Source organism: Somniosus microcephalus, chromosome 1 (genome assembly GCF_052327205.1).
Source record: "Somniosus microcephalus isolate GS21.2 chromosome 1, FLI_Smic_1.0, whole genome shotgun sequence".
NCBI lineage: Eukaryota > Metazoa > Chordata > Chondrichthyes > Squaliformes > Somniosidae > Somniosus > Somniosus microcephalus.
Genome location: NC_140987.1, coordinates 281,967,509 through 282,039,597, shown reverse-complemented (window position 1 = coordinate 282,039,597; position 72,089 = coordinate 281,967,509). Strand labels below are relative to the sequence as shown.

The 72,089-nt window shown below is 45.5% G+C and overlaps 2 protein-coding genes across 2 annotated transcripts; one reads left to right on the top strand and one right to left on the bottom strand.

Moving 5' to 3' along the window:
• The first annotated feature begins 11,860 nt into the window (after positions 1 to 11,860).
• Positions 11,861 to 14,070, top strand: LOC147124814 (fibronectin type III domain-containing protein 11-like). The gene has a single exon (XM_086004036.1). It carries the CDS (start codon positions 11,874 to 11,876, stop codon positions 12,804 to 12,806), a length of 933 nt encoding a protein of 310 aa, XP_085860162.1. The 5' UTR covers positions 11,861 to 11,873; the 3' UTR covers positions 12,807 to 14,070.
• A 2,993-nt stretch (positions 14,071 to 17,063) lies between these two features.
• LOC147124813 (Golgi-resident adenosine 3',5'-bisphosphate 3'-phosphatase-like) lies at positions 17,064 to 47,046 on the bottom strand. Its single transcript, XM_085993485.1, has 5 exons — positions 46,475 to 47,046; positions 39,849 to 40,011; positions 36,404 to 36,499; positions 24,235 to 24,396; positions 17,064 to 19,410 (listed from the first exon to the last, which is right to left on the bottom strand). Exons 1-5 carry the CDS (start codon positions 46,805 to 46,807, stop codon positions 19,133 to 19,135), a joined length of 1,032 nt encoding a protein of 343 aa, XP_085849611.1. The 5' UTR covers positions 46,808 to 47,046; the 3' UTR covers positions 17,064 to 19,132.
• Between the last annotated feature and the right edge of the window lie 25,043 nt (positions 47,047 to 72,089).

The window sequence follows — 72,089 nt, the reverse complement described above, 5'->3', positions numbered from 1 at the left end:
TTGATTCGTACTGTCCTCTGAAGTGGCCAAGTAAGACATTAAGGAGGAAAAATTTGGTTGCTTCGCACCCTGGCGCAAAGCAACTAACACCTGGGCACGGCGCTGCTAACGCCTCCTGCGAAATTCTGCGGGAGGTTAGCGGCGGTGGTAGCTGGTAATGCCCTGCGGCGCTGCACTTCCGGTGATGACATCATCGCTGTGCGCAGTGCCCCGCTCGCGCCCCGGCCACAAACTTGGCTCGCGCCCCCTGACCTACCGCCAGACGCTATCTCAGACGGTCAGGGTGGCATTTTTGTGGCCGGGGTGGCGTAAATTAAAGGGCAGGTGCCGGGCGACCATTTTTTTGGGGCCAACTGCCAGCACCTGCCCCCTCTGGCCTCCTCTTGCGGGGTGCCGGCTGCGATTGTGGTGCCGGGATCTTTTGTGCCGGGATATTTTGCCGGCAACCTGCTCCCCGGTGGTCCAGCAGGGCCCCGGTGCACGCTGCACTAGGTCCCTCCCCTTTAATCAGGGGAGGGAGGCCTGCAGTACCGCGGCGCTACGTGCCGATTCGCGTGGCGCTGCTGCACGTAGTGCCACGATATTCAATGGGAGTGCCCCAAGAGGGAGGGGGAGCACTTCCAGTAGTGCCCCGCCTCCTGCTTAGGGCGCTACCATTCAATTTCAGGCGCGGGGGGGTCTAACTTTTTTGGGGCGCTAAAAGTAGTGCCCCAGCGAAGTTATTGCCCCAAAGGGGGCGCGAGCCAATTTTTCCCCTTAAGTTGTACAAACCCAGTGTATGTAAGAATAGGCTATCGATGCAATGTGGCCTTGCCAGTGTATCCATATACATAACAGCTACTGAAATCTATTTATTTATCCAATTAAGTTAAATTAAATTTTGAAGTGTGATGCACATAGCATAATAACACCTCAGTTTGATTTATCTATACAATCATGAGTGCCTACTGACCAGAAATGGTAAATTTTACACATTCACATCTCTAGCATGGAACTCCATCCCAGGAACACATATTTGAAATTTCGATGCCAAGGTTTTCTATTACGGACTTGGGGCCTGCTGACCTCTGTAGCCAAATTCCTGATAAGCTCCACACTGGGAACACAAATTTATAAAATTATGCCTTCATTGCTCAACCCGAGTTTGTATAGACTAGAAGGAAGTGGTGACCACAGGTTTCTGTGTGAGGAACCCTCTGCAAATATTCACACACTCCCACTATTGACACACACTCAGGCGCTTCTGCAATTATACTCCTGAGGATCCCTATCCTAAATTCCAAAAGACAGCAACAGCTTTCCAACTAACACAGAAAATGTTTATTAATATAAACAGAAATATATACTGGCAAGTAAAGAAAGTATAGCAAAGTGCAGAAATGAGCTATCTCATGGACGTCTGGAATTGCCCCACATTGAAAACTTATATTGTGAAGAGTGATAAACTTCCTCTGAAGTCAGTAACAAATTTCTGGATTTAGATAATGTTTATAATCCACTTTTTCATTGTTCATTACCATAAATCAAACACTTTTGATATACTTTAGGAATGGCTAGATTCCTAACTAAAGGACTGAGATCAAATCAGTCCATTAAACAAACGATGTTTAATACTAATAAACAGAGTTTAACACTAAAACAATGGAAAGCTGGATAACAGGTCTGTACTGGTTGCTAGCTCCACGAGGACTGACTAGAGCCAGGTCCACATGGTCGAATCGACGCTCCGGAACCGGAAAAGTGGCGACTGGGGCCTTAACGTGGCATTGTATCTTGGACTTCTGGCAACTCACGCAGGTATTGGTCCAGTCACGGACGTCGAGATGCATGCCCTTCCAGACGAATTTCTTTGCCACGAGTCGTTGTGACGCTCTCATGCCAGGGTGTGACAACCCGTGGATAGTGCTGAAAATTCTCCTGCGCCATTCGACTGGAACGATTGGACGTGGGACGCCCATCGAGATGTCACACAGGAGTGTGGTCCCTGCGGCCCGGAAACTGACATCAGCCACTTGTAAGCTGGAAGGTGCGGTCCGGTATGCCTGCACTTCAGGGTCTGCCTTCCGTCTTTTGCCAAACCAACATGGTCGACTCCCAGGTGTACTGCGTGGAGCTGGGTGCGGGAGAGACAATCCTCAACCAGGTTGTCTTTGCCCGAGACATGTTGTATGTCGGTTGTAAATTCAGATATGTACGTAAGATGACATTGTTGCCGTGCCGACCATGGTTCCGCTGTCTTGGCCATCGCAAAAGTAAGCCGTGAATGGGCATCCTTCCAGTAGGAAGTGAAAATGGCGGATAGCCAGAAACAATGCCAACAACTCCCTATCAAAAGTACTATACTTGCGTTTGTTCTTGCGCAATTGGCGGCTGAAGGAAGCCAGTGGTTGCCATGTGCCATCGGCCCACTGCTCCTGTACTGCCCCGATGGCATAATCAGATGCGTTGGTGGTAAGGGCAATGGTTGCGCCCGGAAGGGGATGTGCCAACATGGTTGCAGCAGCCAAAGCGTTCTTAGTGTCGAGGAAAGCCTGGTCCATCTGGGGTGTCCAATCGATCGGGTCTTTGCCTGATTTACCTCTGAGGGCCTCGTACAAAGGTTGCATCAACAATGCCGCCTTGGGGACGAATCGATGATAAAAATTGACCATTCCCAGAAATTCCTGGAGGGCCCTGACGGTCTGAGGAAGAGGGAACGAGGTGACTGCTTCCACCTTCGTGGCCAGCGGGACGGCGCCTTCTGAGGTGATTCCGTGTCCCAGGAAATCAATGCTGTGCAACCCAAACTGGCACTTGGCCGGGTTGATAATAAGGCCATGTTGGCTGAGACGAGAAAAAAGGGTACGCAAGTGCGTAATGTGTTCTTTCGTGCTGTTACTGGCAATAAGGATGTCGTCTAGGTAGACGAAGATGAACAGCAGATCGTGCAACACGGAATCCATGAGACGTTGGAAGGCTTGTGCTGCATTCTTCAGCCCAAACGGCATACGAAGGAACTCAAAGAGCCCGAAAGGTGTGATGACGGCAGTTTTGGGGACGTCCTGAGGATGCACGGGCACTTGATGATAGCCTCGGATGAGGTCTACTTTGGAAAAGATGGAATTCCCTGCCAGATGGGCCTAAAAATCCTGAATGTGAGGAATTGGGTACCGATCCGGTGTGGTAGCCTCATTCAGGTGTCTGTAGTCGCCGCATGGTCGCCATCCGCCGCCCGGCTCAGGAACAATGTGTAATGACGAGGACCAAGGACTATTCGAACGTCGAATAATACCCAGGCATTCCATTGTATGGAACTCTGCCTTGGCGGCCGCGAGTTTACCGAGTTCCAGCCTTCGCGCTCTCGCATAAACGGGGGATCCTGTCGTGGTAATGTGGTGCGCCACACCGTGCCTCGCGACTGAAGAAGAAAACGTGGGCCTGGTGAGCTCAGGGAACTCACTGAGAAGATGAGAGAACTAATTTGGAGATGGGACTGCACAGGCAACTGACCAAGACATCGCGGTGCTTCGGTGGCAGGGGACCGAGTGAAAAGTGGAGGCACTGATTAGCCGGCAGTGTCGGACGTTGACGAGAAACCCGTTTGCGCAGAAGAAATCTGCCCCCAGGATGGCCTGTGAGACTTTCGCCGTGGTGAACTCCCAAACAAAACGTTGGCCACCAAAACTCAACTGGACCCTACGCTTTCCGAACATGCGAATGGCCGTACCATTGGCTGCCTCGAGGGGGGCACTTTGACCACCGGATTGAAGATCTAGCTTCGATGCTGGTAGGGTACTGAACTGGGAGCCAGTATCACAGAGAAAATGTCGCCCTGACAGGGAGTCTGTAATGTATAGGAGTTTCCCTGCGGACCCGATGGCCATCGCAACACTGGCGCGTCCCTTAGGCCTTATTGATCTTCTCAGAAACCGCTGGTTTGAGGTAGGTTTTGTTTTTGGTGAGAAACTGCAGGGCGGGTGGCAATATCTGGCCTTCGCGCCGAAACGAGCATTATTATGTCCGTGTATGATTGAGACACGGACAGCAGGAGTTGAACAAAACAAGTCTTTACTGAAAGGAGTCAATCGGGAAACTGAAACTACAGAGGCTTACTAGCGCCTTTTATACAGGGGTGGTCACTGCCGGTACTGCAGCCTGAGACCAGTTATTCTCTTAAAGGTACATACACAACAATTCCTCCCCTTTTAGATAAACAGTACATAACATTCATTTAACAACTAAATGATAATTAATTACAATCACAATTACAGTTGCTAGATACATTGGTTAAGTTTAAGCAATTATAAGTTCAGTCTTTGAGGAGGCTTCCTGATTCTGTCTGGATAACGCCTCTTTGGGGTATCAGGTTCCTCTGGCAAGGTTGAGTCGGGATCAATGTCGTTGTTTGGTTCATCTGCTTCCAATATCACCGATTCTGCGGTAGCTGCAATTGGTACGTCAATTTCATTACCAAGTGTATCAGATCGTGGTGTGGAGTTGACGTTTTCCAGTGACTCTAGAATCTGGTCAGCATGGCGTCTTACAATGCTCTCTCCAACGTCCATGGTATACATGAGAGGTCCTTGCCATGTACAAATCGTTCTTGGCTGCCATTTCTCAGTGCGGTAGTCCCGGGCCAAAACTGCTTGACCTATCTTAAAACTCCTGGTTGGCCTTTCATTCATATTCTGAAACTGCCTGTTCTCCACATCTCTTCGGACGTTTGGCTTAACCAAATCCAAGCGGCATCGTAGTCTTCGATTGAAGAACATCATGGCTGGAGTTTGGTTGGTAACCGCATGTGTCGCATTCCGGTAGGCAAACAAGAAGTTGTCCACCTTGTGTTGTAGGGGTATATCTTCATTACACATTGCCTTGATAGCCTTCTTGAATGTTTGAACAAACCTCTCGGCCAATCCATTAGTGGCTGGGTGACATGGGGCAGATGTGTAATGCTTAACACCATTGTTCTTTAAGAACCTCCGGAACTCTTCAGACACAAACTGTGGTCCATTGTCAGAGCAAATCTGTTCAGGCAGCCCATTCCTGGTGAATATGGTTCGTAAAACTGTGATAGTTTTTTCCGTGGTGGTTGAGGACATTATTATTAGCTCTGGCCACTTTGAATGTGCATCCACCGCAATTAAAAACATCGAGTCCATGAAGGGACCAGCAAAATCAATGTGCACCCTTTGCCATGGAGATGAGGGCCACTCCCATGGATGTAGAGGAGCTTGTGGTGGGGCGTTTTGGACCTTCTGGCATCCTGCACAGCTCTTGGTCATCTCTTCGATTTCTCTATCGATTCCCGGCCACCAAACAAATGCTCTGGCTAAGTTCTTCATTTTTACCCCATCCAGATGACCCTCATGAAGCTCATTGAGCACTCTATCCGTCAACTTAGTTGGAATTACTACTCTGGATCCACACATCAAGGTTCCTCTGCACACTGACAGCTGTTCTCTTCTCGATGAGAATGCTGGCAGCAGTGGTTCGCCATGTGCTGGCCATCCCTTCACCGTTAAATCATAGACCCGTGATAGTGTCGGGTCATTCCGTGTTTCCTTTTCTATGTTTGCATTCGTCACAGGGAGACATTCGACTATGGTCGAGTGGAATAACTCCATTGGATCCACTGCAAGGTCTTCTTCTTCCACCGTCGGCAACGGTAGGCGTGACAATCCATCAGCATTCCCATGCTGTTTAGTTCCTTTGTACTCGATGTCATATTGGTGTGCCCCTAGGAAAAGGGACCACCTCTGCAGACGTTGCGCTGTCATTATCGGTACGCCCTTCTGAGGGTTGAAAATGGAGACAAGAGGTTGATGATCGGTTAGTAGAGTAAATTTTTGACCGTGCAGGTAGTGATTGAACTTCTTCACCCCCCACACTAGGCTGAGGGCCTCTCTGTCAATCTGGGCGCAGTTATGCTCGGCAGAAGTTAACGAGCGTGACGCAAAAGCTATCGGCCTCTCTAAACCATCAAGGAATTTATGTGACAGTACCGCCCCAATGCCGTAGGGAGACGCATCACACGCCAGTCTGATCGGCAGTGCTGGGTTGTAGTGAGCCAATACTTCTCTTGAAGTGATTAAGTCCTTACTCTTCTGAAAGACCCGCTTACAGTCATTGCTCCATTTCCATTATACTCCCATTCGTAGCAGGGCGTTCAGTGGGTGCAGGATTGTCAACAAATTCGGCAAAAACTTATGGTAGTAATTCACCAATCCGAGGAATGACCTCAGTTGCGACACATTTTCAGGCGCTGGGGCCTTAACAACCGCTTCAATTTTGTCAGGGGACTTATGTAACCCCTCTTCATCAATCACGTGGCCACAATACGATATCTGTTTCTTAAAAAACTCGCACTTGGGGCGGTTGGCTCGTAGCCCATGTTCCCGTAGTCTAGTGAGCACCTGTTCTAGGTTGTTAAGGTGTTCACTGTCATCTTCACCTGTCACAAGGATGTCGTCCAAGTAACACTGAGTCCCCAGAATCCCTTGTAGGACTTGTTCCATCGCTCTTTGCCATATCGCCGGAGCCGATGCTACTCCGAATACCAATCGATGATACTGGTAAAGACCTTTGTGAGTGTTTATCGTGAGATACTTCCTAGAGGATTCCTCAACCTCCATCTGCAAATATGCTTGTGCTAGGTCAATTTTTGTAAAACGCTTCCCTCCAGACAGTGAGGTGAAGATGTCTTCTATCCTTGGAAGAGGATATTGTACTGTGTAAAGGACTGGGTTCACCATCACCTTGAAATCCCCACAGATGCAAACCTTCCTTGGCTCCTCAGACTTATTGCTTAACGTTTTCTTCATGACAGGAACGATGGGTGTCGCCCACTCGCTCCAGTCGACCTTAGACAACACGCCTGCCTTCTCCAGATTCTCCAGCTCTGCCTCGACAGCTGGGCGAATTGCATATGGTACCGGTCTTGCTTTGAAAAACTTGGGAATTGCATTCTCTTCTATTTTTATCGAGGCGGTTACGCCTTTAAGAGTGCCCAGCTCTTGTTGAAATACCTCTTTGGCGTTAGCTAAGATTGTTGACAATCGTCCAGGAGTGACGTCTTCATCTTTTTTACCGTCCACCGTCATTGCATGAATGGAGTGCCAATCTAAGCTTATCTTCCTGATCCATTCACGTCCCAATAACGGCGGTCCACCATTTTGCAGTATGTAGATACAATTTCCGTATTTTCTTGCCGTTGTATTCGACAGGCACCCTTGTTTTTCCTCTGGGGTATACTTTTTGCCCCGTATACGTCGTCAAGATGATGGATGTCTCTCTCAAGGGTATGTGCGAGAATAGCCGCTCGTAGTCTCGTCGATTCATGACGGTTAGCGCTGATCCTGTATCCAATTCCATTTTAACTTGGGACCCTGCTATCGTGAGGGTGACCCAAATGGTTCGGTGATCCTCTTTTGCGATTACATTGTGAAGTTTGAGACAGCTTAGTCTCCTGTTCCCGGATTCACTATCGCTCATCTGGTCTTTGGAACTACTGTCCGTCATCTTTTGTACTTTCTTGTACGGTTCCTTAGTAGCCTTTTTGTTGTCGCTGGTCTTCTTCCCAGACCTGCAAACTCGTGCAATGTGTCCCATCTTTCCGCATTGCCTGCATATTTTGTCCTTGGACCAGCAGTCCTTCTGGTCATGGTTAGTTCTGCCGCAGCGATAACATTTTGCAAATCCCCATGTCATTTTGTGGGTGCCGTATTCGTGTGGCTTTTGTTGTATTTCCGCAGCTCCCCTGGCTGCTGCTTCGTATGATACTGCCACGCTGAAAGCCTTATCTAGCGTCAGCTCTTTCTCTGAGAGTAACTTCTTCTGTGTTCCTTCACTCAGGAGTCCACAGACAAATTTGTCCCGTAGTGTATCTGCCAGTCCTGCTCCGAACTGGCAGTGCTTTGATAGCTTGCGCAGTTCCGTAAGGTACTCAGCATTGCTCTCATCTTTATGCTGAGTTCTCCTGTGGAATTTAAATCTTTTGGCTATCAACAGCGGTGCAGGGTTTAGGTGTTCCTGTAGGACAGCAACAATTTCGTTAAAACTCTTCGCCTTCGGTTTGGCTGGAGTAATCAGGTCCCGCAATAGGCCGTACGTTCTAGCGCCCATTAAGTTTAGCAATACCGATGCCTTTTTCTCATCGGCTATTTCGTTTGCCTCACAATATACTTCGACTCTTTCCACATACATGGTCCAGTCCTCTATTGTATTATCAAAGGCAGTGATACAGCCAGTCTTCGGCATCTTGAAAATCTAAAATGGCGCCTCACGCGCTTTGCCTTCTTCCCCGCTGATTAAGATGGCGCCTCCCGCGCTTTTGCCTTCTTCCCCGCTGTTGCTAGCGCTGCTTTCCGCGGTTTCCGTTGCAACCTGCAGCTCCTCGCGGTTTCCTGCGCGTTTAATATTTCTTTTTTTTATTATTTTCCCGTCGTGGAACAACCCTGTGGGACTCTTGCCTCCCTCTTCACGGGTCTATACGCAGCCCGGCTTCGTAGCACCGGCCGCGCCCTGTGTGCTCCACCCTCTCTCTCTCCTCTTCCCGACAACGCTGCTCGGCCCCGTTGCAAGCCACCCGCTCGAGTTCGTGACCGCCGCAGCCCAGGAAGGATCAGTGTACTACCTGCCACCAGCCCGATTAGCTGAAGCACCGTCAACAGGAACCAGGCCCCGCTTTCGACAGCTTCTCCAGCAATCTTCAACGCCGCTAACACAGGGGCGGATGCCCACGGTCGACGCCCGTTTCTACTGCTTCTTTCTTCCTTCTGGCCTCGACCTCTGCTCACTTCGCTGCAGGAATGGATCCCAGGAGGTGGTGCAGACTGTAGGTAAGTTCGTATCTGCTCGTCGCCAGTATTATGTCCGTGTATGATTGAGACACGGACAGCAGGAGTTGAACAAAACAAGTCTTTACTGAAAGTAGTCAATCGGGAAACTGAAACTACAGAGGCTTACTAGCGCCTTTTATACAGGGGTGGTCACTGCCGGTACTGCAGTCTGAGACCAGTTATTCTCTTAAAGGTACATACACAACAAGCATGGTATGCACACCAGCCTGCAGGAGTCGTCGTCGGATTCACTCTTGTGGGGGATGGGATGTGGGGGATGGGTGCCTCGTGGTTGCACAAGATTGTTGTGAGACGGTGAATATTTTATCTGCTTCCGCGGCGAGTTCAGCACAATCTGTGATCGCGGAATTGGCCAAGGCCGTTTGTACTGGCTCTGGTAGTTGACAGAGAAACAGCTCGCGGAACAGAAAACATTGCGATTCTGAGCCCAAAAGCATGAGCATTTGGCTCATGAGCTCTGAGGGTTTTGAGTCCCCGAGGCCGGGCATGGAGATAAGTCTGCGAGCGCGCTCCGGCTTGGACAAACCGAAAATCTGCAGTAAACGTGCTTTTAAAGCTTTGTACTTGCCATCGTTCGGTGGACTCTCGAGGAGGCTGACGACCCGCGAGGCCGTGGCGCTGTCGAGGGCGGAGACCACGTAATAATAACGGGTCGAATCCGCTGCTACTCCCCGGATTGCAAATTGGGCTTCCGCCTGGAAAAACCACGCAGCCGGTTGTTGCTCCCAAAATTGTGGCAGTTTGAGGGTGACGGCGTTCGTGTCCATGATGTAACGTCAACGAAAATTGTTCGAAGAAATCGGGGTCACCAATGTAGGAACTGGGGTTCCTAGCCGAAGAATTGAGATCGACTCAGAAAATCAAAAACAATGAAATTTAATGAACAAACGAATCTGTACAGGAAACTGTAGGATACAATGCAAATAGGTCTGGTCTGCTTGAAAGCCTCTCTGGAAACTGCTAGAAAGTTCCGAGCTCAACTGCTAGCAGGTTCCGAGCTCTACTGCTAGGAGGTTCCGAGCTCTGACGTCATGACGTTCTTCCCACCGTTGAGAGATCACGTGACGGACGGCATGACATCATCACGCGGAGTACAGGAAAGAAGCCCTAGTACAGTTAACAGATACATTAAAGGTGCAGCCCCAGCTGTACTACATTGCTGTAAAAGGAATTATATACAATTGTCCATAATCCTCTGGTGGTTCTGCCACAAAACAATGTTTAATACTAATAAACAGAGTTTAACACTAAAACAATGGAAAGCTGGATAACAGATCTGTACTGGTTGCTAGCTCCACGAGGACTGACTAGAGCCCCTCCCTGGTCGGACGTCATGACATCATCACGTTTTCCCGCCACTGGAGGATCACGTGATCAACATGATGACGTCATCGCATTGGGTCTCAGTCTTAAAGGGACCGCGCTATGTACATGCGATAATATGAACAGAGATACAGATTCATTCTGTAGCTAACAATTAGTTAAAGATAATTATGTACATAAGATCAGAGTCCCCTTGGTGGCTCTGCCACAATATCACCCTATCCATAATGCACATCTAGCTTTTGTTATGCTGCACATTATATATCCTGCCAATCCATATAGATTGAATACAAATGGAAATTTGTTTTAACTTGTTTGTGAGTGTAGTTCAGAGTTTAAAATCTATTTTATTTTTCTCCACTCAAAGGTGCAGAACCACGTGACAGTCCCATAGTGCATTGCTTCCAGTGACCAAGGAAAACAATACTCCTGTGCAAAAATATTGTGATCCTTATCTTCATCATACAGCCATTTTTGAAATCTAGATTTGACCCAATATATTAGAATTAGTTCATCGATAGTTGATTTTCATTAAAAGATTATTAAATAAACTACTTTAAATAATGCAATTATAAATGGTACATATGCTGCTGTGCCTCAACTAAATCAATTATTTGATTCCAATAATAATATACACTGACAACCAAATAATTTTTTTCCCTTCCTCTTCCATAGACACTGTCCCTCGCTGGAGTACAGCTCCATGCGGACCAGCAGTCCTTCGGTACCTTGTTCAAGTAGCCACTTTTCACTTGTGAGCCTAGACAATGAATGCTGGCAGGCTATTTGAACATGAAGGCATCATAACGAATGAAGCAGGCAGACAATGGAAGATGAAATTCTATAGATATATGCAAGGAAAAATAGGGAACATAATACAGTAAATTGTTTTGGACTAGCTAGGGGAGAGGCCGAAAGAGATCTGGGAATGATGGTAGATAACAACACCGACCACGTCCAGTCATTGCAAAGCAACAATTAACAAAGCAAACAGAATACGGAGTTTTGTTCCCAAACCAGTAGAGTATAAGCCTTAGACCATCATGCTGAAGTTTCTTAGTGCTCTGATAAGGCTGTACCTTGAATAGTGTGCAATGCAGAAGCCTTTGAAGCAGTGCAGAGAGGGACCAAGAACCCGAACGTCAGTGGTACAGAATAGAGCTGTGAAGGAAGATTAGAAAAATTTGGACACTTAAGCCTTGATTGGATCAAGTGAGTAGGGAAAGAGATAAAACAAATTAGTAAATGGAATACAGACAGTTAATCTTGATCACTGTTTCAAGTTAAGTCGTAACTGCAGGACAAGAGGACATGGTACAAACTGACAAAAGGCACATTGAGGAATGATGTCAGGAAGCACTGCTTCACACAAAGTGATTAATGCTTGAAATGGCTTTCCGGGTAGGGTAGTGGAGGCAAAAACTCTGGAGTCATTTAAGAAACTGTTAGCCACTGTAACTGAGGATTGTAGGTGGAAGAATGATGTAGATGTACTAATCTTTGTGGGAGGAGAGTGAAACTGGGAGGTATAGGCCAACATACAGACACATATGTTGATGACAAATCACCATTGCTGACTGGGATAATGAAGACAATCAATACTAATTAGAACTGATATTTTATTTAAAAAAACATGATCCTGTTTGTTATGTTTTGGGTACTTACGTTGTTGATATTTTGCCTCACTATTCAGTAATGTAGAAGAAAAGGATGATGGCTTTGCACAGCAATCAATCCACACCGAAGAAAGAGACTGTACGAGTGAATGAATGTGGGATCCTTGGTGATGCCTGGAGGAAATACGTAGACAGAAAAAATGTAGTTCTGCAGTTTCTTGGAAACAATTTAAACACAGACATCTTGAAGCACTATGAAACGAGACTGGAACTTTTGAAAAAATGCTCTTATTACATAGATGTATTACCAAAACACTTGGCATTAGGAGACCAAAACTTATTTCAGCCCAATGTACTCGACCAACTGATTGATCCATGCAAATTTCTGCGGATGAAAAAAATAGGAACTACTCAGGTCAAAATTCAGCTTCTGCTGCTAAGGGAATATCTCAGTGAGCTGAAATATGGGCGCGAAGAGTTGAAGGTCATTGCTAAGATATCAGATGTGATGCTGTTTCTCTTACATTGGAACACTACCTGTTCTAGACTTGAACAGCTCTTCAATACATTGAAAAATTTCATATCAGTTCTTGTGCCTGGCAAACTTTATGTGAAGCATTATTTAATGAGTAATGCAAAGTCGAACAATATACCTCAACTCACAGTGGTTCTGAGAACCAAGATGCCTATATTGTTTGATCGAAAAGAATCAACTGCTTATCACAATTCAGTAGAGTTGAAGTGGTTGGACCTTGGGGACGAAGCTCATCGCGAACTATACGAACTCAAATACAAACTCCTGGAGCCTCACTGTTGCACTGAGAAGAACCAGTTTGGAGTGATTTCTGTAGAATCAGGCAGTATTGAGATTGAAAATCTGCTCCCGGACAGTTCATATGAATTTACAATTAGCCGAGCAGAGAATTACACACTTGTTTACTCAGCATGGTGTGACATCATGATCCTGAAAACAAAAGCATCAAATCACCTGCAGTATGTGAGCAATAAAACATGCAGTTTCACATAGATTTTCACATTATTATAAAAGGCATTTTCAGTCTATACATGTTGAAATATTTTAGCAATTTCAGCTCTGCCTGAACTTCCAATCAAGAATATAATATACAATATTAGATGAAGATACACAAGCTTAGAAATAAAACAAATAGCGAAGGACAATAGCAACTGCAAAAGCAAGAGATTCAGTCCATTACCAGTATATTTAGTTTTGTATTGCGTAAATTTTCCTTGTGTTCATCATCTGCATAAACACACTTAAAACACACTGACATCAAGCATATCTTTTAACTTACCCATTACTGGGGCCTATCACTTTGAAAATACCAACCATTCCTCAAAATTCACATGACATTGATGGCTATCTTCATTTTAGCTATAAATAAACTGTTCTATTGATCAAGAAGCAATTTAAAAAGCTGAGTTATGTTAAAAGCACAGCACGTTTTCATATTAAACTTGCTTTATATATTGTAAGTTTTTAAAAGCGAGTGTGCCTCTAAAACTATACAGTATCATCCTAATTGATTTATATATTTTGCACTTAGTTATTTATTTTCTTCCCTAACTAGATTTCTCTATATTATAGCTTATTCCCAGACCAAGTGTATTATTCCCAGTCTGCTCCTAGGCATTCGGCAATTCTGCCCTCTAAAGGATTCTCAGGAGGTGCACAAGAGGAGCCTGATGTAGCTGACTTGGTTTCTTTCCCTCCCTACTATGGGGATCCATTTAAATCCAGCTCATCACCTCCTCTGTAGGGTGTGTCGAAAAGAGAGTGCGGGACACGTAAGGAATTATGGGTGCAAATCTACATCCCACCACCCTGTGGTACAGTACACCAGAGGACTTCTGCACCTCAGTCTGCATTTAAACTGGTTGAAGGCTCAGTGTTAGTCAAGTTTCATCACTACAAGCCTTTGAGAACTGGAAGAGTAATGTTTATTAGGGCTTAATCTCAAAGTTGGACCTCTTGTCAGCTACAGTGGTGCTTTCACAAGAACAAACAAAGAAGTGCATCACAAGAAGTGACTTGTAATAGCCGAATGATGCTCAATAAACCAAATACATTTCTGTACAATTAATTTTCAAATGCTTTTTTATTGCATAACTTGCTGTGCAACTTTCTGTAGATTAAAGAAGTAACTTCATCCAGACTGTAATACCATCCTACACACTACATTCCTCCCCCCTGCTACAAAGGCAGTCAACTCTTTCTGGGATACAGCTTGAAGAGTACCAACAGCCCTGATACTGGACCTCACCCAAGTGGCCATTCTTCACGAGTGACCTATGCTATGAATGTCACTGTGCCATTTGAATGTGGCTCTCACATGTTTAAATGCCACTTGGGGGGTGGGGTGGGGGGGGGGGGCAGCGATGGGGGGTCATCACCGTCCAGCCCAATTTTGTCTTCACCAAATATGCACCAGGGAGTCACTGAATATTGAGTTGGCTAATTTTTGTTCTCCCTAGCCTGGGGACACTTGGGGCCAATTGTAGCATCCTTATTACAGCCTCAGTGAGGGAGGCAGGGAAGGAGTGAAAGATGGAAAGAGGGAAGGAAGAAGTTTTATTTATATAACGCCTTTTTTCCTCACGATAAGAGCATAGGAATTGCTAGACAAAAAAAGACCAAGGTCCATCTAGTACCTTCTACAATTCTGGTGGTCACACAGTACAATGATAATAAAGTTATTGACTAATCATAGCAATCAATCTCTATCAATTAGTCTACAAATGGCACAAGAAAAGCCTTAGTGGTGAAAGGTCCCCATAGGTCCAAAGTCACACTTTTCCTCCCAAGCATGTTACACTTACATGCTAGGTCTCAAATTACTCATATACTCGATCTTGAAATGTTATTTTCTGAAAGAAATCGATCTGGTATTCATTTGAATGAATCAATATTAACTGCTTCCATCGTCTCCCTAGGGAGTCTGTTCCACATTTTGACCACTTGCTGACAAATATTATTTCTGCAGATTAGCTTTGAATTTTCCCACCTTCAAGAGTCAGCCATGTCCTCTGGGGAAATGCTTTGGAACATCATAGAACCAATGAATTACTTTTGCAGTGTAGTGACTGTTGTTTTGCAGGCAAACATGACAGCTAATTTGCACACAAGGTCCCACAAACAGCAATGAAATAAATGACAAGGGTTGGTAGCGTTGGCTGAGGAAGGAATGTTGGCCACGATGACAGATGAACTTTCTGCTCTTCTTTGAAAAGTAACAGGATTGTTTACGCCCACCCAAACAGGCAGAAGGGGAGATTTAACATTCATCTGAAAGATAGCAGCTCAGACAGTGCCTCACTCCTTCTGTACTACATTGAAGTGTCAACCTAGATTATGCTATTGTCACATTTCAGGATTTTTTTTACACCAAAAGATTTTGGGGTAAAAAAGTGACATTTAAATGTTGGGTTTTTAAAGTAAAGTGTATTCGTGCAAGTTTTTTCTAAAAAAAAGGCACTGAGGCAAAAGGTAGTTAAAATGCCAATAAGTTCTGATGTTGCTTTCCTAAAGACTATACATGGTAAGCAAATCATTAGCCCGACTCAATTTTGGGCAAACAACTCAAACTCTGTGTTGGGAAATACCTAGTGCAGGACACTTGGCAGGGATTATCGGACCGGTCTTTCCTTCTCACTGTAAACACAGCATAATAAAAACAGAAACAGACACAGGAAGTCAGTGACGTTTTTTTTAAACAGAAAGCAGCGAGGGCAAGCTCTAACCATTGTTAGGAAAAGTCAGGAGGGTACTTTGGAGGTATTTTGCTTAAGTCAGGCAAGGTGACATGGGAAAGTGTGGCGTGTTCAACATTTTTGTATTGTTACACAAAGACAAGTTGTACTGATTGGACTCAATCATAACTGTTGCTCTGTATGTTCACTTGCTGTGAAATAAAGCAACTTAACAATTCGTTTCTGGCCTTGTCTGCTCACTGGGTAATATTTCAATCTGCCCTCAAAAAGATTGGAGGGGCACGTACAAAGACACAAATATCTAGTTCAGATGATGAGAGGGTACTACTGTTATACCCATGGATTATGCGACCACCAAGCAAATCTTAGGCAATATGGGCACAACCTTAAATGCAAGATGCTCAGACCACATGCAGGAATCAGCACGACTGTACCCGAGAGAATATTTAAAGCAAGATCTACCAACTTGTAACAGTGCTCAAGTCCTAGAGAGGAGCTTGAAACTATCAGTAATCATCCTTCTGATTGAGAGGTGAGAGTGCCATCACTGAACCTACACTTAGGTGATACTGAGATTAACTGACTGCCAGTAAGAGTGATTGCCAAGGCAGGGGGAGGGGGAAATAAAGGATGTTTGTGTCGTTTATGGGTCAGTACAACAGGACATGCATTTATCCATTTAAGCTACATTATTCTAATTTTTCTTCTGGCACTGAATCCTGTTAATTTGTAACAACTTTCCTCTCCCACTCCAATGGCTGCTGCTCAGCACTGGCGAATGAGTTTAGGTTTGACCCTGTAAATCCATACTAAACTTCGGTTTCTCAAACAGCATTCACTCCTCCAGCCATCTGATGCGTACATTTCTAAATACCTACCTAAATATTGACAGTAAAAAATTGGCACTCCTTTCTTTAAATATCTGACTTTCTTTGCTTCTGCACATGCACTATCCATACGAGAATACATCAGTTCTGACAAAAGGTCATCGACCTGAAACATTAAACTCCGTTTTTCTCTCCACAGATGCCTCCTCCAATGCGCGGCCTATTCAAATTTTTGCAAATGCGCAGTATCTCTCAGGTGGACGTAAATGATCCCATGACACTATTTCGAAGAAGAGCAGGGGAGTTATCCTCGGTGTCCTGGCCAATATTTATCCCTCAATTAACATAACAAAAACAGATTATCTGGTCATTATCACATTGTTGTCTGTGAGAGCTTGCTGTGCGCAAATTGGCTGCCGCATTTCCCACACTACAACAGTGACTACACTCCAAAAGTACTTCATTGGCTGTAAAGCGCTTCGAGACGTCCGGTGGTCGTGAAAGGCACTGTATAAATGTAAGTATTTCTTTTATCTACAATGTAAAAGCCGGTGAGCGGATGGGCAGGACCTTGCAGATGACTGCGGGGTAGCGGGAACATTGCTGCCAGCATTTTCTGTTTTCATTATAGAAGAGAATACATGATCATCTTCAGTATTACAAGTGCCACAGTCAGCTCATATTTCCTTTGTGTTAGCATACACATGAAAATCAAGGACCACACCAAATCATTTCAGTCATTTATTTTCTATTTTTACAGATTTAACAAATAACCCAACCTCTTAAAAAAAAAATTCAACCTATTAGTGCAATTACCTTAAATAAACAAGCTGAAGTTGCTTCTATAATGCTTGAAAAAAATTGAAAAATTCAAAAACCATGAATCTAGTTCAATCATGTGATTCTCCTAAAGTTGATTATTCACCAGTGATAGACACCACCTGGTTTATTATAAAACAGAGGGAGGAGGATTTGTTGTACGCGGTGCATGGGACTGGGAGACCCAGGTTCAAATGAGCTTTATGTTGCTATACTCTTGGCTAAGTCATCAGCCTCAGCACGGAATTGAAGGAATGGGATCAGCCAATAACAAAAAAGGAAAAACGACTGAACCAAGGTCAAATAACAACACAGGTATTTTTGGGACTTTCGGCGTGAACACATGTTAACCCAATTCTCCAGTGATTACCATAATTGTGGTGATTTTGACAACTGTGCTAATCCAGCGGTGTTCACAGGGAGTGCCTCTTGAAAAATAGCGGGTACCCAGCTCATGATTTTCCGCCAATTCATTTTAATGAATAGAAAATCGCTGGCAAGGTACCGGTGATTTTCTAAGATGTGCTCTCTGGAAGTGCCGCATCATGGAATCAGCCATAACGTTACACATACCAACTACACTGAAAGTACTGGTATGTTGTGCAGAACATACTGAGCATACAGCAAGTTCCTTTGTGATCACGATACTGTAATCCTCCAAAGAGTATTGAAACTATCCCTCTTAATTGTCCTATTTTGGTTCATCACTAACAAACCAAATCATTATACAATATTTTAAAATATGTACAAACAAACTCATCCATCACCTTCAAGACAGAGAATGAAAAACCCAAATCAAAAGTGCACTTTGATTTTGGAAAGCTTTTTTTTTTTAGATACTAAAGGTGATTTAAAAAATCTTAATTTAGTTTACAGGACCACTCACAAATGATCAGTTTCATCTGCTATTCCCATCAGCACTTTTGAGGTCATCAAGATCAGGCTGACAAATAGAAATGAAACCAATCAGCTATAGCTGAAAGTAAGCCCCATTCACCGCACATTGTTAGTAACTGCAGTCCTAACCCAGATGTTAAAAAAATCCACAATTTCAGAAAACAGAAACCTATAGGAAAATTATATTTTGCATTTTATGCAAAGACAATAAAATGCAATATCTACAGTCAAGGACATGAAATTGTACTTCAGAAGAGTTCAATGCATTTCCCATACAGCAGGAAGGGCCGATATTGAATTTCATTTGAGATGATCAATGGTTTTGTGGAAAGCAGCAAATTAAATTCCAACTATAACTCACTGCACCAGAAACTGTCACGTTGGGAGTGAAATACTTCTTCCACTCTTCTTTGGTGTTCAGACACCCTTCTCCACAGGTCTTTGCACACGACACATCAGTCCCCAGCCAAGAGGACAACAGGTGACTTGCGCTGCTCTTTGACCACAAACTAAGGCATGTGTGATGTGACACAGCCTTGACCACATGTCCGCCAATCAAGTCTCTGCGTGTCACCTGCCCAGAAGACCCAGGAGAGATCAGAAGCTCCTAACATGGAGCATTATTCTGCCGCAGAGAATTCTTGCACCAATACATTAAACAAAATGGCCACTGAAACTTTTCCTATTAGGGGCAATACCAGTAAATAGTTTATCCCACTATACAGAACTTTCAAGATTAAAATGTAATGGTAACAGAAATTCCACACTTAAGTAGTAATTCCATATGTAAAAAAAGGGCCCAATGGGGTGTGAGTCAGTCAATTGAACATGATGCTACGAGAGTCCATTTTTTACAATAATGTTTTTTGGGCAATCGCAGAAGTGCTGTTAATTTTTACAATCATTTGAACAATAGAAACTACTTTATGAGACCTCTGGGTGGATTTTTCTCCTAGTCAATAGGGAAGAAATCATTCACATTATTTGTGAAATATTGTGCAGACTCTGCTCATAAATCTTTAAAGGTTTGCCACAACGAATACAACTGGAAGGACGCGGTTTTCCTCAGTTACTTTAAAGTCTACATTTTTGGAGCAAGATTTTTAAGATTAGGTAATCGCTTAAGCACAGCATGGTGATCCATCCCAATAGTTGCTACAAGTCCACCATTACTGGAGGGAGAGTCACTGTAATCGATGGCATCTCCTTTAATTGTTGTCATCTGACCTCCCAAAGCCTTCAGTATGGCATCACCAGCACAAATGTCCCATTTCTTAATGAAGGTCACGTGGATATACAAATCTGCACGGTCAGGTTGTTTGTCTTCTCCAGTATCCAAGAGGGAAAGAACTTTGTACCCTGTTATGTATTGAAGCAAAAAATATACATAGTCAAAATAAGATTCCCAATGGAATTTCATCCCAAGAATAAAAAAGTCTGCTTAGCTTACAAATAATTTAAGCCTTTATCACGTGATGCCAAAAAATACATTGTTGACTTAATGGTAATACAGTAAGCAAATATCAGATTAGAATTAGGGAGCATCGGAATCCAAAAGCACCAGTGAAACATGACGTGAGGTAGCAGCATAGCCAGAAGAGGCAGAGGGAAGTGAAATTTATTCACTGTTGGAAGGATTCCTTGGTGGCCTGGAGGAGCACGAGTGGACCTCTCTCGCCCCTGACTGGCAGTGGCTCTGCAACCGTCTCCCAGCACTTACTTTGTACTGGGGATCTCTTGGATCTCTGGCAGCGCCTAGTTCCCACCCCAAAACCCGCTCTCGCCTGCCCGCCAGCCTTGACGTCATTCTAGTCAGCTTTGGGCGGGAAACAGATCTACAGTATTGAAACGAGGGCCTGGAATTAAAATGGCCCAGACCTCACACTGACAAATCACGCCCACCCCACAACGAACCCGCTGCAGGTTAAAATGGGGACTGGAAGCAAATTGCTCAGCTGCGCATGGGTGGGTAACTAATAACTACAATGGCAGTTATTTCCATTTGAATATATTCCACTGCAAATTCCTGATAATTAAAAAAAAAATCTATTCACAGGATGTGGGCGTCGCTGGCAAGTCCAGCATTTATTGCCCATCCCTAATTGCCTTTGAGAAGGTGGTGGTGAGCCGCCGCCTTAAACTGCTGCAGTCCGTGTGGTGAAGGTACTCCCGCACTGCGGTTAAGTAGGGAGTTCCAGGATTTTGACCCAGCAACAATGAAGGATCGGTGATATATTTCCCAAGTCAGAATGGTGTGTGACTTGGAGGGGAAATTGGAGGTGGTGGTGTTCCCATGCGTCTGCTGCCCTCGTCTTTTTAGGTGGTAGAGGTCGTGGGCTTGGGAGGTGCTGCTGAAGAAACGTTGGCATATTGCTGCGGTGCATCTTGTAGATGGTACACACTGCAGCCACGGTGCTAATTAGAACAAACAACAACACATGATGCTTCAAATACAAATGACAGAGGTGAATGGTGTATCTGTGCTGCAGGCTGGTACGGCACAGGTGGGGCTTTTAATTATACACAGGAGTGCTCAATCCCACATGGAACATACCAAACAGACAAAATGAAGCACTTCCCCATAGGGAGCGCACCAAACTGGACTGTGAATCCGCCTGATATTGCAGAGTTCTCAACAGTCAGGTACAAAACATCTCTGGTGGAGGTCTGGGAAAGAAAAATCTGCTAGACTTTCCTTTGATGAAGAAACAACGCTGAGGGGAATGGATTAAATATTTTAAATTACTTGCAGTTGCATTTGTGTTATCTCCTAATTAGCTGCTGCCATGGTATTTATGATTAATAAAAACAGTAGCTTACGTTTCTAATATCTTTGCTGCAGTCTAACGTCATAATGCACAACAGAATAGTTTCCATAGTGCACAGCGGGCCATACTTTACTCTTTTCAAATTTTAGCAAAGAAGCAGCCAACCATCGTCAGTGTGATCAGTTAATAGACAGCACTAAAGGAATATTCACCCTTGCTGAGTGCTGCTTGTTAAAAGCCAATCATAAAAACCTGAGCAGAATAACACACGGTGGGAGATAATCAAAAAAGGTATCAGTTAACTCTGTGTCAGACAGAAGCAAGTAGTGCAGGAGGTTTCTGGCCCAGACCATAGGTGCAGCCATTATTGGCAGGTAGGTCAGAGTCTAAAAGCAGGAGGAGGAGCAGTCTGGGATCACAAAGGGCACAGCAGCAGGCACGAACCATGGAAATACAGCACTTTAAACGGTGGTTCCTGGGATGTAAACATGAAGCTTTAACTCTGAGGCAATCAAGCATGCAACAGCTTTTTGAAGGAAAAGCAAAGGTACATGGCTGTGTCCCGAGAGAAATGGGCTACTGCGCAACCACAGCCAATGATCCCTCAGCACAATTTTATACCCCAATAGTTATAATGAGGCACTTGGGTGAACCAAAATCCTCACTGAGCAACCACTGGGGCTGCTAAAGTAACACTTTAGATGCTTGGATTGGTCAGGATGGGTTTTACACTATCCCACAGAGAAAGTGCACAAAATGAGAAACTTCACTTGCTTGATAAATAGCTACAAGCCATGGAGGAGCAGGGTAATGGTGCACAGAGCAGACCAGCTAGTGCAGGCGGACAGAATGGTGTGTAATGAGTTTGTGGTCCAGATCATTCAGCAAGCTCTGCAATTGGATGTTGGGGGGTCTGAACCAGTTTCACACTCGGGCCTCATTTGAATGCAGCTGGCAAGCTGTGGGCGCCAAACGGGTACTTCGCTGAAGCTCATTGGTTGTGGGTGGGTGGGAAAGTGTTCGGCTCCTACACCGAGCTGGCTGGCAGGTTGGACTTGCAGGGGGTGAGGAGGCGGGGAAGGGAAGGGAGTGGGGGGGGGGGGGAAAAGGAGGAGGGGTTCAAGCACAGGCCTCAGGCAGGCTGTGGGCACTTTTGCAGAGCCAGAAGAAACACTGCTGCTCCTCCCAGAGCACAAAAATAAAAGAAAGAGGTTTGGGCCTTTTTGTGGAGTGGCCATAATTGGTCCCTTTAAGGATTACTGATTAGGCTGGTAACTGCCTGGCACAACTGGGTGGAGCTTACTTCAAAATTATAATCAGGGTCCTGCAGTGGCATGGGATTCCAATATGCATATTTAAACAACCTCTTCCCTGAAGCAGGCAGGCATGCTCTGTGCCATATAGAGGCCCGCCTGAAAACTGCATTGGGGTGGCCGAGGGTCCCATTCACCCTGATTCTCCGCCCATTTTTCAGGTGATAAACGGGCAGGTGATTGAACAGTTAGAATCATGGAATTGTTTGTTTTATTTGGACGCTTGTTGCAGAGAACTGTCGGTTCTTTACTTGTAGACAACTGACTTTTTAATTTGTGCACATAGAACAAGACTGCCAGATATAAGATGAGTGAAGAAATGCTGTTTTGTGCATGTGGTATATGTGTTTGATAGGTTCATCTCTGCATTTCTCGTGTGCCATTAACTTCCATTGGTTGTCGATTTTCATGACTGCTATGTGCTCCTCTCACTGATGGAGTATCACTGGTGGCTTCAAGCATAAGAACACGGCAGATTGGGCAGACACTTGTCTTCACTGCACTCTACCATGTTCTTCCATTGATCAACACATTGCAAGATGACCAATGGAAATTCTTCCTGCAGTACAGTTTCACTACCTTCAAAAGTCATGAAACATCATTCGCATTACCCTCCGATTTTAATTTGTATTACCTTACCTGCTACATTTGTGCAAACATTTCTCTGTGGGAGTACATTTTTTGCATAGATATCCTTAACAACTGCAACTTTCCTTTATCTCAATACAAATCTTGTGCTGCTACTTTACAATAATACTCTTGCCTTAATTTTCTGCGTTAAGTTAAGCATCTTTCTCCGCACCGCCTACCAGATGCGCCTGAAGTTCTCATTAAATATCTGTGATATATCCATAACTTGTGTGGATGCTGCCCCACCACCCCAAAAAAAGACCCTGCTGTTTAAAAGAACATTCCTGCATAAAATTTACCATTCAGCCACTTTGTATCAAGACTGAACTCCACAGCTGGATTGCCAAAATGTTCATCATTTGTACCAATTCAGTAGATAATCAGCCGCTTGGGCAGTGTTAAAGGATTATTGTTACAGATGTGTCATGATGGCTTCCCCCCACACCCCAATTTCACGAATGAAATTGCACGTTCCTAAACTGCACCTTCTCACTATTTTGTTTGCAAGTTGGAAATAACAGAAAAAAGGTACTTACTCCATTCTTTGACAAAAGGGGCAGATATGCAGCTAGCTGTAGCAAGATTTGATTATAATTGCACTACTAATAAATAATATATGTGTACCCATTATACACGGTTACATCACTGTTCAGCAGTTCACAAAGACAGCATCAGGTTTCAATGCTTGTATTGACAGGGTTTCTAAGCCATGCGATCATGGAAATATGAAGGGCTAGATTTTCCTCCACGATCCCACCCCAAAATGGAAAGGATAGTGGCGGAAAATTGGGTGTCAAGGTCCACTGATGCATCCCTCGTCCTAGCCAGGAGGACCACCAGCTGGGCCTGGCAAGCTGCCCAATTTCCCTACTTACCCGCTGCTATCACAGTCTACCCGAGAAACCACCAGAAGGATGGCAGCAGTCCCTGGGATGGTGGTGTCAAGCTCCTGAAGTAGTTGGATGGAGGGAGACAGCCTAGTAATGTTTTTCTCTGCTTCCATTTTGGCCCCGACACTTACCTGCTGAAGGCATCTGTCCAGTCTGAAGACTTCAATCAAAGCGGTACTGCAGTCATTGGGGTTTTTCTGACCCTCCTCTTCTGCTGCTGTAGTGGTTGTCCCGCTGCAGCACGGCCTCACCTTGCTCCTCCTCTGCAGCAGGCTTCTTTTGAAAGGCAGAGATCCCGCCAGGGGCCCGGAGGTAAAACTGGCCTGGGGTCTCAGGGGTAGATGTCCTGCCCAAACCCTACCTGGGTGGATTTTGGAAAATCCAGCCCCAACTATAATGCAATATGGCGAAATGTTTTGTTTTCCGCCTAGAGTAAGTTTTTAGTTTTTAAAAAAGTCAATTTTTGTATTCATCAACACGAGTGATATTAACATCGTGATCAATATTAATGAATTGATCCATGGTAATGGGTGGGAGGGAAAAGAATCAATCAATCTAGACTTACTAAATGGGATAACCCACCTGCCCCCCCTGCATGGATAATGGTAGTGTCATTTCCAAAAGCCCCTTTGCTGTAAGACTTCACTGCTCCTGCGTGGGATCTGGAGACAATTACTGTAGGTGTCTTCTCATTGTAGGATTTCCGTGGATGAATGTTCGATGCACCTTCAACCATAGCCCAAGCTACAAGATAAAAAGTAGAGAAAACACATTGTTTCAGATGCCAGGCAAGGAATGCTAAAAGATAGCAACTCTTAACCATAATGCAGATGTATTACACTACATTACTCTTTCAATACCAACTCCCAGTAACTACAATGTTTGAGCAAATCATTGGAAATCAAATCCATACCTTGAACCTCAGATTATTTTGTCACAAAACAACTTGTATTTAAAAAGCACCTTTAATGTAGTAAAACGTCCCAAGGCACTTCACAGCAGTATTATAAAACAAAATTTGACACCGAGCCACAAAAGGAAAAATTAGTGTAGGTGACCAAAAGCTTGGTCAAAGAGGTAGGTTTTAAGGAGTGTCTTAAAGGAGGAAAGAGAGGTAGCGAGGCGGTGAGGTTTAAGGAGGGGATTCCAGAGCTTAGGGCCTAGGCAGCTGAAGGCACGGCCACCAATGGTTGTGATTAAAATCAGGGATGCTCAAGAGGCCAGAATTAGAGGAGTGCAGCTATCTCGGGGGGAGGGGGGGGTGGGTTGTGGAGCTGGAGGAGGTTACGGAGATAGGGAGGGGTAAGGCCATGGAGCAATTTGAAAACAAAGATGAGAATTTTAAAATTGAGGTGTTGCTTAATTGGGAGCCGATGTAGGTCTGCAAGCACAGGGGTGATGGGTGAAAGGTGCAAGTTCGGACACGGGCAGAGTTTTGGATGACCTCAAGATTACATACAGTAAAACATGGGAGGTCAGCCAGGAGTGCGTTGGAATAGTCAAATCTAGAGATAGCAAAGGCATGGATGAGGCAGGGACGAAGTCGGGCAATGTTACGGAGGTGGAAATAGGCGGTCTTAGTTATGGCGTGGATATGTGGTCTGACGCTCATTTTTCAGGGTCAAATATGACACCAAGGTTGTGAACAGTCTGTTTTTTCAACTCTCTGAATACACGGTTTGAACCCAGAGGCTGTTAACAACTGGTAAAAATCCCATATATTATTAGCAGCGAGACTGAGGACGGATGCTGTAAATTTTGTCGTTTTGCACACCAATCTCGCCATTGCTAACTTACTCCAAAATGACACAGCGAGCACACGCCAATCAGAAGCGGCGCAGCCAAAGGCCAGTGTACTTTCCATCACACCATAGACGATTCCTGGTACCTTCATTTGAAGCTGATCCTTTAATGCCAATAGTTTATAATTATTTGTAACAGTAAGTAATTTTAGCTGTGTTGATTTTTCAACCGTCCATATATAAATATTTTGGGTTGAGTTATGTATCTTCCGCATTATGAATAAAAGCTTAAGAAAATAATTAAAAACTACTAAGTTACTTTAGAAGGTTATTTTCCCCACTTATTCCTTTGTTTCTAGTGATTGGAAATTAAATAAAATTGAAAATGTGCTCGCTTCTCTCGTTCTTCAGGATCTAAAAATCTGTATTTGAATTCCATTATTTTGTCGTCACCCATTATGAATCTTTAGTAAACAGGAGAGTTTTATGTTAAAGTACTTCCGTTCTGCACAAAAGAAGAAATTCAACTACTGTTTCAAATAGATCTCTATCGACCAAATACTAGACGGATACTGTTTACTAAATGTAAGAAACTATGAATTGCTTATCGCTGCCCAGTATAAATGAGGCTTTGTAACCAGAATTCAGGATCTCAATCCTTTCCTAATCCCAGAGTGTAACCTATGTTTATCAGCTTTTAGTACTTGCAATTAATAATTATCAAATTGAATTGTAACTAAGCTGATCTAAATTAGTCTCTTTGTTCCTCTCCGTTTGCAAAATACCAGTGAAGTATCCGACAGTTTTCAGATCCCTACATTGAGTTGTTGAGCCTATTTTTAATTATGAAAAAGGGGTAGCGTTAGTTCTACGGTTACTCCTTCGCTTCTCCACTTCAGATAAAATTTCTGAGTTAGTTAAAATGTGAATCTGTACAATTCACATTTTTCAATAAAATGTCCCGACACTTATCAAACTAACAACCTACCACCTGTATTTCATTAAAATCAGACTATGTGCAGCCATCGCTACCCCTGTGACATTGATTCAAAGTATTCCATCTTCATTGGGAGAATTAGATGAGAGAAATAGCGATAGGAATCTGCCAGAGCATCTTCATCTTCACAATCAATGATTGAGGAAAACAACCTTTGGACTGAAGCAGGTTGGGGTGCCAATTAATTCCAGCCTTTTTTAATGTTGAGCAAAAATGAAGCAAATTTTATTACATTAGCAATCAATAAAACTAGACGTTCATACAGAAAAATAATATTTTAGTCTAAATATGAGGGAAAAGCTGGTGCCTACATCATCTAAAAGTCCTTCAATTTCATGACTTTAGGAACAGATATTGTTTGTAACAGCTTTTGCAGCATCCTCCAGCCCAGTTTTTTTGTGCAAGTGTATTCCTGCTACTGTTTCAGGTTTCAGCCGTGGCTCAGCTACTCAGTTGGTAGCACTCTCGCCACGGAGTCAGAAGGTTGTGGGTTCAAGTCCTGCTTGAGCACAAAAATTTCATAGAATCATACAGCACAGAAGGAGTCCATTGTGTCTGTACTGGCTCTTTGAAAGAGCTATCCAATTAGTCCCACTCCCCTACTCTTTCCTCATAGCCCTGCAAATTTCTCCTTTGAGTAAATATCTAATTCCCTTTAGAAATTTACTACTGAATCTGCTTCCAACACCCTTTCAGGCAATGTGTTAAGATTTTTTGCTCATTTCCCCCCTGAACTTTTTTACCAATTATCTTTATCTGTGGCCTCTGGTTATCGACCCTCCTGACAGTCGAAACAGATTCTCCCTATCTACTCGATCAAAACCCCTCATAATTTTGAACATCTCTATTAAATCTCCCCTTAACCTTCCTTGCGCCAAGGAGAACAATCCTAGTTTCTCCAATCCCTCCACAAAATCTAGGCCGACACTCCAGTGCAATACTGAGGGAGTGCTGCACTGTCAGAGGTGCCGTCTTTTGGATGAGACGTTAAACTGAGGTGCCATCTGCTCTCTCAGGTGGACGTAAAAGATCCCATGGCACTATTTCAAAGAAGAGCAGGGGAGTTATCCCCAGTGTGCTGGTCAATATTTATCCCTCAATCAACTTCACTAAAAAAAGATTATCTGGTAATTATCACATTGCTTGTGGGAGCTTACTGGCTGCTGCGTTTCCTACATTACAACAGTAACTACACTTCAAAAGTATTTCACTGGCTGCAACATGCTTTGGGGTGTCCTGAGGTCGCGAAAGGCACTATATAAATGCAAATCTTTTGTAACAATTGTACTCTTCATAGAATTACTGTGACATCAGTGGATGTTTAGCAACTGGTCATCATGAGGTAAAAGTAACAAGAGACATTACAGCACTAGTGAGGAAACATAAAATGAAACCAACCACTTTAATGGGGCTTAATTACAAGGAGAATCGGCAGCTTTGGGCCGAGACACAGAGTGAATGGTAATTTCAGTCACTGTGTGGAACATAGTGGTTCAGTAAGATTGAGGTTTATTTTTTGATAACCTCTTAGAGAGAAATATATTATTCAAGGTTCAGCTCACCTATTATTCATTTCCATTAAAACTAATTTGAGTACGGTGGGTATTGTAACTCAACAATTGCACCCGTTTCCATAGAGACAGGCTTCAGCCTTTCAACCTCACTTCAAGGTCCATAAAATTCTTGTCTGTAATTATCCAGCAAACAGGGCTCCCAACATCTGTCAGTAACAGGCAGCAGCGAGCTATAAAAGGTGAGCCCGAGGCACAGGTAGGCCTCAGAGCGGCAGCGGCGGGAATCTCGGCGGCGGCGAGCTATAAAAGGTGAGCCCGAGGCGCGAGTAGGCTTACCAATCTCAGAGGGAGAGAAGTAAAAAGTAATCGAAGTGTGGCGTCACCAGAAAGCAGGTAAGTGATTGGTTGGTGAGTATTTCTCTCTTTTTTAAACTTTAACTCTGTGGTTTATACTTTCTAATCTCTCTGTGGTGTAGCGGGGACTGTTTGTGAACCAGGGCCCTTAAATATATCATCATTTAACTGTAGTGAAATTGGTGGGATTGATTTGTTTAATTTAATTTGAATTAATTAAAGGGTAAGTCATGGCAGGACAGCCTGGTGCCATGGTATGCTCCTCCTGCGCTATGTGGGAACTCAGGGACACTTCCTCTGTCCCTGACAACCATGTGTGCAGGAAGTGTGTCCAGCTGCAGCTACTGAAAGACCGCATTGCGGCGCTGGAGCAGCGATTGGATACATACTGGACCATTCGCAATGCTGAAGACATTTGAATAGCACTTTTAATCAGTTGGTCACACTGCAGGTAAAGGTGGCACAGGCAGAAAGGGAACGGGTGACCAACAGGCAAAGTAGTAGGCGCAGGCAGGTAGTGCAGGGGTCCCCTGTGGCCATCCCCCTCTTAAACATATACCGCTTTGGATACTGATGGGGGGGATGGCTTACCAGGGGAAGGCAGCAGCAGCCAACTTCCTGGCACCAGGGGTGGTTCTGCTGCAGAGGAAGGGAGGAAAAAGGGGAGAGATATAGTAATAGGGGATTCTATTGTAAGGGGAATAGATAGGTGTTTCTGCGGCCGCAAACGAGACTCCAGGATGGTGTGTTGCCTCCCTGGTACAAGGGTCAAGGATGTCTCAGAGCGGCTGCAGAACATTTTGGAAGGGGAGGGTGAACAGCCAGTTGTCGTGGTGCATATAGGTACCAACGATATAGGTAAAAACCGGGATGAGGTCCTAAAAGCTGACTATAGGGAGTTAGGAGGTAAATTAAAAAATAGGACCTCAAAGGTAGTAATCTCAGGATTGTTACCAGTGCCACGTGCTAGTCAGAGTAGAAATAGAAAGATATTTCAGATGAATACGTGGCTAGAGGAATGGTGCAAGGGGGAGGGATTCAAATTCCTGGGACATTGGAACCGGTTCTGGGGGAGGTGGGACCAGTACAAAACGGACGGTTTGCACCTGGGCAGGGCCGGGACCGATGTCCTAGGGGGAGTGTTTGCTAATGCTCTGGGGGAGGGTTTAAACTAAAATGGCAGGGGGTTGGGAACCTGAGCAGGGAGACAGAGAAAAGGGAAACAAGGATAAAAGCAAAAGACAGGAAGGAGAAAAACAAAAGTGGCAGGCAGAGAAATCAAGGGTTTAAATCAAACATGGCCACAGTAAATAATAATTCCAAAAGATCTAAGAGCGTTAAAAAAACAAGCCTGAAGGCTTTGTGTCTTAATGTGAGGAGCATTCGTAATAAGGTGGATGAATTGGCTGTGCAAATAGAAGTAAACTAATGTGATATGATTGGGATTACGGAAACGTGGCTCCAGGGTGACCAAGGCTGGGAACTCAACATCCAGGGGTATTCAATATTCAGGAAAGATAGGCAAAAAGGAAAAGGAGGTGGGGTAGCATTGCTGGTTAAAGAGATTAACACAATTGAAAGGAAGGATATTAGCTCTGATGATGTGGAATCTAATGTTACCCCACTGTTCAAAAAGGGTGGTAGAGAGAAAAGGGGGAATTACAGACCGGTAAGCCTGACATCGGTAGTGGGGAAAATGTTAGAGTCCATTATAAAGGATGTAGTAGCAGAGCACTTGGAAAAAAGTGACCGGATCGGACAAAGTCAACATGGATTTACAAAAGGTAAATCGTGCTTGGCTAATCTACTGGAATTTTTTGAGGATGTAACTGGTAAAATAGATAAGGGAGAACCAGTGGATGTGGTATATTTGGATTTTCAAAAGGCTTTCGATAAGGTCCCACATAAGAGATTAGCGTATAAAATTAAGGCACATGGGATTGGGGGCAAGGTATTGACTTGGATAGAGAACTGGTTGGCAGACAGAAAGCAAAGAGTTGGAATAAACGGCTCTTTTTCCGAGTGGCAGGCAGTGACTAGTGGGGTACCGCAGGGATTGGTCCTTGGACCCCAGCTATTCACAATATATATTAATGATCTGGACGAGGGAACTAGATGTAATATCTCCAAGTTTGCAGACGACACAAAGCTGGGTGGGCGTCTGTGCTGTGAGGAGGATACCGAGAAACTCCAGTATGATTTGGACAGGTTGGGTGATTGGGCAGAAGCATGGCAGATGCAATATAATGTGGGTAAATGCGAGTTTATCCACTTTGGTGGCAAAAACAGGAAGGTAGAGTATTATCTGAATGGCAATAGATTGGGAGAAGGGGAAGTACAACGAGGCCTGAGCGTCCTTGTGCACCAGTTGCTGAAAGTAAGCATGCAGGTGCAGCAGGCGGTTAAGAAGGCAAATGGTATGTTGGCCTTCGTAGCGAGAGGCTTTGAGTACAGGAATAAGGATGTCTTGCTGCAGTTGTACAGGGCCTTGGTGAGACCACATCTCGAGTATTGTGTGCAGTTTTGGTCGCTTTATCTGAGGAAGGATGTTCTTGCCATGGAAGGGGTTCAGCGAAGATTCACCAGGCTGATACCTGGGATGGCAGGAATGACGTATGAGAGATTGGGTCGATTGGGCTTGTACTCGCTGGAGTTTAGAAGAATGAGAGGGGATCTCATCGAAACTTATAAAATTCTAACAGGACTAGACAGACTAGATGCTGGAAGGATGTTCCCGATGGTTGGGGAGTCCAGAACCAGGGGTCACAGTCTAAGGATAAGGGGTAAGCCATTTAGGACAGAGATGAGGAGGAATTTCTTCACCCAGAGAGTGGTGAACCTGTGGAATTCTCTACCAAAGGCGGCAGTAGTGGTCAATTCATTAAATATATTCAAGAAGGAGTTGGATATATTTCTTAAGGCTAAAGGGATCAAGGGATATGGAGAGAAGGCAGGAACAGGGTACTGAATTTGGATGATCAGCCATGATCTCATTGAATGGCGGGGCAGGCTTGAGGGGCCGAATGGCCTACTCCTGTTCCTATCTTCTATGTTTCTATATTTCTATGTAACAGACAGCTCAGTCACCGGTTACACACACACGCACACCAATATTTTCCATTTTGTGCCTGCCAGGAGTATTGAGATGTTACATTTCCTCCCATCACAGGTTCTCTCTGTCCTGGCAATTCATGGTTTTGAAGGCCATGGAGTGACAATCATTTGTACACATAGCGATACACAATTGTTGCTTTGCCATTTTTAGCATTTATTTATTCTTGAGGGACCTTTTAGCTAAACAAATTTGAGAAGTAGCATATTAACTGCAACTAATGCTTAAAAACAAACATAGTTAAAAATACAAAAACGAAAAGAATCATTAATAATTGGCCGGATTTTGCAGTGAACAAAGGGCAGACCCGTCCATTAGACTTGCACTTGCCCATAGACTTTCTATGGGATCTTGCATGGCAAGTTGCTGTCAGACAAACATCCAAACAGTGCGGTGCCCCCTACAGGGCATCTGGGATCTGTGTGAGCAGGACAAGAAATTCTGTGTCTCCTTAACCAATCAGATTGAAGAATCCTTCATGAGGCACGCAGAGTCTGAACCAAGTACAAGTCAGAATATTTAATTCAATGGCCCAGAAATTCAGGTCTCCACAGGCGAGTACGCACGGGGTACTCACCCGTAAGCCCAATGGAAGTGCCGGTTTCCTGCATGCACGGGAAACCGGCACTTCCGTTCCCCTGAAAGAAGGGGTTCAGAGGTCAAACATGTGCGCAGGAAAGGCTGCGCATGCGCATCGAACTTACGTTTTTTTTGCAGGTTTTCCCGGGAAGGTAAGTCTCCAGAAGTTAGACATGTAAAAAGCAGTTGCAAGGCTTGCTTTTTACAAGGTAAGAATTAATTAAAATTAAAACATTTTTTCCACAGGTTTATTATTTTTAAATACTTTCAAGAAAGGACGTTTATTTTTAGCCCCTTTGGGAAATACAATTTTTTTTTCAAAAATTTAAATTATTGTTTAAAATAGTTATTTCATGTAATTTATAGTTTATTCAAAAAATGTGATTTTTTAAAAATGTATCTGAAGATTTAGTGACATTTTGGGCTTATTGTATTTATAAGTTTGACAGGCATCGAACTAACTGCGCCCCTGGGATACGCAAGCACTGCGCGCCGGTAGTTGGAGGAGGCCCAGGATTGCAATTCCACGGGGGCTCACAGCTCAACGGCCGGCGCGCAAGCTAAGTGCAGGTCGGGGGCTTGCACCCGCGGGAAGCCCCTGACCCGAATTTCTGGGCCAATGTCAAATCAGGTGTAGAAAGTGAAATAAAGAGATGGAAAGAATGATTAGATTAAGAGAGAGTGTTAAAAGAGACAAAAGAAAAGTAAAAAAAGTTTATTTAAATTATTTTTAAGATCTCCAACAATAATTAAAAGCTGAAGGAATGAAATTCCACAATTGTAAAAATTAACTTTCACTGCCAGAAAGGTTGTTTGGCAGTAATTAAAACATATCACACCATTAAAAGGGTACTTACACTGGAATTTACTAACTTTTTGTGGCGAGTTTAGTTCCTATCTACGACGTCAGTACAGGAACTTCATGCCATTCAATACCAGGGGCAGCGCATCTCCGACAGCAACTTCTGGAATTTCGCATTTAACTGTGCATGTGCGCTCGCCGGAACTGGCTGACTGATTTGCGGATAAGTAACGGTATGCGCCGTTAGCCTCACTGTTATTTTTACAGCAAAATCTGGCCGATTACCTTTTTATTGACAATGCAATGGTTTAAGAACCTGTCTTTCAACAAATCGCGATGAGCAAACACATCATTCAAATGCAATCGCAGAATGCATTTCATGTCAATAAGTCATGTCACTGCCTGGGCTTCAGCGCCATTATTTTTCAGTCCATAGCCTAGCAATTTGGGCAAGTGGGTCAGGCAGGGCATGATCCCTATGACTGAATGATGAAGTCAGAGGAGCCCCTGTTATTATACCTCAGGCCTCATTAACTTGAAGCGGGGGAAGCCCTCCAGTGAAGCGTAAACCAAGATTGGGCTGCTGCTAATGTTGCAGTGGCCCTCAGGTAAGTGAAGTCTGGGGTGTGGTGGGGGGGGAGAAATGGAAGCCGGATAGGGAGATCGGAAGTCGGGGGAGGAATGGTTTCCTGGGCGGGGGAAGAAATCAGGCCTCGTAGCTTGTGGGCAACAGGGGGAGGGAAGCAGTCCGCGTTCTTTTAATGTGGAGCCGGGGGGGAAGAACTGCACTTCGCGCTTCACATTCAGGTCAGCATGGGGTCTTTCCTGTCAGTTAGCGCACATTGTACTGAGCAAGCATGTGGCAGGTGAAGCACTGGGGTGTTCAAAAAAATAGAAACGCCCCTTTAAATATCCTCGACGTGCGTTCCTAATGCTCGTGCAACTAGATTATCCAATATGGCAGGCGGCGCACTTCTGACCGTAAATATGCACCCACTTCCTGCCCACCTATTAAGGCTTAGAAGGCTGTTTAGCACCCAATAAACGGGCGCTGCATGGCTGAATTTATAGGCCCATGTGTCAGTGGCGAGGAAACAGGTATTCATTAAATTTGCAATTCACCATCGATTTAATGGCGGCGGGACTATGCTAATTAAATTCTCATTGTTTCTACACGGGTTAGGGTGGAGGGGTGCAAGAGCCCCAGGAAATTATGGTGTGGTTTTTTTCCTGCAATTTCTGCACTAAAATAATGGCGTATGCTGTAGATATACCATAGCTATGGCGCATATTTCAGGAAATTCAAGGTGCCATTAGTTTGAGGGCAGGGACATCCTAATTGACATTTTCCAATATTTTAAGCACGTAAGACAGCAATTCTTAATCATGCCTATGTGAACTAGACAGCCAAGGTTGCTAGGCAGTACTTGCATACTGAAGTTGTTTAAAAGGACACAGTAATGTTAAGTGGCAGAGTTGCGGATCAGCCACCCTTAATAAAAATTGCCTAATTTTTCATCTCCATGGAAATGAAAAGCGGGCACTTTCAATAACAGGAACCCAATCCATAACAGCAGTTTTAAGCCCAGGCGCCAAATTGAAAATCTGCCCCTTCACCTTATAGAACTCTGAAAATGCACGCAGGTACTCCTCAATGACTGTGTTCAAACACTCCGCGAGATGGCTGCTCTTGTGTAGTGTGTCTTACTCAACAAGTTTTTTTTTTTTTTTTTAAAGTAACTGTGAAATACTTTTAAATGATCACGAATATATTTCTGAGATACATTTGTGGGCTATTCCTTTTGAACATAATCTGTGGAGTATTCCTTTGAACATAATCCACACCAAGTCCCACTCACCCATCACCCCTGTCCTTGCTGACCTTCATTGGGTCTTGGTGCCCGAACACCTCCAATTTAAAATTCTCATCCGTGTGTTTAAAAGTGCTTCATGGCCTCGTCCTTCCCTATCTCTGTAAACTCCTCCAACCCTACATCCCACCACCCCCCCACCCCGAAACCCACAAAAATCCTCTGACTGTGCATTCCCACTTCCTTTGTCCCACCTCCTAACCCTTTACTGCAAACAGGCAAAACGCCACGCACTTTGTAAACCTAAAAGTCCCTTCAAAAACCATGGTCTTAACATAGGCTCTTGGTTCTCACAAGGCTGCTATTGATTCAGTACTGTTATGAATGTCCTCTCTGTCCCTACGTCAGAGAAAAGCATTTTTCTGCAAGTCTTTCATTCAAGAATAAGTAATGCAAAAAGCAAATGCAAGATCCAATGAAAGATTTCAATACAAAACTTACTGTTAACAGGCAATTAAGCTACCAACTAACTTCCTGCACGTAATACTGGGAAAAAAACTTACAGAAAAGTGATCATGCTGTTAATTAAGCCAAGACTCATTTAAAAGGGGGACAAACTTTGGTGCTAAAGTCATTCCTTTTATTATATTATTGAGTTTATTGTACTCAATTTGTAAAAATTCCTCAGTTAGGATTGTTCTATGTTGAGTATTAGAATAATTAATAGAGTAACTTCTCCAAATGAAATTGGTTCCTATTTAAGCAGCTTATGTCCAGATCTTCAATACAACAGAACATTGATGATAATAAAACAGCCTGGGGCTTCTTGGGGGCCATCTATCCCTCCCCTATGGCCCTCAATTGACTTGCCATTCCTTGCACTTCTGGGCTTTCATACACAGCGCGCTAGCTGAGACTTGAAAAAAGAGTTGCACTTATATAGTGCCTTTCACGACCACCGGACGTCTCAAACGCTTTACAGCCAATGAAGTACTTTTGGAGTGTAGTCATTGTTGTAATGTGGGAAACGTGGCAGCCAATTTGCACACAGCAAGATCCCACAAACAACAATGTGATAATGACCAGATAAAAGTTTTGTTATGTTGGTTGAGGGATAAATATTGGCCAGGACACCAGGTATAAGTCCCTTGCTCTTCTTTGAAATAGTGCCATGGAATCTTTTACATCCACCTAAGAGAGCAGACGGGGCCTCGGTTTAATGTCTCATCTGAAAGATGGCACCTCCGACAGTGCAGCACTCCCTCAGCACTGCACTGGAGTGTCAGCTTAGATATATGTGCTCAAAGTCCCTGGAGTGGGACTTGAACCCACAGTCCTTCTGACTCTTTCTTCTAAATGCAACTCTTTCTTTTAATAGGACTTTAATGCTGTCTTACCTCATTTTAAGGTAATAGTCCAATGCACAACCACTCAGGAGGGGGGGGTAAGAGGAATGAAAGGGGGAGATGCCCCTCTATTAGGTCCCCCCAATTTTACTGTCATTGCTCCAAATTCCAGAATTGCCCCCGAGGTCTACCTCTCTCCCAGCTCTTTAAACTTGGTATGTTTCTGATAATATTGAAATGCAAACGGACATGAATCCAGCATCCATTTTTATATAAGTAATAGAAAGTCTCAGGTTTTGAATTGACATGGTATGCGTCTCAGCCTTTGATTAACAAATTGGACCAAATTAGAGTTACGAGGAGAAAAACAGGGATAGCCACTGAACTGTGATGTCTGCATGTACCAGAATTAGTTCATAAATAAATCGAAATGACATTTCTCTTAGCAACTTTTAGATCAGAGGTACTAAATTACTTTTATATCAACAACTTACCTGTGTATTTTGAAAAAGGTTTATGTATGACTCCAATAACTGGTTTTCCATCTACAGCCACACACACCATAGTGGTTACAAAGTGTCTTAGATCCTCTATAAGAGAGAAAAGATAAGTGCAAGTCTGAAAACTGGAAACATCAACAGTAACAAAAAACTGAACAGTGAAAGCATCTCTTTTATATGGCTTCATCATGTTAACATAGCAAAAAATAAAATTATCGATGGCTACTACAATGTCTGAATCAATGACAATTTGTTTAAAAATAAAATGATTGGAGTTTATCAAGGTATCATGTCTAATCAATTCCAACACGTCAAAATTATGATTCCTAGTGAAGCTGTCCTGAAATAAAACACAATGTCAAAAAAAAGCATGACTTTTATAAAATTCCAGCATGTTTAGCTAGTTGATGATGCGAAGCAGATGGGAATTTTATTTTGTTGAATAAATGGAAGAATATTTTTGTGAAAGAGTATTTGGGGAGCATCTTCACCACACGGATACAGCGGTTCAAAAGAAGGTCCACCACCACCTTATCAAGGACAACTAGGGATAGGCAATGAATGCCAGCCTTGCCAGCGATGCCCACATCCCGAGAATGAATTAGAAAATTGTGCTCATGTAAAAGGGGGACATTTTTGCTAGACGTAACTTAACACTGCCATCAATAATGAAACCATTGACTATTTTTTTTAATGTTCTTTTTCAGTGTAGAGCAATGAATTGGTCAATTCCAATTTAACTTCATAAAGGCAGACTTTCAAGATTTGTTAATAGGCTTTTTGTTTTCTTTTACCCACATTAAAAAGAATATACATTAGTGGCTTTCACATGTCGTATTTATCACATGCAAAGCCGACGAGATCCCGAGTGTTTACAAAAATAAGCCACATCCTAGATGGACTTCATATTATGTGGGGGAGAAGGTTCTTACACTTTTAAACCACGGTCCTAACACAGCCCTTTATTTGTAAGACTATTACTGATTCAGTACCATTATGAATACACTTTCTGTGCTTATGTCACATCATAAAGAATGTTTATACAAATAAGGTTATGCAGGGATGAAATTGAATGTTTAAATCTTTCAGTTTTAAAGGAACCAAGATAATTAAATAAGATGCAGCTCAAATAACTGAGGTATATTTTAAGGAAATAATCTTCCTACTGACTACATCCACTTAAAAGGAATAAAATCCCAATAGTGGCGTAATTCTTTTCATTATTGCATTCACCCGTCTCTCCATTTGACTATTTCTCAGCAGTTTTAATCTGCTAATGAGAGTAATCTGAGCTTGTTTTACACAGGCCTCTCTCAAACTAAAACTATGGCTTAAAACAGCAATTCTATTGGTTAACTGAAAGTGAAAAAGTATATATGCAATAACAGTATTAATAAGTTTATCTTACATATACACAAAGGGGATTTCTTGGAAATGTAATACTGCAGAGAAGTAGAACACTATTCCCTTTCAGCTATACCATTTACAGATTTCAATCTCCCAACTATCAAGAAAAAGCACTGAGCCACACCCGAGGAGGGAACATCTCAATAGCTGGATGCCCCAATTCCCAGTCAGCTGATATCCGTGATGAGATTAGCCAGTGAAAAGCTACACTAAATAGAAATGAGCATCCTTTCAGTTTATATTTGTTGCCAATTTTCTCCTCTCCCCTCTTTAAGGCTCTTGTACTCCCCTGGGTTTAGTTCCACAGGCATCAGTCATCCTTCAGTACTTCGTCCAACTGTTATACTGTTCATGTGAGTAGCAGCAAACTACTCAGCTGCCAGCAGCCTCACAGGTAAACCCCATCTTGTTCTCATCCAATGTGCACATAGACTTTTATTAGATATCGACCAGAGCCATAAATCCTGACCAATTTCCCCCTCTCTAACCCAACAGCCCCTAATACTCTCCTGGCTGATATTAATTAACTATGAACAGGGCTGGGATGAAATTGTGGACCTTTCTAGTCTGTATGGCTCAGCTACTCACTGAATGAACCCATTAAGCCATTGGGCAGTGTCCCTTCTCTGCCTGGTTGCAAATTGAAGTGGACATTAAGTCCATACCTCACACACCGCAATAGTAGACAGCTAAATAATCTTGTCCTTCATTGAAAACGCTTCAGCTGGAGCTATATTATAACTTACCTTATATCTCATGTTGATTTGTTAGTGACTTCCACACATTTTGACACAGTGTAAAAGAAATGCATCAGCCGACGATGCCCTTAGTGTTAATCTGCAAAGAATATCCTACATAAGGACTTCACAGGTTTGTTATCACGTAAAAGTGAGAATGATAGGAAATCCTATTAGTCCAGTGGGTGCATGACAAGCACAGCTTTCTTCAGGTGCGCTGCACCCTTAGTTAGGTTACAGCATGTATTTTTCCTCCCTTGGACCAGTTCCATTGGAAATCCAGGCCCAGGCCTCTCTCCTGCAGTTGTGTGTCAGACCTCGGAGATTGGGGCCTTTGGACTGTTAATAGAATCATAGAATAGTACAACATAGAAGGAGGCCATTCGGCCCATTGAGTCTGTGCTTTTTTGAAGAGCAATCCAGTTAGTCCCGCTCCCCCACTCTTTCGCCATACCCCTGCAATACTTTCTCCTTCAAGTATTCCTTTTTGAAAGCTACAATTGAATCTGTTTCCACCACCCTATTAGGCAGTCCATTCCAAATCCTAACCACCTGTTGTGTAAAAATGATTTTCCTCATGTCGCCTCTGGTTCTGTTAAAGGAGATTAGCAGCCAGAAAGCCCCTATTGTATCCAAACATCCTTGGGAATGCTAAAAAGTGAAAAGAACATTCACCTGCCCATAGCAAAATACTGCAGATGTTGGAAATCCGAAATAACAACAGAAAATGCTGGAAAAACTCAGCAGGTCAGGCAACATCCGTGGAGAGAAATTTGAGTTGACGTTTCGGGTTTGACCCTTCTTCAAAACTGGAGAGAAAAGGAACTGGATCGAAGGCAGGGCTGCGATCGGACAAAAGAATAAAAGAACCAAAAGAAGTAAAAGAGATTAGAAGCTAGGATGTTGCCTGACCTGCTGAGTTTTTCCAGCATTTTCTGTTGTTATTTCACCTGCCCATCTTCAGCCTGCTGCCAGTACCCACACAGACTCTCAAGTAAGCAGGATTTAATGCAATAGGGGTGGAGACCGAATGCAACAAATCCCTAGGCCTTGTTCTTCTGCCCTGTGCCTGAAGAATGCCAATTCCACAGGTGCAAGGCACTATCTCTTAAATTTTAATTTCTATGTGACACGAGAGACTAGAATAATTGCGATTTTCTTTTTAACACTATAAAATCATGAAACTAAACCTGAAAACTTAACAGCTATCTGTAATCTGTTGTTAAATGTGAAAGATGACATGGTAATTCCAGTGCTATCACTGCACAGGTCAAGTAATGGTGAACAGCGCCCACCTGTGTATTCCTGGGTTGCATCCAATGGGTCGATCCATACCGTTACACTTTCTGCTGGCACTATCCTAGCATTGCCGATGCTTTCCTGGATTAAACTTGGAATTTCATAATTCCACACGAGGCTCTTGTCTACTTTGGAGTTATCATGCTCCTCTGAAATCACCTAGCAACAAAACAATATTAATAAAACAGAATTAAAACTCAGCTCTAGGAACATTTTCATTACGCAACTGGAGTTCAGTATTTTAGAAAGCATCTTTTCACAGTCCATCATTGGGATGAATTCCTTTCTTGCAACAGCTAATTGGAGCAACAAAACAGAATTAGTCCCACAAAGTAGGACTGAACTTTCCGGGTTTTCATCTTCACATGGTCAAACTCCAATATTTCTGGTTTCTCTTGCTCTAAGCCTAAAGAGGAGAACAGCAGCAAGTGATGGACATGAATAAATTCCTAGTAGTAAAATGCTGCAATGAAAGTACAGCCGAAGATGTCTTGGACATTACTACATCACATCTGCAGATAAAAGATAGGGAACTGTATACTGTATGAAGCTACAAGTTGGCTTCATGATTTAATTCACAATTTCTAAAAGCAAAAAGAAGCTACATCCAGATCTGTTCCAAGAAAAATTAAAAATTAAACTAGAAGTGGAACTTTTCAAAGTTAAAGCCATATAACTTTTCTTGGGAAAATAAAATAGCTCAAAGGGACTATTTCAGCAGTATGTCATTTTTCAAGTAAGTCTCAAAGTGACCGTCCATAGCAACACAGGCAGCCAAAAGGGGACAAGGAAAATACCATGGTTCAACATTTTAAACTAAAATAACATGCAGCTGACATGTGACCATTTCCAGTGATCTGAATGTTAATGAACATTCCTGTGAAAAGGTTTGACTTGTACCGCTTCTGATAAATTGAAGTTTGATCTAAATCAAATACAAAGATGCCATTGGGAACTCGTCACCTGACTGGACTGTACCACCACACCTGCCATTCAAACAAATGGGAATCATATTTACAGCCCTAATGTTAATAAACTGCAAGCTGTAGACACTAGCTGGGCATCAACAGGAAGCTCGCTGTCAAAGAGGATTGCAATTTCTGGCCCCTGCGTTGTTGGAAGCGACCCTCGGAGAGTGCTGGGAGAGTGGGAGGGCATGCGGGAGAGGAAAGGGGATGTTTGGGAGGGGCTGAGTGGAAGCTGGCAACAGTCTTCGGACCACTCCACCTCCTCCCGACATCACATTCGGATAAGTATATTTTACAACACTCACTTGTTTGGTGGTGGCATACAGCAGTACCTTTATGGACCACTAGTAGGCCGCCTGTCGACCACATTTTACTGAACACACTTAGCACCATCAAACAAGCATTAGGGGGGAGAAATTGAGTATAGCCCCGTTTGGGGCGCCAGCCTCGCCAGGGCGCTAAAAGTAGCGCCCCAGAAGCATTCGTGGCCGCCCGCCGGAAATTGAGTGGTAGCGCCCCAAAGGGAAGCGCGGCGTTACTGGAGGCGCCCCGCATCCCTCTTGGGGCGCTGCGACTGAATATCGTGGCGCAACGTGCCACAGCTCAACGTTGCGCTGCGGTATTGCAGGCCTTCCTCCCCTTCTTAAAGGGGAGGGGCCTTGTGCAGCGCGATCTGGGGCCCAGCTGGGCCCCCGAGGATCGGGAGTGCAGGCAAAAGAGCCCGGCACCGAAGAGAAGTGCCGGGCTCTTGGAACGCAGCCGGCACTCCGGAGGGAGGGGGGGGGGGGGGGGGTTCAGGAGGCCGGGGACGGGAGCGCAGGCAGGTGCTGGCAGGCGGCCAACAACAAAAATGGCCGCCCCGCACCTCTCCTTTAATTTGCGCCTCCCCGGCCGCAGGTAGGCCCCCCCGAACCAGTCGGACATAGCGTCCGGCGGTAAATCAGGGGGCGCTGCCAAATATCGTGGCCGGGGCGTCAGCGGGGCGCTGCGCACACCGATGACATCATCGGTAGCAGCACAGCGCTAACAGTTAGCACCACCACTAACATCCCGCGGAATTTAGCGGGAGGCGTGGACAGTGCCGTGCCCGGGCGCCAGTTGGCTTGCAACCCACTTAAGGCGCTAACGGGTGGCGCAACCTACTGAATTTCTCCCCCTAGATTCCTTATTTGCATATGCAAAGGGTTAAACTACCTGTTTCAGATGCAGGCCCTGGACACCTCTTTGATGCCTCTATTAATATGGCGGCAGCGTGCTTCCAGCTCAGAACCCGCCACCCACCATGTTGGACGCTTGTGCACCCATTTTACGCCTGTAAAACAGGCCCAGCATCATCAAATTTCTAGGCCAATATATCCACCAAGAAAAATCTACAAAATCCAAGAACTATTCCTGATCTCCTAGCAACAGGGGGTCAAGACTATGTGCAAAAGTACTTGCAAGTAACATTGGGGGAAGCAGGACTAATGTCCAATGAATAAAAATCCATCATTACCCTATTAAGAAAAGGATGGTTTACTGCAAGTCTATTTAATATGTAAATTCCTTTCCATTATATACAATAGTGAAACACTATTTCTAAACCTTTCCCTTTCTGCAATATATTGGATTAACTTTCTTTCTTCTAGTAAAGAAGCCACCTTGAGGCAAAGGTGTCTTGAGAACGTCCCACTGATTAAACTTGCCAGAGGCAGTTTACGGCAGCTAAATGAACAGATGTGAAATTTGCCATGCTCCCACGGTGACTGATTGGATGGCACATCCAGTGTATGAAATGTGAGTCTTTTAAGTTAACTCACTACAAAGCAGACAACATAGTGCCACTGGCAAGTTCAAGCAACAAGCCTCCTTTTATTGCCTTTTTTTCCCCCCACTCGGGACAGGTTTACAGCTGGAACTTGCTGGCAGCAGCTTGCTTTCCGTGCTAGCAGCCAATTAAATTGGTAAATTCACTGCAGCCCACAACATAGGTTCAGATGAAATTGGTTTTGAAATTTCTTGTACTTTGGGGATTTGTAGTAACTGACTAACCCTGCTTCCAGCAAGGAAAAGGCAATTATCTCAAACTGCGGGTGCAATATTAATATTGGAGGATCAGATCACAAGGCAGATATCGGTCAAGGAGGCCACTTAGCCAATCCTAGCTCATCCGCCCACAACATACTAAAGAGAACCCATCAAAACAACCAACTGTTCCTTAAATGCAGGCTTTTTGCCTTCATTACACTACCCAGAAGTCCATTCAATATATTGATCAATCTTTGTGAAGAACATCTTGACAACAGTCTTAAATATTGCTTCTACTTGGTTGAACCTTTGTCTCCTTGTTCTACAGTCATTGTTTAACTAGTTGCAGTGTTCTGAATTTACTTTTTCAATACTGTTCACTATCTGAAATTCTTTTAAGCAGTTATACTCTGAGCTTCCTTTCAAGGCTAAAAAGCTAGTTTCTTCAGCCTTTCCTCCTTACTCGGTCTTAACATTAGGAATCAATTATAACTCTTCTCTGAACTGCCTCTCGGATTAGAATGTTTCCCTTATGGTCCAGTGATCAAAAGAGACCCAGGAGCACTCTGATCAAAGCATTGGGCAGTCCAAGCATGACATCCTTTGTTCTGTACTGATTTGGCTACATTGTTGAGTATTCGATTTGCCTCAGTAATTGTTGCTCTGCAGTGACTGGATCTGTTAAGCATTGAATCCAACACCCCCAGATCTTCCAAATCCCCTAAGTTGCCCCACATCAGTCGGCAATACTAAGAGAGGATTAAAAACAAAATGGGAGTCCATGTTGGAGTATGGTAGAAGTTGCACCTGGTAATAAAAAAACAGAGCAAGAAAAAATGGCAGCATTTTTGTAAGTGCCCAGGAGAAAATGAATTTTGAAAAGCCAGAGTAGGCTAAATTGAAAAGAAAAAGTACATTTATATAGTATCATACATCAAAAGAGTTTAGTTACACAATAGCAACATTGGTGCAAAGCTGTTTCATTTCTAAAGTTGTAAGTGGAGTGAGAATTCAAAAGAGACAAAGAGTGGGAGAGAAAGAGCTCTATAAGCCTCGTCTGATTAAAGTTACACGTACAATACCAAGTTCGTATCAACATGTAGTGAAAGTGGCAGCGAGTGGAGTCAGGAGGCAGTGGTTATAAACCCTTCTCGGGGAGGAAGCTCACACCACCGAGCCTGACACTGTGTGCAGTACAACTACACTGCAGCGTTACGCTAGGTTTTAAGCAGGCTAGGCGCTTTATTATAAATTATATTGAGTTCTTTATTAATGTTTCAAGAAAGCAGTCTGTCCCATATGAGCTCTCAAAACATTAAAAAGTGTCACTGTCAGGGAGCCATAAACATACATGCACAAAGCACTCTCCTTGTAGTCAGTGTGATCAACAGCCAAGCAAAAAATTAGGGGTCTTGCTAGTTGCCAACTGCACATGGTTCCTCCTTGAAGTGCAATGTAACCACAGCGTAAAAAAGCCTACACCAGGAGCAGTGTCTACATCAATGTTGACAAGGAGTGGCAAAGCAACCTCCCAAATCAAAGGAAACCCACAGGGACTTTGGGGAAAGGGTATCCACCCCATGTAGTTATATCCTTGGAAACCTCTTCCTTACCTTCGCCCTTCCCCTGCCCTATCCCCCAGTTGCTGTCGTACTTGTTCACGGCACCTAGCTCAAGCTACAATTCTGCACTTTAAAATTTAACATTTTGAAGAGCAGGGGCGACACTGTCTAAATATTAAAATGAGATTTAAAATCTGTCTACTTCTTATTGGTTAAAACTTAATTGATGACTGATATCATCAATCATGAGATAGCAAGTGCCCCTTTCTTAAAAGGAAACAACTAATAAAACTGCAGAACAAAATTTAAAGGAAACTTAACACAATAAATCAAAATTCTGTTTTCACACACAGAACACACAGAAACCCCACAGTGCAGATAGAGGCCATTTAGGCCCATCGAGCCTGCATCGACACATATCCCACCCGATCCCCATAACCCCTACACCAACACATATCCCACCCTATCCCCGTAACCCCACGTATTTAATCCCCGTAACACTAAGGGTCAATTTATCATAGCCAATCAACCTAACCTGCACATCTTTGGACTGTGGGAGGAAACCGGAGCACCCGGAGAAAACCCACGCAAACACGGGGAGAATGTGCAAACTCCACACAGACAGTCACCCGAGGCCGGATTCGAACCCGGGTCCCTGGCGCTGTGAGGCAACAGTGCTAACCACTATGCCACTATGCACGCCAGTCCCTCCGGTGCCCAACGGGCATGGAAGGCCTCAAGCGTACCAACAGACACCATGTGCTCCATCTCCAGGGACACCTGGCGCGAACATAACCACGGAAGAGAGGCAGGCAGTCGGGCCGAACGACCCCATCGACCGCTCATTGTCTGGACCTGTTAACGGCCAACATGGCCGGGCCCCGTCCTATGAGGAGGTCCTCTGACTTGGCCACTCCCCTCCGCACCGGCTGCCCAAGGATCAGAAGCGTGGGACTGAAGTGCAGCTAAAGATTGAGGAGAAGCCCCTTCAAATATTGGAAGAGGGGCTGCAATCTCTCACACTCAACGTATACATGGAACACGGACCCCCCCCCCCCCCGGCCGACCGCAGAAATTGCAGGCAGCCTGGGAGTCCGTGAACCTACTTTAAAGCTAATTGCACGGGACTGCTCTGTGCAACACTCTCCGTGCCAAATCCCCAATAGGAAGACTCCCACATAGAGAGCACGCCACTGGGGACCCCCGCCACCACCAGACTGCCAGAAGGTGCACCAAGACGTGTCCGAATGGCAAACGAGGACGGTGAAGTGGAGCGTGTGCAGGATTAAAATGTGTCTAGGACTTAGGAGGAACACTTGAACATGTGCATTTATACACCAGGCCAGAATTCTGATTGGAGGTATTCCTGGAGAATTCATCACATGACCTCTTACTGCCTCACCCAGTCAAAACAGCCTTCCCCCACCATCATCAATACTTTTATAACAAATATAATCAAAGAAAATTTTAAAAAACACACAATTCTTTTTTAATGCCCTTCTGATCTTTCTCCAGGGGCTGTTCGCAGCTTCAATTCCCGGAGATTCCAGGACAATCCTGGAAGGTTGGCAATCTTAGGAAGAAAGACTTGCATTTATATAGCACCTTTCATGACCTCAGGAGGTCCCAAAGCACTTTACAGCCAACAAAGTACTTTTGAAGTGTAGTCGCTGTTGTAATGTAGAAACGCGGCAGCCAATTTGTGCCCAGCAAGCTCCCGCAAACAGCAATGTGATAATGACCAGATAATCTGTTTTTTAGTGATATTGGTTGAGGTATATTGACAAGGACGCCGGGGATAACACTCCTGCTCTTCTTCCACCCGAGAGAGCAGACGGCCTCGGTTTAACCTCTCATCCAAAATACGGCACCTCTGACAGTGCAGCACTCCTTCAATGGTGCACCACAGTGTTAGCCTAGATTTTTGTGTTCAAGTCTCTGGAGTGGGACTTGAACCCACAACCTTCTGACTCAGAGTGCTATCCACTGAATCACTGCAGAGGAGAGACAGGAGAAAAGTCTCTGCAGTCGGGCCACGCCCTATCTGCAGATTTAGACTGCGGCTGCAGTGTCGGTCAAGTTTACCTTTATGTGTGGGAAAGTATTGCTGAACAAGCTGGTCATCTTCCCGTGCGAGAGCAAATCGCCCGCCGTCACCATCTCGTCGGCGCCTTCCTTGGTTTTCCCTTTGGACCTTTGGCCGAGTGAGTTGGACTCCTTGACTTGTCTCACCGCTCGGCCTCCTTCCTCCGCCGCTTTGATGGACAGACACAGGAGCTGGCGGAGATCGACGCTGACGTCCCTGCCGCCAGCAGCCGAGCGGCCGAAGGTGGAATAGAGATAATAAACCATGCCGGTGGCCAGCACGATGCAGATGAGCACCCGCCCCCGGGAGATGCTCACTCCCATCGGAGCCATGTCCCCCTGCCTCGCCGCCGCTGCCCGCGACTCCCTAAACCTGGTTGCAAACCCCCCGTTTCATCCCAGCACTGAAACCGAGAGGGAACGGAGGGAGTTTCCTTAGAAAACGGATGCGGAAGTAAAGCAGACATAAAGTCCTGCTCACTAACACCACAAGCTCCACACTGCAAACACAATTACTGAATGAAACGCCCCTGTGCCTATGATATGCCTCATGGAGTGTTAGCCTTCATGGATGTGGGAATCAACTAGTAGAACCACTTACATTTATAAAGCACCTTTAAGGTAGAAAAAACCCCCACCCCAAGTAACTTCACTGAGGCCAAGCCAAGAAGGTTGATATGTGGAGGGGGTGACTAAAAATTTGGTGAAAGAAGTGGGTTTTGAGAATGTCTCCTCCTTGAAGACCAGAGGTGGTAGGCAAGTCTTTCCTCTGCAGTGACTTGAAGTTCAAGTGGTAGGCAAGTCGGAGGACGTCCTTGTGGGTCTGTTCCTGGGCCTGGGCATGGTGGCCATCCACAGGTCCAGGTTGGACATGGACATTAGGGGTGTTCGCTCTGGCTACCTGCCTCTCTTCTGCGGTTTTGTCGTGCCCAGGTGGCCCTGGAGAAGGAGCACACGCTATCTGCGAGTACGCTTGAGGCCTTCTGTGACTGATGGGCATCGCAAGGACTGGAGTGTGTAGTCGATGCAGGAAACAATATTATGATTCAATTTATTAAGTTTCTTTTGTATGATTTGGATGTTTATTCTTTGTGCTCCTCATAAAGTGGGCACTTTGGTTGGATTATTTTTTTATTTGGATTGATGACATGGGGCAACCCAGTGTCTCCTTATTGGTCCAATCAGAAAGAGGAGAGAGGTTGTAGGGTTTAAGCAGGGATTTCCGGAGAGTTGGCCTGTGTAGCTGAAGGCACAGCCAACAATGACAGGGCTGAGGGAGAAGGGGTTTGTACAAGATAGCAGGGCCAGAGGAACAACAAGTTTGAGGGGTATGGTAGGGTTGCATGAGATTACAGAGGTAGAGAGGTGTGAAGTCATGGAGGGATTTAAAAACAAGGATAATAATTTTAAATTTGAGCCACTGGGAGGCCAGGAGCCAGTATAGGTCATCAAGGATGGTAGTGATGGGTGAGAGAGACCTGCTTTGGAAAAGAATATGGACAGTAGAGTATTGGATGAGCTAAAGTTTATAGAAGGTAGGGGATGGGAAGTCGTCCAGGAAAGTATTGAATCAATTGACTGTGGAGGTGACAAACTACTTCATAAAATCATAGACTGATACAGCACAGAAGGAGGCCATTTGGCCCATCGTACCTGTGCCAGTTCTTTAGTAGAGCTATCCAATTAGTCCCACTCCCCCACTCTTTCCCCATAGCACTGTAAAAAAAAAAATTCCCTTCACATATTTATGCAATTCCCTTTTGAATGTTACTATTGAATCTGTTTCCACCACCCTTTCATGCAGTGTATTCCAGAGCACAACAACTTGCTGTGTAAAAAAATGTTTCCTCATGTCTCCTCTGGTTCTTTTGCCAGTCACCTTGAATCTGTGTCCTCTGGCCACTGACCCTTCTGCCACTGGAAACAGCTTCTCCTTATTTACTGTAACAAAACTTCATGATTTTAAACACCTCTATCAAATCTCCTCTTAAGCTTCTTTGCTCTAAGGAGAACAACCTCAGCTTCTCCATCTCTCCACATAACTGAAGTCCCCCTCATCCCTGGTACCATTCTAGTAAACCTCTTCTGCACCCTTCTAAGGTTTTGACATCCTTTGTAAAGTGTGGTGCCCAGAATTGAATGCATTACTGCAGCTGAGGTCTAACCAGTATTTTATAAAGGTTTAGCATTACTTCCTTGCTTTTGTATTCTATGACTCTATTAATAAAGCCAAGCATCCCATATGCTTTTTTTAACAGCCTTCTTATTTTAACCTCTGTATCTTTAGTCATCCAGGGAGCTCTAGCTTTGGATGCCCTTCCTATTCTCCTCATGGGAATGTGACTAGCCTGTACCTGAACCATCTCTCTGAAGGCCTCCCATTGCCCAATGATTGTTTTTCCTACCAATTTTTGATTCTAATCCACCTGGGCCAGATCCCTTTTCAACTCACTGAAGTTAGCCCTCCACCAGTGAAGTATTTTTATGCTTGATGTTTCCTTGTCCTCTTCCATAACTATTCTAAACCAAATGATATTATGATCACTGTTCCCCAAATCCTCCCCCACTGAAACATGCTCCACTAGCCCCACTTCTATCCCCAGAACTAGATCCAGCACTGCTTCCTTTGTCATTGGGCTAGAAACACACTAATCAGGAGAGTTCTCTTGCACTCATTTCAGGAACTTCTCACCCTTTTTGCCTTTTACACTGTTACTATTCCAGTTTATGTTAGGATAGTTGTAGTCCCTCATTATCACTACTCTGTAGTTCTTGCATCTTTCTGTAATTTGCCTGTAAATTTGCACCTCTATCTCCTTTCCACTATTTGATGGCCTATAGTATACACCCAGTAGCAAAATATCTCCTCGATTGTTCCTTAATTCTAACCAAATAGATTCTGTCTTTGACCCCGCAACTGCAACATCCATCTCCAGTGCTGTAATAATTTATTTGATCAATACTGCCAAACCCCCCACCCGCCACCCCAAACTTTTTATTCCTTCCCTATCTTTCCTGAATACCTTGTAGCCAGGAATATGAAGATCCCAATCCTACCCTTCTTTGAGCCAGGTCTCTATTATTGCCACTACATCAGAGTCCCATGTGATGACTTGTGCCTGCAGCTCACCAACCTTATTTACCACGCTCCATGCATTTAGGCACATACACACCAAACCTATCTCAGCCGACCTTGCATTTGTCCCATCTAATCCCTCCGATTTCTGAACTATTCTTTAGTGCCATTTGTCTCTTCCAGTCGTCTGTGCACCTTGTTTCTCCTCTCTAATGTTTCATCCTGGTGCCCATCACCCTGCCAAATTAGTTTAAACCATTTATGAGGATTTCAGCAGGTGATGAGCTGAGGTCAGCGGTGGAGGCGGTCAATGTTCCCAACGTGGAAGTAGGTGATCTTTGTAATGGAGAAGATTTAAGGTTGGAAACTCATCTCCGGGTCAAACAGGGTGCTGAGGTTACATACAATCTGGTTCAGTCTGAGACAATGGCCGAGAGGAGAATGGAGTTGGTGGCAAGTGTACAGAACTGGTGACGCGGCAGCCAAAGACAATTACTTCACTCTTTCCAATGTTTATGAAAGAAAGAACTTGCTTTTATAATGTGCCTTTCATATCCTCAGATCATCCCAAAGTGCTTTACTGCAAAAGAAGCACTGTTGAAGTGTAGTCACTGTTATTATGTAGGCAAGTGTGGCAGCAAGATCGGTAGGAGAAATGCCGTAAGAATGTTTGGAGATGGCTCAATGAGGGGGAGATAAATATGTCCTGCCTTATCCGGACCTGCGTGCAACCCCTTTGTTAGCAAAGACCTGAGAAGCTAGGAAGTAAATGAGCATAATTCTAACATGGATAATAACTGTCACAGGTGTATATGAGTACTGTCATGTTTGAAGTGGGTACCCCTTTTCTCTCCCTCTGTCTAACATACACACGCTCTCTGTTTTAAAACAAACATTCAATATAAACTTTACCTGAATAAACCTTTGAAATTTGTTCTCTTACTTTTCTTCAAATAATTTTGAAAAAAACCTACCAACTGGATACTGTTCGATTCTGCAGAGAACCATTTTTCCACATGGTCTGGCAAAATGCTCCTGCTGCATCCTACGAAGTTGTGCTTACAGCATATGCTCAGATTGCAGATCTGCATTCAGCTAACTGAGTCACAGCTCTCATCAAAATTATCAAGTCTGAGGCCAGACGTTTCTGAGAGGCTGAGACCTTCAAGTAAAAACATTAATGAAGGTACTCAGACACAAAAATCAACTTTCTAGTTAAGTTTAATCATGTAATTGTTATAAACATTATTTTGTACTCTAGAATTTTCAATTATTGAGGAAAAAATGACACACAATTGTTTAAGTATTTTGAATGATTCAATTGTTTCAACTTCTTTATTGGTAGGTTCTCCTGACTGGTAATTTCAGGATTAATTGTTTTCATAAATCCTTATTGTTTCTCATTGTTGTTTTCGAGACACTTTCCTTACTTTTGATCCATACATTTCTACCTCCAGTTCTGAACTGGTGCTGTTTTACTCAGTCAACAAAGTGAGACAGAGAATGTGTGACATGACAGGAAGTAAGGGTTACACAACAGAAAGTGCATGCAGACACAAGACTTTTAAGTTGGATAATATGTGTTGCATGTAACCACTGTAATTCTTATTTTCGCTTAGATGCAAGTCCCTGAGGGTTTTTGTCAATGAAGTTTCTGAAATCATTCAGGATCTAGTCTATTTGACTCCAACATAAGTCTGAGATTCAGGCGAACCTCCTTGTATTCCCAGGAGAGAGCAGCAGCAGCTTGAAAAAGTGCTTTCATAATGTCAGGCCTACTCAAACTGCCAGCTCATTAGAGAGCATGCAGAGCCAGCCAGTGAGAAGGTTGGCGGGAGTGGGGGGGTGGGGGTGGGGGGAGGCGGCAGGTGTACTGCAGTTTGTTTGGAACGAGGAGCTGTGGACCACATTGTTAAAGACCATCGCAGGCAGGATGAAATGGCAAAGTGGACTGGATCCAACTCACGGTTTGGAGACCCATGATATAAAGCAAAAGTGCTGCATGTGTAATTGTGGAAAGCATGTTTATTCCATGACTGATAAATGTGCAACTGAATCACACCAGTTTCCTCTACAAGTGTAATAAACAGGGTTGTCAATAATTTCATAGGCAGTGTTTTATTTGCACAACTTTATACTATTTCTGTCAGTAATCAAAAAGAAACATATTATGAATGGAGTTTGGTCCAGTATGTTTTATTCTGCTGTTGTTCATGAAGCAGAACAGTAAAACTCAGAAATGTTAAAGGACAGAGTCATCATTATAGTGTTTGTGGCATCATTACTTACTGGTCTTCAAAGCGGATGCAGAGAAAGAGAGAGAGTGTGTGTGCACGCACACACTAGTTATTAAAATGCAGCCTTGGGAGGTGGAGGGAATGGCAGAATTTTGCTTGATTCTTTTTCATCTAGGTCGAGGTGCAGTTTGTGTCAGCTTTTTTTTTAAAGTAATGGGTGTGCAACATCAGGAAGCTATTGTTTTGTACGGCTTGTGCTTCTGAACGCTTCAGGGCAGTGACGAGGAGGAAGTTGCTATGGTTACACTGGCTCTCATTGATAGCAAGAACAAACACAAAGCTGTTTTGCTAAACTTTTACAATGCCAGCAGCTCGCAGGAAAGTCGTTTCACTCGGTTTGTTATCTCACATATGCATGGAAGCAATCGCATTTCTGATATACCTGAGAGAACAAGCATCTACCACATGCTGCTTTATATCCTCTGTAATGCACGCCCACATTGTAAAAATTTTTTTGAGGATTCCAAATGACACAGCATTACTTAGCCAGTGTTGCTTCTCCAGGCTCAGGCACTTCCTAATAAATATGTAGGCCAGTACTAGATGCTAATTACCTGTTTTCCTTATGAAGCCATTCCCTGACATGCTCATAAATGAAGTCAGTGGATCAGCTTCCTGATGCAAGGGGGCACCATGGATGACTGGTGTCTATTTTTTTTATTTGTTTTTTTAATGGGATGTGGGCGTCGCTGGCAAGTCCAGCATTTATTGCCCATCCCTAATTGCCCTTGAGAAGGTGGTGGTGAGCCGCCTTCTTGAACCGCTGCAATCCATGTGGTGAAGGTAATTAGGAAAGCGAATAGAATGTTATCGTTTATTGCGAGGGGAATTGAATGCAAAAATAGGGCGGTTATGCTTCAGTTATATAGGGCATTGGTGAGACCACATCTGGAGTACTGTGTACAGTATTGGTCTCCTTATTTAAGGAAGGATGTAAATGTGCTGGAAGCAGTTCGGAGAAGGTTTACTACACTAATACCTGTAATGGACGGGTTGCCTTATGAGGAAAGGTTGGACAGGCTAGGCTTGTATCCGCTGAAGTTTAGAAGAGTAAGAGGTGACTTGATTGAAACATACAAGATCCTGAGGGGTCTGGACAGGGTGGATGTGGAGAGGATGTTTCCTCTTGTGGGAGAATCTAGAACTAGGGGTCACTGTTTAAAAATAAGGGGTCACCCATTTAAGACAGAGATGAGGAGAAATTTTTTCTCAGAGGGTCGTGAGTCTTTGGAACTCTCTTCCTTCAGAGGGCGGTGGAAGCGGAGTCTTTGAATATTTTTAAGGCAGAGGTCGATAGATTCTTGGTAAGCAAGGGGGTGAAAAGTTTTCGGGGGTAGGCGGGAATGTGGAGTAATCAGATCAGCCATGATCTTATTGAATGGCAGAGCAAGCTCGAAGGGCCGAGTGGTCTACTCCTGCTCATAATTCGTATGTTCGTATGTTTGTACTTGTTAGATCCGTGATTCTGAGAGTATGATGTTTTTCAATAACCACACGGATGCTGTAAATTAACAATCAACAGGTATTTACTGGTGGAGGGTAGTCTCAAGACTGGGGGTACAGAGGCATGCGCAAGGCTTATATACAGGTGTGGTCACTGCCGGTACTACAGTATACAGGAGCTGTAAAAGTAGTTCTGCCTTAAAGGTACATACACTACAATTCCTCCCCTTTTAGATTAGTAGTACCCCTAATATTCAAATAACAATTAACACTTTAACATGTACATTAAACAACAATAGTCCATTTATAGATTCAGTCTTTGGGGCGGCTTCCTGATCCTTTCGGGATAGCGCCTTTCCTGAGGTTCTTGTTCTTGGTGCGGAGGCGATTCTGGCCCCTTTTCATCGGGTAGTTCATCGGTTTCCACTGCTACTGGTTCTGAGGTAGATGCTACCGGTATGTCGGGTTCATCCCCAGGTACTCGAGACATGGGGTTGACTCGTTCCTGTGACGCTAAGATCTGATCGACGTGGCATCTCACAATGTTCTCCCCGACATCCACTGTGTACATTAATGGCCCCTGCCTTGTGCATATCATTCCGGGTTGCCATTTCTCTGTTCGGTAGTCACGGGCCAAGACTGGTTGTCCTACATTGAAGCTCCTTGTCGGCTTCTCATTGAGGTGCTGGAATTGTTTATCCTCAACATTTCTTCGCACATTTGGTCTGAGCAAGTCCAGACGAGATCTCAACCTTCGGTTAAAGAACATCATGGCTGGGGTCTGGTTGGTAACTGCATGTGTCACGTTTCGGTAGGCTAATAAGAAATTGTCCACCTTATGCTGTAGTGGAATTTCATTGTCGCACATGGCCTTTATCGCCTTCTTAAAGGTTTGTACGAACCTCTCAGCCAATCCATTTGTGGCTGGATGATAAGGGGCGGATGTGTAATGCCTTACCCCATTCCTTCTCATAAATTTTCGAAACTCTTCAGACACAAACTGTGGTCCATTATCAGAGCAAATCTGCTCTGGCAAGCCGTTTCTGGCAAATATGGTCCGTAGGACTGCAATCGTTTTCTCTGTAGTGGTTGAGGACATTATCATCACCTCAGGCCACTTTGAATGAGCATCCACTGCTATTAAGAACATTGAGTCCATGAATGGACCAGCGAAATCAATATGCACCCGTTGCCATGGAGAGGAGGGCCACTCCCATGGGTGTAGAGGGGCATGTGGTGGTGCATTTTGGACCTTCTGGCATCCTGAGCAGCTCTTGGTTAGGTCTTCGATTTGTTGATCGATTCCCGGCCACCACACATAAGCCCTAGCAAGGCTTTTCATTTTCACTCCCCCCAGATGACCTTCATGTAGCTCATTTAGCACTCTCTCCCTTAACTTGGGTGGAATCACCACTCTGGATCCACACATCACTGTCCCCTGGCATACTGACAGCTGTTCTCTTCTGGATGAGAATGGTGGCAACAGTGAGTCGCCATGTGTTGGCCATCCCCTCACCATCAAATCATATACCCGAGACAGCGTCGGATCATTGCGGGTCTCCTTCTCTATATCCGCGTTCGTTACTGGCAATCGTTCAATTATTGACGAATAAAATATCTCAATAGGGTCCACTGCTGGTGCTTCCTCCACAGTCGGCAGTGGCAGGCGCGATAGCCCATCAGCGTTTCCCTGCTGTTTCGTGCCTTTATATTCTATTTCATATTGATTCGCCCCTAGAAACAGGGACCATCTTTGTAACCGTTGTGCAGTCATCACTGGAACGTCCTTCTTTGGATTAAAGATGGAGACAAGTGGTTGGTGGTCAGTCAGCAAGGTGAACTTCTGCCCATGCAGATAGTGGTTGAATTTTTTTACTCCCCATACTAGGCTGAGGGCCTCCCTGTCAATCTGGGCATAGTTGCGCTCGGCTGAGGTTAGTGACCGAGACGCAAAGGCCACTGGCCTCTCCAACCCGTCTGGGAATTTGTGCGACAGCACCACTCCAATACCATAGGGTGATGCATCACATGCCAAATGAATTGGTAATGCTGGGTTGAAATGGGCCAACACCTCTTTTGATGTGATCAATTCTTTACACTTCTGGAAAGCTCGTCTACGTTCGTCATTCCACTTCCATGGTACCCCCGTTTGCAGTAGGGTGTTCAGTGGGTGTAATACCGTGGACAAATTTGGTAAGAACTTGTGGTAGTAGTTTACCAGCCCGAGGAACGACCTCAGTTGTGACACATTTTCCGGTGCTGGAGCCTTGACTACTGCCTCAATCTTTTCAGGGGACTTATGTAACCCCTCTTCATCGATGATGTGGCCACAATACGAGATCTGTTTCTGGAAAAACTCGCACTTGTGGCGATTAGCTCGTAGCCCATACTCCTTTAATCTGGTGAGCACCTTCTCCAAGTTGGCGAGGTGATCACTGTCATTTTCGCCCGTGACCAGGATGTCGTCCAAATAACACTGGGTCCCTGGAATCCCTTGCAGGACTTGATCCATTGCCCTTTGCCAAATTGCCGGAGCCGATGCTACTCCGAACACCAACCGGTTGTGTTGATAGAGACCTTTATGAGTGTTAATCGTAAGGTATTGTTTCAAAGCTTCTTCTACCTCCATTTGCAAGTACGCCTGGGCTAGATCAATCAAGAAGCGGATATTGTACCGTGTGAAGGACTGGGTTCACTGTCACCTTAAAATCCCCACAGATGCGGACCTTCTTTGGTTCCCCAGGCGTATTACTCAACGACCTCTTCATTACAGGAACGATGGGTGTAGCCCACTCGCTCCAGTCTACTTTGGACAGTACTCCTGAACGTTCCAACCCTTCCAGCTCTGCTTCGACAGCTGGTCTGATTGCATAAGGCACTGGTCTGGCCTTAAGAAACTTTGGGCTTGCATTTTCCTCTATTTTAATCATTGCTGTTATGCCTTTTAGTGTTCCGAGTCCCTCCTGGAACACTTCTTTTGCATCAGTTAGCATTTTTGACAGTCGTCCAGGTGTGACGTCGTCATCCTTTTTGGCCTCAACCTTCAGTGCCTGTATGGAATGCCAATCTAATTGTATCTTCCGGATCCATTCACGTCCTAGCAGTGGTGGTCCTCCACCTGGCAATACATATATGTCCATTTTAGGTATTTCCTGGCCTTTATATATCACTTTCACCCTTATTTTTCCTTTGGGGTAGACTTTTTGCCCCGTGTACGTCTTCAAGACAATCTCTGTAGCTTTCAAGGGTATATGTGAAAATAGCCGCTTGTAGTCCCTTTGGTTTATGACTGTTAGGGCTGATCCTGTGTCCAATTCCATTTTCACTTGGACTCCGTCTATCTTGAGTGTAACCTAGATAGTTTGGTGATCCTCCATTTTGGTTACCTTATGTAGTTTCAGACAACCCAGCTCCTTGCTTCCGGAGTCTGTGTCACTTTTCTGTTCGTCTGAGCTACTGTCCATCACCTTGTGTACCTTTTTGTACTTCTCCTGTGGAGATTTCTTACTGTTGGTTTTCTTCCCAGACCTGCAGATTCTTGCTATGTGTCCTGCTTTTCCACACTGTCTGCACACTTGGTCCTTGAACCAACAATCCTTCTGGTCATGTGTTGTTCTGCCGCAGCGATAGCACTTCCCTGTTCCATAGGACATTTCATTGGTGCCATATTCTTGCGGTCTCCGTTGTATCTCTGCAGCACCCCTTGTGGCTGCTTCGTGTGATACTGCCATACTGAAAGCCTTGTCCAGTGTAAGATCCTTTTCTGATAGAAGCCGTTTCTGGGTTCCTTCACTTTGCAGCCCACACACAAACTTGTCCCTTAACGTATCTGCTAGTCCCGCTCCAAACTGGCAGTGTTTCGATAGCTTGCGCAGTTCCGTTAGGTACTCAGCATTGCTTTCGTCTTTGTGTTGGTTCCTTTTATGGAACTTAAATCATTCTGCTATCAGCAGCGGTGTGGGGTTTAAGTGGTCCTGTAGGATTTCTACTATGCTTTCGAAATTCTTGTTCACCGGCTTCTCTGGGGTTATTAGGTTCCGCAGTAACCCATAAGTTTTTGCACCCATGGAATTTAACAAAACCAGTGCTTTCCTAGCATCTGGCACTTCATTCGCCCTGCAGTACACCGCAATACATTCCACATATGTCACCCAATCTTCGACTTCATTGTCGAACGTAGAGATACTGCCACTCTTCGGCATCCCTGGGTGTGATTTAACTGTTAAAAATGGCATGTCCCGCGCTTCCCCTTCTTCTCCACTCGCACAAAATGCCGTCTCCCGTGCTTTCCTTCCTTCCCGTGCTCGCCCTTCTTCTCCGCGGCTCAATGGCGTCTCACTTCTTCTCCCCGCAGACACTGTTCAGCCCTTGAGCCCTGGCTGTGCTTTACCCTCTCTCTCTCCGTTTTTTTTTTTTTCTCGACGCCACTCGGTTTTCAACCCCCGGCTGCGCCCTGTGCGCTTCACTCTCTGTCTTACCCCGTCGACGCTGCTCGGCTTTCTCTCCTCCGTCGGTCGGCTCCAGCCGCCGCTGTCCAGGAAGGGTCTGCGCTGTACCTGTCGTCAGTCTCTTGCTGATCGTCGTGTCTGGGGAACCAAGCCCGGCTCTCCACAGCCTCCCCTGCGATGTTCACTCTCTGCCGGACGACTGGGCGGTTGCTCGTGGTCGACGCCCGTGTTTCTGGCCTCGACTTTCTTCCACCGCCCTCCCGGAGCGAATCCTCGAAGGGAAATGCAGAGTTGCAGGTAGATTCGAATCGACACTCGTCGCCACTGTTGGATCCGTGATTCTGAGAGTATGATGTTTTTCAATAACCACACGGATGCTGCAACTTAACAATCAACAGGTATTTACTGGTGGAGGGTAGTCTCAAGACTGGGGGTACAGAGACATGCGTAAGGCTTATATACAGGTGTGGTCACTGCCGGTACTACAGTATACAGGAGCTGTAAAAGTAGTTCTGTCTTAAAGGTACATACACTACAGTACTCCCACAGGGCTGTTAGGGAGGGAGTTCCAGGATTTTGACCCAGCGACAATGAAGGATCGGCAATATACTTCTAAGTCAGGATGATGTGTGACTTGGAGCGGAACTTGGAGGTGGTGGTGCTCCCATGCACCTGCTGCCCTTGTCCTTCTTGGTGGACGAGGTCGCGGGTTTGGGAGGTGCTGCTTAAGAAGCCTTGGCGAGTTGCTGCAGTGCATCTTGTAGATGGTACACACTGCAGCCACGGTATGCTGGTGGTGGGGGGAGTGAATGTTTAATGTGGTGGATGGGGTGCCAATCAAGCGGGCATTTTGTCCTGTATGGTGTCGAGCTTCTTGAGTGTTGTTGGAGCTGCACTCATCCAGGCAAGTGGAGAATATTCCATCATACTTCTTACTTGTGCCTTGTAGATGGTAGAAAGGCTTTGGGGAGTCAGGAGGTGAGACACTCCCCACAGAACACCTAGCCTCTGACCTGCTCTTGTTGCCACAGTATTTATGTGGCTGGTCCAGTTAAGTTTCTGGTCAGTGGTGACACCCAGGATGTTGATGATGGAGGGATTCGGTGATGGTAATGCCATTGAATGTCAAGGGGCGGCATTTAGACTCTCGCTTGTTGGAGATAGTCATTGCCTGGCACTTCTGTGGTGCGAATGTTATGTGCCACTTATTAGTCCAAGCCTGAACATCGTCCAGGTCTTGTTGCATGCTGCTTCATTATCTGAGGAGTTGTGAATGGCACTGAACACTGTGCAGTCATCAGCGAACATCCCCATTTCTGACCTTATGTTGGAGGGAAGGTCATTGATGAAGCAGCTGAAGATGGTTGGGCCTAGGACACTGCTCTGAGGAACTCCTGCAGCGATGTCCTGGGCTGTGATGATTGACCTTCAATCACCACAACCATCTTCCTTTGTGATAGGTATGACTCCAGCCAGTGGAGAGTTTTCCCCCGATTCCCATTGACTTTAGTTTTACTGGGGCTCCTTGATGCCACACTCGGTCAATGCTGCCTTGATGTCAAGGGCAGTCACTCTCACCTCACCTCTGGAATTCAGCTCCATTGTCCATGTTTGGACCAAGGCTGTAATGAGGTCGGCAGCCGAGTGGTCTTGGCGGAACCCAAAGTGAGCAGGTTATTGGTGAGTAAGTGTCGCTTGATAGCACTGTCGATGACACCTTCCATCACTTTGCTGATGATTGAGAGTAGACTGATGGGGCATTAATTGGCCGGATTGGATTTGTCCTACTTTTTGTGGACAGGACACACCTGGGCAGTTTTCCACATTGTCAGATAGATATCAGTGTTGTAGCTGTACTGGAACAGCTTGGCTAGTTCTGGAGCACAAGTCTTCAGCACGATAGCCGGGATTTGTGGTGGGGGGAGGGGGATAAATCAAGAATAGGAGTATTATTTCAGATAGTTCAAAGCTAAATTTCTATGATTCTAAATGTCTCATGTGTACTAAAGAGGAGATCTGAGTTTACCTTCCGAAGTATGGGGTTCTGAAGTTGGCGAGATTGCCTGATAGGAATTTGAAATTGCACCCAGTTTCCCCAGTGTTTCTTTCTGAATTTCATTCATAGAGGGACAGCACATGTAAAAGTTAAAATGTGACAGGGCTATCTACTCATCTGTAGGTGGAACTCCAACTCGGCTTAGTTTATAGCATCCTGTCGTAGTATCCAAAAAGTGTAATTCTGTGTGAGTGCTGCATTGTCAGCAATGCCGTCCTTAAACTTTAAACTGAGATCCTGTTTGCTGGTGTATGTGGATGCTAAAAATCCCATCAGCACGGAGTTCTCTTGGTGTCCTGACCAAATATTCCTCTTTCAATCATTAACACTAAAAGGAACAGTCAAATTGGTCCACAAGTCATTAATCTGCCCTAACAGTTAATATTTTGGAGTCAGGTCCACATGTCGGTGCTTGCTGATAAAACTCAGCACAGACTGGACCTGTCTCCCCTCAGCAATAGTCCTACCAGAGTCCTGTTGCTAATGGAAGTGATGCCAGTTCAGTTGCTGCATAGCATAGATGGAAATTCTCAGAAGAGGAGGAATTACCCTCTGCAATATGCAGCAACTGAATCACTTTAATTTATGGCAGCACTCAGGTAGGAGTAGAAGCTGAGGGGAGATGGAAGTAAGGGGCACCAATAACACTGAAGGAGAGCTTGAAAGAGGAAATGGATGCAAAAAAAAGATTTGCATTTATATAGCACCTTTCACGACCACCGGAACGTCTCAAAGCGCTTTACAGCCAATGAAGTACTTTTGGCGTGCAGTCACTGTTGTAATGTAATGGAATGGATGCAAATGAAGAGAAAAGGAAGGGAGGAAAATAGATGACAATCAAGGAGAATGGAAAAAGAAGGAAACCAACGGCAATGAAGTGGAGAGGGAAGGCGGGAAATCAATGGCAGAGGGGAGGGTGGGGGGGGATATTATGGCAATCAAGGTGAAAAGGAAGAGGCAAATGATGGCAACAAAGGGGCGGGAGAAGAGGGGAGAAGCTGATTCCAGCCCTTTGGGGTAGGAGAGGAAGGCAAGTGTCAGCATTAACAAAGAGGTGGCGGAGAATTTTAACTGGGGAGCTGGGAGAAAACAAAGAGAGACAGTATGACCTGGGTGGGGGGCGGTGGAGGGGGAAGTGCCAGCTTGAACTGAGGAGGGGCTGGAGGGGGTAAAGACTGTCAATAAGAACATAAGAAATAGGAGCAGGAGGAGGCCATTTGGCCCCTCAAGCCTGCTCCGCCATTCAATAAGATCATGGTTGATCTGATCTTGGCCTCAACTCCACTTTCCTGCCCACTCCCCATAACCCTTGACTCCCTTATCGTTCAAAAATCTGTCTATCTGAAAAGTTGAAGTGGGGTGGGAGAGGAAGGGGGGAGAAGAGTGACAGTTTGAAGAGAGGGTGGAGGTGGAAGATGAGTACCCACTCTGAACTGGATTGGAGGAGAGAAGAGTATTTATGGGCGAGGACAAGAGTGCCAGGATGAATTGAGGGTGAAATGGAAGTGGCAGTAATAGAGGAGTATCTCTGTAAAAGGTGAGGAATTGGATGGGGTGCAGTGTCTCTGTGAATTGGGGTACAAAAGTACATTTTGGGTAAGTGATGGTCTGGTTGGTCTTTTAAAAATTAAAATGCTGGATTGTTTTGCTTTTCTTTTAGATTAAAAATCTGTCAATTGTGAAGTATAACAGAATGCATCATTTAAAAATTCAAAAATTCTCCCAGATCTCCCTAGAAATTCACCAGCAATTTTGTGCCTTCAACATTTGTATTTTCTCCTTCAGTCTTTCATGTACTTATGTGTGTTTTCCTCCAATACAACTGAAGGATGTTGTGTATACCTACAGCTTAAATTACAAAGCACATGTAACGACTTCTTTACACATATCATAGGCTTTTAATCATGACTATTCTTCAGTTGTCAACTTTTTTGAAGCAGTCAGTTAGCTTTTGCTAGATTTTTAGGTTGGCATAGCTGCTGGTAAATTCAATCTTTGAGACCCTACTATAAGAACATAAGAAGTAAGAGCAGGAGTAGGCCATATGGCCCCTCGAGCCTGCTCCGCCATTCAATAAGATCATGGCTGATCATCGACCTCAACTCCACTTTCCCGCATGATCCCCATATCCCTTGATTCCCCTAGAATCCAAAAATCTATCGATCTCAGCCTTGAATATACTCAAAGACTCAGCATTCACAACCCTCTGGGTCAGAGAATTCCAAACATTCAGAACCTTCTGAGTGAAGAAATTCTTCCTCATCTCAGTCTTAAATGGCCGACCCCTTATCCTGAGACTATGCCCCCTAGTTCTAGACAGTCCAGCCAGGGGAAACAACCTCTCAGCATTTACCCTGTAATCCCCTTCAGTATCTTGTATGTTTGTGGTAAACCACTTTTATCGTTCACTATCGTTACACTATGGTTATCACTGTTTATATCGTTACACTATGGTTATCACTGTTTACACTGTTGTATCACTACACAAGGTTACCTCTTGCCACGCTGTTATACCTGGGCTGACCACAGCTGACTCCGCCCATGGCTCCGCCTGCTTGCCCAGGTATAAAGGTGGTCGACTGGCTGGTATTCCTCCTTGTTGGATCCGATCACCCACGAGGGTGGGCTCTGTTATTTAGCCAATAAAAACCTATAGTTACTAACTTAACTCGTCACTTTTCATGAACTGAATTGATAGGTATATCAATGTTTCAATGAGATCACCTCTCATTCTTCTAAACTCCAAAGAGTATAGGCCTATTCTACACAATCTCTCATCCTAGGACAGCCCTCTCATCCCAGGACAGCCCTCTCATCCCAGAAATCAATCTAGTGAACCTTCGTTGCACTGCCTCCAAGGCACGTATATCCTTCCTTAGATAAGGAGACCAAAACTGTGCACAGTACTCCAGGTGTGGTCTCAACAAGGACCTGTACAATTGTAACAAGACTTCCTTACTCTTATACTTCAACTCCCTTGCAATAAAAGCCAACATGCCATTTGCTTTCCTAATTGCTTGCTGTACCTGCATGCTAGCTTTCTATGCTTCTTGCACGAGGACACCCAAATCTCTCTGAACACCAATATTTAAAAGTTTCTCACCATTTAAAAAATATTCTGTTTTTCTATTCTTCCTACCAAAGTGAATAACCTCACATTTCCCTACATTATACTCCATCTGTCACCTTACTGCCCACTCACTTAGTCTATCTATATCGCTTTGCAGACTCTTCGGGCAGGATTTTCATTGAGCTGTAGAGTCGGGATTGGAGGCATGCAGGGGGTTAAAATCGCAAAAACTGGTGGGCGGGACCCCCCTCCATCTGGTTCCCGACTCCGAGCAATTTTAACTCAGGCGTGTCTGATGGTCCCGACTCCGTCCCGCATCCAACAGGCAGGACTGGTCATTAAGGCCCTAAACAACCACTAAATGGCCTCTATAATCCTATTTTGAAAGGCCCTTGTGAATTTAACCCTTTTCCCACATGAAACACGCCTGGTGGGAAACACGAATGTGAAACCTGGCGGGAGCACTATTGGATTGCTGACGATCAACTGCAGGTCAACCATTAAAGAGGAGATTTAATCAGCCATGATTTGCAGGTGGCAGGACTTAGTGGTCTCAGGTCTGGGGCAACTTTTAGAAGGCTTAACCACACCTGTGGAAGGTTGGGGCCTCACACCCATCTCCAGTGTGACCTCCTGGGAAACCCCTCTCACCACCTTCACTCAGCGCTTCCTCAACGGAGGCATATACCAGAAGCATGGGAGCCATTTATTTCCTTCCCATCTGGGCATTAGAGGAGCTCGAGCACCAGCCGCAGCAGCAGCAGAACCAGGAACAACAGCAGCACCAGCAACAGCAGCAGCAGCAGGCACCCCAGGCTGCTGCTCACCCACCTGAGGCTGCACAGGCCAGAAGGGGCCAGCGCCTGGAAGCCCGTCGGCGCAGGAGATACCCCCCAAACAGGGTCTACAGACGCAGGGTCAGCTATCTCAACATGGCTGAGCAGCAGTGCCAAAGGCGGCTCCAACTTTCCCGAGAGGTAGTGACTGACATCTGCGCAATGCTACAGCAAGACCTGCTGTCCAGAGGACCAGGTGGACAAGCATTACCAGTGACCGTCAAAGTCACCACCGCACTCAAAATTTTCACCTCAGGCTCATTCCAGGGATCAGCAGCAGACATCAGCTGCATCTCCCAGGTGGCCGCACACACTTGCATCACACAGGTAACCGGTGCCCTCTTTGCCCTCGCGCACAATCACGTCCATTTCACCAAGGATCGAGCAAGTGTCACGGCGTGAGTGGTTGGATTAGTTCACCTGGCAGGCTTTCCAAGGGTGCAGGGCATCATTGACTGCACACATGTGGCCCTTAAGGCACCCCATCGCAATCCAAGTATTTTTGTCAACCGCAAGGGCTTCCACTCACTTAACGTTCAGCTGGTGTGTGACCACAAGAAGGAAATTTTGCATGTTTGTGCCATGTATCCTGGGAGTTGCCATAACTCCTTCATACTGCACCAGTCTAGTGTGCCTCCGCTATTCAGTCCACCAGACCAACTTAACGGATGGCTACTTGGAGACAAGGGCTATCCCCTGAGGACGTGGCTAATGACACCGTTGAGGAGACCATCCAACGAAGCTGAGGAGAGCTACAACTCCAGCCACACGGCCACCAGAGCCATAATTGAGCAAACCATCAGTTTGCTGAAGATGCGCTTCAGATGCCTGGATAGATCAGGTGGAGCCCTACAGTACTCAGCAGCCAGGGTCTCCAGAATCGTCGTGGTTTGCTGTGCACTTCACAACATGGCACAGCATCGTGGCTTGCAGATTCCTGAGGACCAAATGGCTCCTCACATATCCTCCGCAGATGAGGAGGAGGGCGAAAACGAACATCCTGCAGAGGCCCATCAACCAGCGGCAGCATTACACGAGAACATTGCTGCCCGGGATGCAAGGAACGCACTCATCCTGGCCAGATTTGCTTAGCCTAGTCAATTAAACACTTTTGCCTCGCAGCTTCTTACCAGAGCATTGACAATGGCCAAGAACCAGAGGATTCCTAGCACTCTGACCACCATACTGACAGTTGCAAGTATTCCTAAGGCCTCAATGTGGAAGTCCCAATAGCGAAATGACAGACGCCACAACTGCAACATTTGCCATCAGAAGTTTTATGTACAATTACGACGTGATGGCATTTTTACACTAAACACAAAATTCCACCCAAGTGACGACCCTTGTGACTACTTGTGCTTTATCTCCCTCTTACACGTGCTCCTACGTAGTGCAGCCACTGTGGCTTTAGTAGATGTGGAGGCCCCTTGCTCACTTTCCTGCTGCTCCTGTCTCGACACCTTTGGCGGGCGTCCTCTGGGGTTGCAAGCCTGTGAGGGCTCATCAACAGTCTGCTGCTCCTGCAGCTGTGCAGGGGTTGAGACGTCTATCTCACTTGGGTGTGGAGTCCGGTGGGGCTCTGACCGAGGGCTCTGCAGTGGCATGGAAGTGTGAGCACTTGGAGAGGAGCCCCCACTTCCTTGAGGTCTGCCACAAACCTCCCTCTCATGGGTCAGGTCTCCCTCAGCGTCTGCAAGTGGCTGGAGAGCACCTTGCTGCACATCAGGGAGGCCATGGGGACACGTAACTGCAATGGCAGTCCTACTCAGAAGGACTTCCATGAAGGCCTGGTTTCTCTGTTCAATAGATGCCCATCGCTCCTCAAGAGATGTCATTCTATTCTGAACAATGACCATGTTTTCCATACCCTGGTGACTAAGCTCCTCCATGGCTGTAGCCCTCCTCTCCTCTACCGTAGCCATCTTCTCCTCTACGGTAGCCAGCCTTACCATGGAGGTAGCAATCGTTTCCACGGAGGTAGCCATCCTTTCCGTGGTGATGCGTTCATGCGCCAATGCCTCCATTTGCTCCACACTCGCAGCGACCCTAGAGACAAAACCTGCCAGAGACTCCTGCATCTGTGCCTGGAGATCCATCACCTCTGATCTTATGGATGTACCCAGAGGCAGAGGGTCGACATGCTGCTTAGCCGAGCTGGCAGAGTCCTGCGCCCTCCGACTAGGACTCTCCACTGCTGTCCCTGTCTCCACAATCTGCTGATGCTCACTTGTGAGCTGTGGTACACCAGGTGACAACACTACTCTATGTGCTGAAAGTCCCACCGAGGTGTGAGTGTCTGTGCTGGTGCTGGGTGCGCTGAATTCTGGTGACGCTGCGCCCTCAGAGGTTGCAGCTTCCTCTGAGGAGTTTGGCTGCTCAGCCTCTTCATCCTGGCTAGGGGGGACGGATGCTTGTGATGGTCCTGTGGGGGAGTAAAGGAAAAAATCAGAGATGTGATGCAAAGGCTACATGCACATAGCTTTTTGCAGATGCTCATAAGTGCGTCTGTTACAGCTTCACAATCATTATCAGCAACTCATACAATGTCAAAGAGAGAGATGGGAAACTTTTCTGTCACCAGTTTGCTGTGTTGCACCCGTCTGTCCATCCCCCACGTGCAAATCATCCTCAATGCCCATAATTTCCAGGACGGCCTCCTCCCAGGGGGTCAGGTGGGCTATTGAGGCTGTCCCTCCTCCTGTCCTGGCTTGCTCTCTTTTGTTGTGAGCTCTCTTTTCCTGCAATGAGGGAGACAAGTGGAGGTTGAGTGAGAATGAAGGAATGAGTGTAGAGATTGCGTAGCATAGATACTTAGAAGGAGACAAAGATGGAGTGAGGTTGCAAGACCAAGGGCCCTCCCTGTGTGTTGTCAGTTGTGTTCAAAGCATCAGAGTGATAGGGAGTGTGAGGGCTGCATAGTGGAATAGTTATGTAAATGTGAGCATAGAGAGAGAGGGAATGGGTAAGGGTGTATGGATGTCAGTGTCAAGTGGGATGTGGAGGAAGAGATTGCTAAAGCTGAGTGCTGGTGAGGAAAGGCAATGGGGATCAGATTGAGGGTGATGGGAAATTCATACTCACTTTTCCAGTGCGCTGAAGGTCATGAAATCTTTTCCTGCACTGTATCCAGGTTCTGCAGGTGACTCCCAAGGAGTTGACCTCCTTAGTCACCTGCATCCACACTGCCTTGGTCTGAGTGGGAGGCCTCTTCCTCCCTGATGAAGGGAAGAGCACCTCCCTGTTGGCCCTAGCCCCATCGACTAATGCCTGCACTGCCACCTCGTCAAAGCGAGGAGCTGATCTTGCCCTCCCACTTATTATTTTTGCTGCAGCTCCCTCACACTGCACAGTCAAGAAGCTTGGCAGTCTGCAGAAGAAGCAAGGCTTGCTGTGGACCTTAAATGCAGCAGCAATGATGACGTCATCGCAGGCGACTTTCAGTCATGAAAAACCCCTTTGCAAAGGCTTTCCTCTCTTTTCATTTGACCAAAAAAAAAAAAAACACAAGTTTGCAAAGGCTTTCCACACGCTGGAAATCAATTGGCCAATTGAGTTAAAATTGCATCAATCTCCCACCTCCATTTAGATTCGTGTGGGAAACACGAAATTCGGATAACACGACACTATCCTGCACCCGAGTTAAAATCCAGCCCTTTGTGTTCTCCTCACAGCTTACTGTCCCACCTATCCTTGTATCATCAGCAAACTTGGATACATTACACTCGGTCCCTTCATCTAGGTCATTAATATAGACTGTAAATAGCTGAGGCCCCAACACTGATCCTTGCGGCACCCCACTACTCACAGCCTGCCAACCTGAAAAAGATCCGTTTACCCCTACTCTCTGTTTTCTGTCCATTAACCAATCCTCTATCCATGCTATCATATTACCCCCAACCCCATGAGCCCTAATCGTGTGTAATAACCTTTTATCTGGCACTTTATCGAATGCCTTTTGGAAATCCAAATAGACTACATCCACTGTTTCCCCTTTATCTACCCTGCTAGTCACATCCTCAAAAAACTCTAATAAATTTGTCAAACACGATTTCCCTTTCATAAAACCATGTTGACTCTGCCTAATCATGTTATGACTTTGTAAGTGACTTGATACCACTTGCTTAACAATGGATTCCAGCAATTTCCTGACAACTCATGTCAGGCTAACTGGCCTGGAGTTCCCGGTTTTTTCTCTCCCTCCTTTCTTGCTACGGGCAACATGGTTTCTGCATTTGTCTACAACATTGCTTATGGGATGCAATTTTCTCAAACAGTTGTCCTTTGCATAAGGACCATGTAAAATAAATCTTAGATTTATGAACTATGTTATTTTTTGTAGTTATACTGTACAATTGTATTTGTCTTGATGGTGACAGTAGCAATTTCCCATCCCTATTCTTTCAGTGGTCTATTTCCCAGACTCATTAAGTGGATGGAATTTAAAGACTGATTTAATTGCCAGGGATAGTTCTAATGCTGGCTCCTCAGCAGTTCCTGCTACAGATGCAGTCATCAGCAGTCTACCATCTTGCATTCTGGTATGCTTACCAGCATTTCACCAGTCCTTATCTGAAAAGGTAGATGAATGCTCATCAATATAACACTGGATTTTTATCTAAAACAACCGATTAGCAGTCTTGCTACTCTAGTATTCTTTATTCAGCAGTGTCTGCCACTGTGACTATACCCCAACTGTTAATTCTTCTCAATTTAAAGTTGAAAGTCTTGCTTGCCAATAAATTAACAAATGTATGTTAAGCGCAAGTCTGAATTTCTTTTGAAATAGTTGCTATAGAGTCATTTTGAAGTCTAAATGTGTATCCTGGCAGTGGAGGTCTGTGCTGTAAAAACAATATCACTACACATACTCTTCATGTCTGCTTGGCTCAATTCTGATGCGCACACAGCTGTTGATAGCCTTGAAACCAACCAATTGTGTAAACTGCTGAATTAGATTATTGCACTAATGTTTTAATTACTTTTCCTGATTTGGCCCCAGCTTGGTTAATCAGTTGAAGAAAACAAATTGCAGACCTTTTGAATTTTACAGACTTCAGTTAATATTTCATGTTCTCTTTTAGGAACAAGTTGGTTCCCTTCAGGATGATAGATGTGATATAGTGGAGGAGGTTAACAGTACTGCAATAGGCAGTGCTAAAGGCAGCTAAGATCACTGAGTATTGGCAGATTACATCCAGAAGTAATTAGATGGAGCTGGAAGCAGCCATAAGACAGACAGTCGATTTAACATAACAATCTGTTAATCACTCAGTTTATAACTACCTTTTACCTGGCAGATAAATGCAAAATTTCAGTAAATTCCAAACTGCCAATGGAACAGTATTTTCGGATATTTACAAACAGCTACTACAAAAAAAAACCTTCATTTGCACCATCGCAGCAATTGATGAAGGAAGGAGGGGTGGAGAGAGGGAGAGAAGATGGAGGGGGTGGAGAAAGAGGGGGAAGAGGGAGAGGGGGAAGAGAAGAGGGAGAGGGGGGAAGAGGGAGGGAGAGGGGGAAGGGGAAGAGGGAGGGAGAGGGGGAAGAAGGAGGGAGAGGGGAGAGAGGGGAAAGGGGGAAGAGGGAGGGGAAGAGGGAGGGGGGGGAGAGGGTGAAGAGGGAGGGAGGGTGAGGGGGGGGAGGGAAAGGGGAGGGGGGGAGGGAGGGAGAGGGGGAGGAGGGAGGGAGAGGGGGAGGAGGGAGGGAGCGAGAGGGGAAAGAGGGGGAGAGGGGGAAGAGGGAGAGGGGGAAGAGAGAGGGGGAAGTGGGAGGGGGGAAGAGAGAGGGGGAAGTGAGAGGGGGGAGAGAGAGGGGGAAGTGGGAGGGAGGGAGAGGGAGGGAGAGGGGGAAGAGGGAGGAGAGGGGGAAGAGGGGGGGAAGAGGGAGGGAGGGAAGGGGGGAAGAGGGAGGGAGGGGAAGAGGGAGGGGAGGGGGGAAGAGGGAGGGAAGGAGAGGGAGGGAGGGAGAGGGGGAAGAGGGAGGGAGGGAGAGGGGGAAGAGGGAGGGAGGGAGAGAGGGAGAGGGGGAAGAGGGAGGGGGAGGGGGAAGAGGGAGGGAGAGGGGGAAGAGGGAGGGGGAGGGGGGAAGAGGGAGGGAGGGAGAGGGGGAAGAGGGAGGGAGAGGGAGAAGAGGGAGGGAGGGCGGGGGAAGAGGGAGGGAGGGGGAAGAGGGAGAGGGAGGGAGAGGGGGAAGAGGGAGGGAGGGAGAGGGGGAAGAGGGAGGGAGGGAGAGGGGGAGAGGGTGAAGAGGGAGGGAGGGTAAGGGGGAAGAGGGAGGGAGGGTGAGGGGGAAGAGGGAGGGAGGGTGAGGGGGAAGAGGGAGGCAGGGTGAGGGGGAAGAGGGAGGGAGGGTGAGGGGGAAGAGGGAGGGAGGGAGGGAGAGGGAGGGAGGGAGAGGGGGGAGAGGGGGAAGAGGGAGGGAGAGGGGGAAGAGGGAGGGAAGGGGGAGAGGGAGAGGGGAAGTGGGAGGGTGAGGGTGAAGAGGGAGGGAGAGGGGGAAGAGGGAGGGAGAGGGGGAAGAGAAGGGAGGGAGAGGGGGAAGAGGGAGGGAGAGGGGGAAGAGGGAGGGAGAGGGGGAAGAGAAGGGAGGGAGGGAGGGAGAAGAGGGAGGGAGGGAGGGGGAAGAGGGAGAGGGAGGGAGAGGGGGAAGAGGGAGGGAGGGAGAGGGGGAAGAGAGAGGGAGGGTGGGAGAGGGAGAAGAGGGAGGGAGGGAGAAGAGGGAGGGAGAGAGGGAGGGAGGGGGAAGAGGGAGGGAGGGGGAAGAGGGAGGGAGAAGAGAGAGGGAGGGAGGGGGGAGAGGGAGGGAGGGGGAAGAGGGAGGGAGGGAGGGGGAAGAGGGAGAGGGAAGAGGGAGGGGGAGGAGGGAGGGGGAGGGAGGGACGTGGAAGAGGGAGGGAGGGAGAGGGGGAAGAGGGAGGGAGGGAGAGGGGGAAGAGGGAGGGAGGGAGGGACGAGGGAGAGGGGGACGAGGGAGGGAGGGGGAAGAGCGAGGGAGGGGTAAGAGGGAGAGGGGACGAGGGAGGGGGAAGAGGGAGGGGACGAGGGAGAGGGGGAAGAGGGAGGGAGGGAGAGGGGGAAGAGGGAGGGAGGGAGAGGGGGAAGAGGGAGGGAGGGAGAGGTGGAAGAGGGAGGGAGGGAGAGGGGGAAGAGGGAGGGACGAGGGAGAGGGGGACGAGGGATGGGGGGACGAGGGATGGGGAAGAGGGGGAGGGGACGAGGGAGAGGGGAAGAGGGAGGGGGAAGAGGGAGGGAGGGAGGGAGGGAGTGGGGAAGAGGGAGGGAGAGGGGGAAGAGGGAGGGAGGGAGAGAGAGGGGAAGAGTGAGGGAGGGAGAGATAGGAGGAAGAGGGAGGGAGGGAGAGAGAGGGGGAAGAGGGAAGGAGGGAGAGGGGGAAGAGGGAGGGAGGGAGAGGGGAAGGGGGAGGGATAGAGAGGGGGAAGAGGGAGGGATAGAGAGGGGGAAGAGGGAGGGAGGGAGAGAGAGGGGGAAGAGGGAGGGAGGGAGATAGAGGGGGAAGAGGGAGGGAGGGAGAGAGAGGGGGAAGAGGGTGGGAGGGAGAGAGAGGGGGACGAGGGAGGGAGGGAGAGGGGGATGAGGGAGGGAGAGGGGGAATAGGGAGGGAGGGAGAGAGAGGGGGAAGAGGGAGGGAGGGAAAGAGAGAGAGGGGGAAGAGGGCACAGCAATTCGACCCAACACAATTGTCACTAAACAAAAGGAAAAATACCTGTCATATTGGGCAGAAACAACAAAAACCCAAAGCAAACTCAATTGCTACTTTGCCCTAAACAGACAATACAACATGGCTGAGTACCTGATCATGGTAAAGGATAACAAACTGAGAAAAACCTTGACAAGGTACAGACTTAGCGAACATAGCCTAGCGATCGAAAAAGGCAGAGCAGGCTGCCAAGAGAGGACAGGATATGCCCTCACTGCAGGCAGGGAGTAGTGGAGACAGAGATGCACTTCTTCACAGCCTGTGGAAAATATCAGGGCATCAGGGAGAATTTCTACCAAAAATTCTCACAAATATGCCCTGAATTCAGAAATTTGAATGACGACCAACAACTCCCATACCTACTGGGGGAGGAGAGAAGCTGTGTAGCACTGGCGGCACACTATGTTACAGCTTGCCATGAACAGAGGGACAACCAGTAAACCTAAGAAAATAGTATATATAAATAATGCGTATGTATATTTATACACTCAGGGATATACCTGTTTATACACTGTATGAATAGAACTGCGTTTATGTGTTCAACCATAAATGTATTTTGATGCTTTGGCAACATAACATGTACCTTATCATGCCAATAAAGCGATTTGAATTGAATTGAATTGAATTGAGAGAGAGGGGAAGAGGAAGGGAGGGAGGGAGAGGGGAAGGG

Coding starts and splice junctions, on each gene's coding strand:
- LOC147124813 (XM_085993485.1), bottom strand. CDS start 46,807: ATGGCTCCGATGGGAGTGAGCATCTCCCGGGGGCGGGTGCTCATCTGC. Junction 36,500..39,848: donor TGCAACCCAGGAATACACAG/GTGGGCGCTGTT, acceptor TCTCTCTTATAG/AGGATCTAAGACACTTTGTA. Junction 19,411..24,234: donor TATCCATGCAGGGGGGGCAG/GTGGGTTATCCC, acceptor AATACATAACAG/GGTACAAAGTTCTTTCCCTC.
- LOC147124814 (XM_086004036.1), top strand. CDS start 11,874: ATGATGGCTTTGCACAGCAATCAATCCACACCGAAGAAAGAGACTGTA.